The sequence below is a fragment of the Chiloscyllium plagiosum genome, chromosome 12 (assembly GCF_004010195.1).
Source record: "Chiloscyllium plagiosum isolate BGI_BamShark_2017 chromosome 12, ASM401019v2, whole genome shotgun sequence".
In the NCBI taxonomy this organism is placed as follows: domain Eukaryota; kingdom Metazoa; phylum Chordata; class Chondrichthyes; order Orectolobiformes; family Hemiscylliidae; genus Chiloscyllium; species Chiloscyllium plagiosum.
The window spans coordinates 4,726,046-4,798,134 of NC_057721.1; the positions used below are offsets into that span (position 1 = coordinate 4,726,046).

Here is a 72,089-nt window from a genome sequence, read left to right on the forward strand (position 1 = left end):
TGCCCAGTGTTCACTCCTCGCTACAGGAAGGATGTTATTAAATTGGAAAGAGCGCAGAATAAATTGACAAGGACACTGCCAAGGGGTCTGAGTTATAGGGAGAGGTTGGACAAGCTCGGAACCCTTTCTTTAGAGCGTGAGGGGGCACCTTATAGAGATGTATAAAATCATGAGAGTTACGGATAGGGTGAATGCACTCAAGTCTTTTTCCCAGGGTTGGGGAATCAAAGATTAGAGGGCAACTTTTTTACACAGAGGGTGGTACGCATATGGAATGAGCTGCCAGAGGAAGTGGTTGAGGCAGGTATGTTCACAACATTTAAAAGGCATTTACCCAAATACATGGATACAAGTATAAAAAGGGTATGGGTCAAGTGCAGGGAAATGGGGTTAGCGTGGCTGGACAGTTTGGTCGGCATGGCCAAAGGCCTTGTCTCCATGATGCAGGACTCTATGACTCTAAATTCAGCAAATCTGCCAGCATTTGCAGAGAAAGTTAATGCTGCCAGTCGACTCCTCTTCGGAGTCAAGGAGAAAGATGGAATAATGATAGGTTTCATACTGTAGATACAGAGGGGGAGGAGGAAGTGGACTAAAGGGGAGATCAGCTGAAGGTTAGAGGGTGACGGAGATGAAGGAATACAGGTGTAGCAAAAAAGCCAAAGAGAGTGGCTATGGTTTTACAGAAGCTATTAATAGCAGAATATTGATCAGCTCTATTAGAGCAAAGCCAAAAAATCCAGAGTCTTGGGGATAGTGGGGTGAAGAAGCAGGGAAACAAAATGGACGAGCAAGGTTTTGGCTAGTTGTTACCTTTAAATCTGAAATAATTTTTTTGTTAAGGTCATTAAGGGATTTGAGCCAAAGCAAAGTATATAGAGTTCAGCCACAGATCAGCCATAATGTCACTGAATGGCAGAACAGGCTTAAGGGGCTGAATGTTCCTGTTCCTATGCTTTGAAGATGTGGAACTCAACTTCTGTTGAGTCCTGAAGGCTACAAAGTGTCTAAACGGAAAATGAGATGCTGCTCCTCCTGTTTGTGTCAGACCTCACTTAAACACTGCTGCAGACACAGGTCAGAAATGTGAGTATGACAGCTGGATGATACATTAAAATGGCAAGCAACTGGAAGGTCAGGGTCATTTCCTGCAGACCAGAATGTCTGAAATAATGAGGGAGTGGGTCTTAAATGGATTTATAGAACGGTGAGCCACATTCAGAGTTCATTCAGCATTCAGGTTAGAACAAATGGGATAGATACATTTTAAAACAGATGTTTCATTTGCAATTATTTGGAATTGTTTATAAGAGCTCCTATTATATCTACCAACCGGTTACTCATACATTCAAGATGTGACCACAGCAACAGAAGAAAATTATTGTAACAACACCTGCGAGTACCACGAAACATTTCAATATAAATTGCACAGGAAACTTGCAGATAAGCAAGTCCTCGTTTTTTTTGGACAGTATGATTAATGTCCCACACTTAGGCAGGCGCTGATGGAGTTGAGATGTCGATCTTTACACTTCGGAAGGTTAATTCATTTCAAGGTCAGGTTTCAAAATGGGTAAACTACAATCTTGAAGCTGTTGTCCCTGGTCAGAGCAAACACTTGGAGGAAGGTCAGAACATTGTGCAGCAGTTAGTCACAAAAAATGGTAATGGAATCCCTCAGTCTCTGAAATTCAAATATTTGCTCGTTCTTCGCTGTCCCTCTGTGTTATCAGTCTCTCAGTCCTATTCATTTTCCACATGATTAACCAGGCTAGACAGGCAATGGATTAGGCGAAAGTGAGTACTGCAAATGCTGGAGATCAGTCAAGAGCGTGGTGCTGGTAAAGCAGGTCCAGGCAGCATCAGAGAAGCAGGAAAATCGATGTATTGGGCAAAATCCCTTCATCAGGCAATGGATTAATATCAATCTTCGTCATTAGCCCACATAATTTGCTCATCATGCTAAATACCTTTTATCCAGAACGGTATCAATTTCACAAAACAAGTTGGATTAAGGTCCTTTGCTGACGCAAATCAGTTTGGGGAGATTAACCCTTTGCCAGTAAAATGTCTCCACCTTCTTTTAATTTCAAAATACACTTTAAGCATTAAAAAAATCCATATATATTGTACACACACACATATACACACGTGCACACATATAGTTACAAACACAGTTCTCTTCTGTACAGTAGCATATCAAGGAAACAAGCAAACATTGGAGTTTGACTCTATCCAACAAACAAACCAAAGGCATCTCTTATTTGTACAAGATTATATTTACAGGCACCAAGAGGGTCCGATAAGCGCACAGATTTAACTTCAACAGAAGGACCTCAGATGGTGGTCTTTCCCCACTGTGCTTTGGCTGCTGCTGCCCCAAGCTTTGGTGCGTCCCTCAGCACATAATTCTGGACTGTGGAATGTGCCAGACTGCAACACTCAGTCAAGGTCAATCCCTTGCTCTGAAAGGCCAATGATTTTTGGGCAGACTAAAGAACATCTTTCATTGAGTAGATGGTCCTCCAGGTGTTTGCCTCAGTGTGCATCCCAGGGAACAGAACGTAGAGCAGAGTTCTGTGTCAGGGAGCTGCTCGGGATGAACCTCAATAAGAACTATTGTGTCTTTCTCTAGATTTCCTTTGCAAAGCCACATTTCAGCAGGAGACCGTGATGGTCTCTGGACGCTCCCCCTCCCCCCCTCCCCCCCCACAACTGTTTTGAGGGTATCCCTGTATTTCCCATGACTAACTCATCTAGCCTGCACATTCCTGGACATTTTAGTATGGCCAATTGACCTAACCTGCATATCTTCGGACTGTGGGAGGAAACCCACGTGGACATGGGAAGACTGTGAAAACTCCACATAGACGGTCACCCGAGTGTGGGATTGAACAGAGGTCCCTGGCACTGAGAGGGCAGCAGTGCTAACCACTGAGCCACCCATATTTAATTTATTTGATTAACCTTTTGTCATGTGTACCTAAATACAGTGCAAAGCTTTGTTTACATGCAGTAGAGGCAGATCGTAGTAAGCAAGGACATACAGATCATAGGTGAAAGAAAAAACAACTTAGAGCCATACAGGTTACATTGCACAGGTCATGCACTAGGCAAGGTTAACATTAATAAGGTCAGCATTATTTGAAGTTAGAGAGTCCATTCATCAGGAGAAAGTGAGGACTGCAGATGCTGGAGGACACTTTCCTCATTCCTGAAGAAAGGCTCATGCCCGAATCGTCGATTCTCCTGCTCCTTGGATGCTGCCTGACCTGCTGCGCTTTTCCAGCAACACATTTTCAGCAAGTCCATTCATCAGTCTAATAACGGCTGGGAAGAAGCTGTTCCTGAAGCTGCTGGTGGGTGTGTTCAAGCTTCTGTATCTTCTGCCTGACGGGGGAGGTTGTAGGAGATCATTACCGGGGTGGGAGGGGTCCTCGATGAGGTTGGCAGCCATTCCACGGCAACGAGCCGTGTAAATGGAGTCCATGGATGGAAGGTTGGCTTGGGTGGTGCAACCACCTTCTGTAGTTTCTTATGGTGCTAAGCAGAGGAGTTGCCATACCAGGCCATTATGCACCCAGACAGTATGCTTTCTCTGATGCAGCTGTAGAAGCGGGTGAAGGTCATCATGGACGGGCCAAATTTCCTGAGCCACTTAAGGACGAAGAGGCGTTGTTGTGCCTTCTTGACCATCACATCTAAGTGGGAAGTCCAGGACAGATTATTGTCACTCTTAGGAACTTAACATTCTTGACCATCTCAACTTCAGCTCTGTTGATATAGAGGATGGCGTGTTCACCTCCTTTCAGTCCTTTAGTTTTGCCGACCTGCTGATAGTGACTGGGAATTAGGAATTTACACAACAATACCTGAGACAAGAACCTTCCTCGGATATGTGCTCCAGCAGATTCCTGCCTCCAAAGCATATTTATTGCTGTTTTCCCATTTTTTGCCATAACAATTTGTCATGAGGATTGCATGGTACTGAGAGACATTGATAGAGTCATAGAGATGAACAGCATGGGAACAGACCCTTCGGTCCAACCTGTCCATGCCGACCAGATATCCCAACCCAATCTAGTCCCACCTGCCAGCACCTGGCCCATATCCCTCCAAACCCTTCCTATTCATATACCCATCCAAATGCCTCTTAAATGTTGCAATTGTACCAGCCTCCACCACATCCTCTGGCAGCTCATTCCATACACGTACCACCCTCTGCGTGAAAAAGTTGCCCCTTAGGTCTCTTTTATATCTTTCCCCTCTCACCCTAAACCTATGCCCTCTAGTTCTGGACTCTCCGACCCCAGGGAAAAGACTTTGCCTATTTACCCTATCCATGTCCCTCATAATTTTGTAAACTTCTATAAGGTCACCCCTCAGCCTCCGACGCTCCAGGGAAAACAGCCCCAGCCTTTCCTGAAGAAGGGCATGTGCCCGAAACGTCGAATCTTCTGTTCCCTAGATGCTGCCTGACCTGCTGTGCTGTTCCAGCAATAAAGTTTCAGCTTTGATCTCCAGCGTCTGCAGACCTCACTTTCTCCCAGCCTGTTCAGCCATTCCCTGTAGCTCAAATCCTCCAACACTGGCAACATCCTTGTAAATCTTTTCTGAAACCTTTCAAGTTTCACAACATCCTTCTGATAGGAAGGAGACCAGAATTGCACACAATATTCCAACAGTGGCCTAACCAATGTCCTGTACAGCCGCAACATCATCTCCCAACTCCTATACTCAATACTCTGACTAATAAAGAAAGCATACCAAACACCTTCTTCACTATCCTATCCTACCTGTGACTCCACTTTCAAGGAGCTATGAACCTGCACTCCAAGGTCTCTTTATTCAGCAACACTCCCTTACCATTAAGTGTATAGGTCCTGCTAAGATTTGCTTTCCCAAAATGCAGCCTGATTACATCCATATATATCTGAGATATTTATTTGACTGTGTTGGTAACTGAAAAAGTTTTTTTTAAATTTGATATGGAGTAGTTGGCCTAGAATAAGACTATGAGACCATAATAAGTAGGAATAAGTAGGCCATTGGTCCCTTGAGCCTGTTCTGCATTTCAATTGATGGTCCAACATTTCTCACATTCACTTTCCTGCTTTTTCCCTAGAACCCTAGATTCCCCGACTGATCAAGAATCTATCTCAGCCTTAAAGATACAGAAGGGATCTGCCCCCACAGCTTTCTGCAGCAAGGAACTCTAAAGACTCTCAACCCTCTGAAAGAAGAAATTGCTGCTTTTTATCAAAACGTAATTTCTGCAGTAAGAAGCTGCAATAATTGATTAACATTTACAGTCAGTCATGTGTGTACAAATATAAACTCTCAACTTTCTAAACTTTCCAAAACACATTTGCAGACACATAGTTGAAGGATAAAGAAAAAAAAGATTTCTCTGCAGCGATGGACTTTCTGAGTGAAAGCACATTTTGACCAATGATTTATTTGTAAAGGCAACAGGATAAAGAACAAAGAACAAAGAAAATTTACAGCCCAAGAACAGGCCTTTCGGCCCTCCAAGCCTGAGCCGATCCAAATGTACTGTCTAAACCTGTCGGTCAATTCCTAAGCATCTAAAGCATAAGATATTTCCCAAGTCTGTTGCTTTGATGTTCTGGTACGTGTGGTCGAGTCACTAATCACACACGGTTGTCATAGAGACCCAGCTTGCTCAGGAATGCAACTTTGAAATGTTCTTTCAAAAGAATAAGAAAGTTTCATCCCGTCAACAAGGTAGTTTCCTTTTCCAAAATAAGAGAGATCAACTGGGTGACTTGTCCTTAGCAGGGCTGTCCTCCAACTGAACCACTTGGCCCATCCACTGCATGCCAGGCACCTCTCCAAGCCAACCAGCCCCAGCAGGTGTCTATAGGAAAGTAAGCAGTTGTTACCTACCATGTCATTTTCTGGAAGTCTGGTTATGATAAAAAAAATCCCCAATGTCTGTAATAATCTTTCAACGACCTCTTTTAAAGAAATCACAAAACTTGAAATGATTCAGTTTTCCATGAACCTTTTAAACCTAAGTCCTCTGAGCAATATTTAATATAAAGCACCTGCTTGACAAAAGTGCCTTCTGTTAATTCCAAGGTTGGTCCTGTGATATAGTAAAATCACAAATGATTGCTGTATTCCCGCATGGATATAACAGCCTCCCACTTGGCCCCATGAGTAGATGAGTAGTTTGTCAGAAGCTGGAAGAAGCTGCTCTTAAAGGGCCATCGTACTTATATGCTACCATTTTGGATGTGTGTACAGATGCTTCCCCATCCGCAGTGATACGTTCTAAGACCTACCATGGATGCCTGAAACCGCTCATAGTAGCGAACCCTATCATTTAAATGGGAAACTTACCACCGTGACAGCCCCCTGGAATTATTTCTGGAATATTCCATGTAATATTTTCGGGCCACAGTAAACCACGGATAACTGAAACCCGATACAAGGACATGGAGGCTGTACTATATTCTACTTCAGCACTGGCCCCTTTTTCTGGTGGATGCATGAGTCTGTGTTGCTGAGAATGCTGCTAACTCAAACCAGCTCAGTATGTGGCCTGCCATGCAGACTCAGTCTTCCTGACCTGTCATTGGTGGGAAGGAATGAGGAAGGTAAAGCTGGACCACAGACGTTTGCCAGGTTTGACTTCCATTCAACAGTAGCTCGCTGAAAGGAAAAGGACATTAGAGTCAGAGGAGGCCACTTGGCCCATCCGCTGCATGCCAGTCTATGCAGTGGCGCTACTGTATTGCCATGGTGACAATAGCTTTCTGGACTATTCTCCTCATCCTTCTAACCAGGACAGGGGAGATGTTACTGAACGCACAGCCGGTTTGCCTGAGCAAATTAAATATTAGATCAGAGTTGGTGGTGGTGGTGGGGGGAGGTGGGGGTGGTGGTTCCTTTAAAGGCCTGCATTCTGAGTCCATTTCCCTGTGGGCCGCATTCTTCTGACTGCAGCTGCAGCTCACCCACTGTTTTGTCCACCATCCCGCCAACTGCTTGGGAGATGTTATTTGTCAATGTGGAGCTCTGGACGAACACCAACTTGGTGTTGTTGTTGATAGGCTGCCAGATGTGTATAGTATTAAGCCTGAAGTGCTCTCATGTTTCGTTTCCTTCTAAGACTCCATTCCTGGGCCAGCCTGGCATTACTTTTTTTGTCTGGGATCAAATAGGTGGCAAAGGAAAGGAACCTACAACTGCCTTACTATTGAATAAGCTGAATCAGTGAATAAAACCAGTGAAGGTAGATCTTGACTCTGTTTGACAAGGGAATGTGGCAAGGGAGTGGTAACATTACTGGACTCCAGGTTAATGTCATAGAGTCATAGAGATGTACAGCACGGAAACAGACCCTTCGGTCCAACCTGTCCATGCTGACCAGTTATCCCAACCCAATCTAGTCCCACCTGCCAGCACCCGGCCCATATCCCTCCAAACCCTTCCTATTCATATACCCATCCAAATACCTCTTAAATGTTGCAATTGTACCAGCTTCCACCACATCCTCTGGCAGCTCATTCCATACACGTACCATCCTCTGCGTGAAAAGGTTACCCCTAATGTCTCTTTTAAAATTTTCCCCTTTCACCCTAAACCTATGCCCTCTAGTTCTGGACTCCCCGACCCCAGGGAAGAAATTTTGTCTATTTATCCTATCCATGCCCCTCATGATTTTATAAACCTTTGTAAGGTCACCCCTCAGCCTCCGACGCTTCAAGGAATACAGCCCCAGCCTGTTCAGCCTCTCCCTATAGCTCAAATCCTCCAACCCTGGTAACATCCTTGAGGACATGGATTCAAACCCCACCGTAGCTTGTGATGAAATTTGAGTTCAATAAAAATCTGAAATTCTTAAAATAGCTAACCTAATTGCAACCGTTTCTGTAAAAATTCATCTGGTTCAATAATGCCTTTTCGGGAAGGGAATCTGCCATCCTTACCCAGTCTGACCTACATGTGACTCCAGATCTACGGCTATGTGGTTAACTCTTAACTACCCTCTGGGCAATTAGGGATGGACAACAAATGCTGGACTAGTCAGTGATTCCCTTATCATGTGAATGAATAAGGAGGTACAAATTGAGTCATGGAGATCGGTCCTAAGCAATGACTTAAAGGAAGACCCTGGTGGAGAGGTTTAGGGAGGGATTCTGAGTCATAGAGTCATACAGAATGGAAACAGACCCTTTGGTTCAACCATTTGATGCTGACCACGATCCCCAATTAAACTTAGTCCCACCTGCCTGTTCTTGACCCATATCTCTCAAACCTTTCCTATTCATGGACTTGTCCAAATGTTTTTTAAATGGTTGTAACTGTACTGCATGAACCACTTCCTCTGGCAGTTCATCCCACAACCGAACCACTCTCTGTGTAAAAACAGTAGCCCCCTCATGTCCTTTTTAAATCTTTCTCCTCTTTCTGTAAAAATAAGCCCCCTAGTTTTGAACTCCCCCACCCTAGGGAAAGGACTCTTGCTGTTCACCTTATCTATGCCCCTCATGATTTTAACCTTTCAGTCTTAACAATGTCAATATCATCAATATTTCATGGAAAGATGAGGATGCTCTGGGTCTACATTCGATGGAGTTCAGAAAGGTAATTGAAACTTACAGAATACTGAACGACCTGGATACAGTAGACATTGGGAAGGTGATTCCATTAACAGGAGAGATCAGGTCACATGGGCAGAGCCTTAGAGTAAAGGGAAGACTCTTTAGAGTAGAGATAAGGAGAAACTTCTTCAGCCAGAGAGTGGTAAATCTATGGTATTCATTGCCACAGAAGGCTGTGGAGGCCAGGTCATTGAGTATATTTAAGACTGAGATAGATAGGTTCTTGACTGTTAAGGGGATCAAAGTTTATGGGGAGAAGGCGGGGGTGAATGGGGGTGAGAAATTTATCAGCCATGGGCTGAATGGCCTAATCTTCTGGGGGTTATGCAGAGGGTATAAGTCGGAATAGGAAACAGCCAGCATGGGGGTGTTTTGTCAATGTATGATAAAGATACAAGTTTGCATCACATACAGACAAGGTAGTTAAAAAGGCATTTGGCACACCTGCCTTCATTGCTCAGTCCTTTGAGTATAGGAGTTGGGAGGTCATGCTGAGGTTGTACAGGACATTGGTGAGACCTGTTCTGGACTACTGTGTCCAGTTCTGGTCACCCAGTTATTGGACGGATATTATTAAAGCTGGATAGGGTTCAGAAAAAATTTACCAGAATATTGCCAGGTATAGAAGGTTGGAGTTATAGATAGCTTGGGATGTTTTTCACCGGAGAGTAAGAGGTCGAGAGGTGACCTTATAGAAGTTTACAAAATAATGAGGGGTATAGGTAGAGTTAATGACAGTTGTCTTTTCCCCAGGATGGGAGATTTCAAGACTAGCGGGCACATTTTTAAGGTGAGAGGAGAGAGATTTAGAAAAGATATGGGGGCAATTTTTTTACACAGAGAGTGGTTCATATGTGGAATGAACTGACTGAGGAAGTGGTGGATGTGGGTACAATTACAACGTTTAAAAAAGTAAGTACATGAATAGGAAAGGTTTGGAGAGATATGAGCCAGGAGCAGGCAGGTGGGACTAGCTTTGTTTTGGACTATGGTCAGCATGGACTGGTTGGAGTGAAGGGTATGACCTTATGTGGCCATTGCTGGCAAAGATACATTTTGTGAGCTTTCCCCCGGCAGCTCTGGTGATGGTGTGGGCAGAAACCAATAAAGCTGAGTGGAATGTAACGGGATTGAAATGCTGTCCTATTGGCTGGTGAGTGCTGAGGTTTCTCCCTCTATTACTTGCCCTGTGCATGACAGGCCCCTTTCAACGGTCCGAGAATCTGCTCTGAGTTATGCTGACGCAGTCAGTTCACCAAAGAAGATTAGACCAAAGACACTCGTATTTTTGTAGCGTCTTCCTAAGCCTTCGGGGGCACACGCTGACAGACGAATCACTTTTTCTGAAGTGCTGGGAGCCAGCAAGAGCCCACTTGTGCACAGCAAGATCCCAGGGCACACTATGTTTTAATGAACGGGGGGGTCACTCCCCTGCTTTCCTACAAACCATCACATGGGATATTCTGCATGAGAAGGCAGACGTGGGGCCTATCGGTTTTAGCTGGAAGGTGGCACCTTCTCGAATGTGTGCCCCCCCCCCCTCAGTAGTGCACCGGTGTGCCAGCCTTGATTAGGCGCCCGCATTATTTACCCCAAGCTCCTGCAGTTTCAAACAGTGGAGGCAAAAGGGCACATAAAGCGTGTGGACATCTGGCACTTCAAGGGTCAGCCAGCAGCTGCAGTTTCCTGCAATCGGATCGGGGAGATCCTCACCCTGCCAGTGGGACGTCCTGATTCAGGCTCTGGCAGAAGGTTCCAGGAGCCTGTACCCACCTCCTCCCTGAGGGCAATTACAATCGTCAGCCCCACGTCTTGTCCTGCGAGAGAAACGCAAGTCCCTTTTTCTGCTTAAACCAAGGTTCAAAGAGCTTCCTGTTATTGTGAATCGAGATGTTTTCCAATCGCAAGTGTGTCACTCCTTTGGACTCGGATCAGTACCTCCAGAAAGGTCTCCACCTCTGGTATATGCTGCATGTCACTAATGTCAGAGACATAGCTTTCCTGATCTCTTCACTCTTTATTTTCCGGTTCATTTTAACTTGATACAGGCCACTGAAGGACTGGTCTTAGCCCTTCCCCCATTCCCCCACCCCCACCTCCTGATTTCACCCTTCTCTCAATTCCCACCCACCGTTAGGGTTAGGGTTAGGGTTAGGGTTAGGGTTACTGATTGTCCATCATGAGCAGTAAGTCCTCTTCTCCCTGATGTGGGGAGCTGAGGTGGACAAGGTCGGGAGTGCGGGGTCAGGATGGTTGGAAACCTCTTAGAACATAGAACATTACAGCACAGTACAGGCCCTGCAGCCCTCAATGTTGCTCCGACCTGTGGAACCAATCTAAAGCCCATCTAACCTACACTCTTGCATTTTCATCCATATGTTTATCCAATGACCATTTAAATGCCTTTAATGTCGGCGAGTCCACTACTGTTGCAGACAGTGCATTCCACGTCCCTACTACTCTCTGAGTAAAGAACCTACCTCTAATATCTGTCCTATATCTATCACCCCTCAGTTTAAATCTATGTCCCCTTGTGCTAGCCATCACCATCTGAGGAAAAAAGCTCTAACTGTCCACCCTATCTAATCCTCTGATCATCTTGTATGTCTCTATTAAATCACCTCTTTACCTTCTCTCTAACGAAGACAGCCTCAAGTCCATCAACCTTTCCTCATAAGACCTTCCCTCCATACCAGGCAACCTTGTAAATCTCCTCTGAACCCTTTCCAAAGCTTCCACATCTTTCCTACAATGCGGCAACCAGAACTGTATACAATACTCCAAGTGTGGCTGCACCAGAGTTTTGTACAGCTGCAACATGATCTCATGGCTCTGAAACTCAATCCATCTACCAATAAAAGATAACACACCGTATGCCTTCTTAACAACCCAATCAACCTGGGTGGCAACCTTCAGGGATCTATGTACATGGACACTGAGATCTCTCTGCTCACCTCTACACTACCAAGAATCTTACCATTCGCCTAATACTCTGTATTCCTGTTACTCCTTCCAAAGTGAATCACCTCATACTTTTCCATGTTAAACTCTATTAAACTCTCGGAAGAGACTCAGGTTGAAAGCTCAAGGCAAAATTCCTTCCACTGTTGCCAGCCTGAGTTCAAATCCTAACAGGGCCCAGCTGTTGGTGAAAGGTTTTGAATCTGCCAGCTTGCGGACTGAAAGTATTGGCCAGTGACCCATCCAAGATGGCAGCCTCTTCTGTCACAGCCACCAGTAAGCTCACAGAAAGCAAGGGCACTCACTGGGCTGAGTGGCCACCGGGGAGTAGGTGTTCAGGAAGTGCCAAAGAATCATGTTGGATAAATGGTATTAAAATCCTCCTTGGTCCAGTTGATTGGCAGGAACCAACGCAATGGGCCTCTGATCCCTCTGCTTCAGTGCATGCTGTAATTTGCTGGTCACATACACCTGCTCTCCAGCACCTGCTAAATGATGGAATATGTCGATAGGCTCTAGCGGGATCAGGAAGGCCCCATGGAAAAGCAGGACCTACTGTGGGAAAAGCGGTGTCAGCCATTTGTCTGTGGGATTTCGGCATTGGCTTGCACAGCATTTACAGGGCGGCTCAGTGGTTAGCACTGCTGCCTCATGATGCCAGGGTTCAATTCCCGCCTCGGGTGACTATCTGAGTGGAGTTTGCACGTTCTCCCTGTGTCTGCGTGGGTTTGGTCTGGGTGCTACCGGTTTCCTCCCACAATCCAAAGATGTACAGGACAGGTACATTTGTCGTGCTAAATTGCCTAAAGTGTTAGCCAGGGGTAAATATAGGCGAGAGAAATGGGTCTGGGTGGGTTACTCTTTGGAGGGTCGGTGTGGGCCAAATGGCCTGTTTTCTCACTGTAGGGATTCTAAACTATTGTGGCTGAAAATATGTTGCTGGAAAAGCGCAGCAGGTCAGGCAGCATCCAAGGGACAGGAGAATCGATGTTTCGAGCATAAGCCCTTCTTTTAAACTATTGTCCCTGCCAGCCATGTCAAAAGGACCGAGAGTCACGTGTAGGTCAGGATGGCAGATAAACATCCCCAAAGGATACTGGGGAGATAGGCGGGTGATTGGGCATTTTCTAATAAACTATTCCGGGATGTTTACATGAGTTTTTGTTTTGACAACAATGAACAGTGATTGGACCTAATATTCCAGGTTTTATATTGAATTCAAACTTCACCACCTACCCCGGTGCGATTTGAACCCACATTGCCCCAACATTATCTCGAGCTTCGAGATTGCTAGTCCCAGTGACATCTTGTTATCACATGCCACCCCATGACAGTAAGAAAGTTGCTGGAGGTTGGGTGGGAGGTGGAGGGGGAAGAGGGAATGTCCCTTTCAGAGCCACCTTAAGAGAGCTCGCAGGACTTGCACATTCGAAGTGTGCCACGCCTGCGGTGGGGTGGATGGGACATTTGCCATTGGCTGAATATCTCCCGTTCCTCATGATTCAGCCCCTTCGTGTGAGGAATCCATTCGGTGACTCAGCTAAAACCTTTGCACTGTGGGCTGCTGCTTTTAAAGAGGCAGGCAACACCACAGAACCCAGAGCCCAGTGGTGATTTCCGCCATGATAACGGTGAGGTGAGACTGATGCTCTCTGTCATAGTGTTCCATAGCCACAGGGCAGAGGAAATCTTTTGCTGTCTCAGAGGAGAATGAGATAGTGAGGGATGTGTTTGCAGGCCCACTCTGTGTGTTTGATAATAAGGGGTATGTTTGCAGGCCCAGTCTGTGTGTTTGATAGTAAGGGGTGTGTTTACAGGCCCACTCTGTGTGTTTGATAGTAAGGGGTGTGTTTGCAGGCCCAGTCTGTGTGTTTGATAATAAGGGGTATGTTTGCAGGCCCAGTCTGTGTGTTTGATAGTAAGGGGTGTGTTTACAGGCCCAGTCTGTGTGTTTGATAGTAAGGGGTATGTTTGCAGGCCCACTCTGTGTGTTTGATAGTAATGGGTGTGTTTACAGGCCCACTCTGTGTGTTTGATAATAAGGGGTATGTTTGCAGGCCCAGTCTGTGTGTTTGATAATAAGGGGTATGTTTGCAGGCCCACTCTGTGTGTTTGATAGTAAGGGGTATGTTTGCAGGCCCAGTCTGTGTGTTTGATAGTAAGGGGTATGTTTGCAGGCCCACTCTGTGTGTTTGATAATAAGGGGTATGTTTGCAGGCCCACTCTGTGTGTTTGATAATAAGGGGTATGTTTGCAGGCCCAGTCTGTGTGTTTGATAATAAGGGGTATGTTTGCAGGCCCAGTCTGTGTGTTTGATAATAAGGGGTATGTTTGCAGGCCCAGTCTGTGTGTTTGATAATAAGGGGTATGTTTGCAGGCCCAGTCTGTGTGTTTGATAATAAGGGGTATGTTTGCAGGCCCAGTCTGTGTGTTTGATAATAAGGGGTATGTTTGGTAAGGGATGTGTTTACAGGCCCAGTCTGTGTGTTTGATAGTGAGGGGTTGTGTTTGCAGGCCCAGTCTGTGTGTTTGATAGTAAGTGGTGTGTTTACAGGCCCAGTCTGTGTGTTTGATAGGACGGGATGTGTTTACAGGCCCAGTCTGTGTGTTTGATAGTAAGGGGTGTGTTTACAGGCCCAGTCTGTGTGTTTGATAGTAAGGGTTGTGTTTACAGGCCCAGTCTGTGTGTTTGATAGTAAGGGGTGTGTTTACAGGCCCAGTCTGTGTGTTTGATAGTAAGTGGTGTGTTTACAGGCCCAGTCTGTGTATTTGATCGTAAGGGGTGTGTTTACAGGCCCTGTCTGTGTGTTTGATAGTAAGGGATGTGTTTACAGGCCCAGTCTGTGTGTTTGATAGTGAGGGGTTGTGGTTACAGGCCCAGTCTGTGTGTTTGATAGTGAGGGGTTGTGTTTACAGGCCCAGTCTGTGTGTTTGATAGTGAGGGGGTGTGTTTACAGGCCCACTCCACTCCTGATCTGCAGAGCAGATGGAATCTGCACAGTTAATGTCAACCAGCCTGAAGCAGGAGAAAGTGTGGAGTGCAAATGCTGGAGATCGGAGTCGACAATGTGGTGCTACAAAAGCACAACAGGTCAGGCAGCATCCGAGGACCAGAAGAGTCAATGTTATGGGCATAAGCCTGTTAAGTCCTGATGAAGGCCTTTTGCCCGTAACGTCGACTCTCCTGCTCCTCAGATGCTGCCTGACTGGCTGTGCTTTTCCAGCACCACATTCTTCAGCCTGAAGCAGGAGCAGGAACAGGAGCAGGGATGGAATAGGAACTGGAGAAGGAGCTGGAATAGTTGCAGGAGCAGTCTGAGGCAGCACTAACAGTGGCTGTCATTCCTGGTGTAAATGCAGGCACTAACTTGCTCACAGCAATCTCCGACAAACAGCGATCTGATCGGAACTGGTTTATCAGTATTGAAGGTGTCAGATGAATGATACATATTGATAACATTCTGAGAACTTTCACATCCACTGAGGGGGCTGATGGGACTTTTGTTTCACATCTCATCTGAAAAATGGCACCTCCAACAGTGCAGCACTCCCTCAGTACTGCACTGTACTGTTAGCAAAGGTCTCTGTGGCCACCTCACTAGAGTGGCACCTGAACCTGTGTGTGAGGGCACAAGGGTACGAAACAGGGAATATTGAGGAATGTCGTCATGATGATGTTGGATGGACTTGGTGGGGGAACTGTGCCATCAGCACAGAAAGAGGCCGTTCAGCCCATCGAGTCCACACCCACCCAGATCCATTCCATCCCTGTAACCCTGCATTTCCCATGGCTAATCCACCTAACCTGCGCATCTTTGGACTGTGGGAGGAAACCCACACAGACACAGGCAGAACGTGCAAACTCTACACAGACAGTCACCTGAGGCTGGAATTGAACCCAGGTCCCTGGCGCTGTGAGGCAGCAGCGCTGACCACTGAGCCCCAGCGCTGCCCTTGACAGTTCATGTTTCATTTTCTTTCAGTTTCATTTTCATTCAGTTTCATTTTCGTTAATTTCACTGGCAGCAAATTGAACAGGGACTCCGACCAGCCTCGGTCCTGATCCAGGAGACCTGTCTGCAAATAGCTGAAGATGTGGGAAATAAAGAGCCACCAATGTCCCAGTCCTGCGTTCTGTAGCTAAGGAAACAAAAAAAAACTGGGAGAGTTAATGCTTCGTACCTAAAGGTTGAAATTATAATTGTCAAAGGACCAGTTTGCTATAAAACTAATTTTCTTACCTTATCATTTAGATACTGAGGGATATAAAATAATTAGAGACTCTGTATTGCAGAGTTGTAATTATGGTAACTTTATGTGGGAGCAAGATAAAAACAATGCACTGACACAGGCCGCGCTTCTAGTAACTGAATTGTTGTGATGGAAACAATCCATTGCCTCATGCTCAGGCTGAGTCCAGAGTCTTATTAAAATTAAAAGGAACACCACAGAACTAATTCTTTGTGCGTCACATTTCAGCTTCCTCCTAAAATGCTTTTCAGCATGAATTAAGTTTGGAGGTTTGTTTTTAAGGCCCTGGGCATTAGGTCTCAGGCAGCCGTGTGTTGGAGAGCCTGGTTGCATTGACAACATATGGAGTAGTTTTTCCATTCGCTGACTGAGGATTTTTTCAGGAATCTTGCTCATGGATTTGAACCAGGTGGAGGTGGTCAGGAGCTTCAAGTTCCTCGGAGTAAACATCCTGGCCCATCCACGTCGATGCTAACACAGCGACATCCTGAACTCATTCAGGAGGTTAAGGCAATTCGGCATGCCCACAATGACTCTTTACCAGTTCTTATAGATGCCCCATAGAAAGCATTCCATTCGGTTGCATCATGTCTTGGTACGGCAACTGCTGTGCCCAGGACCGTAAGAAACTGCAGAGAGTTGTGAACACAGCCCAGTCCATCACGCCAACCAGCCTTCCATCCAGTGACTCCATCTACACTTCTCACTGCCTCAGGACGGCAGACAATGTCATCAAAGACCCCTCCCACCCCGGTTACACTCTCTTCCAACCTCTTCCATTGGGCAGAAGATACAGAAGCTTGACAAATACACCAACAGATTCCAAGAGCAGCTTCTTCCCTGCTGTTGTCAGACTTATGAAAGGACCTCTCATATATTAGAGTTGATCTTTTTCTGCACCTTATGGGCAGCACAGTGGCACAGTAGGTAGCACTGCTGCCTCACAGTGGCAGAGACCTGGGTTCAATTCCCGCCTCAGGCGACTGACTGTGTGGAGTTTGCACGTTGTCTGCGTGGGTTTCCTCCGGGTACTCCGGTTTCCTCCCACAGTCCAAAGATGTGCAGGTCAGGTGAATTGGCCATGCTAAATTGCCCGTAGTGTTAGGTGAAGGGGTAAATGTAGGGGTATGGGTGGGTTGCGCTTCGGCGGGTTGGTGTGGACTTGTTGGGCCGAAGGGCCTGTTTCACACTGTAATCTAATCTAATCTTCCCTTTATCTGTAACAGTATGTTCTTCATTCTGTTTTATTACCCTGATGTACTTATGTAAGGTATGGTTTGTCTGGTTAGCACGCAAAACAATACTTTTCACTGTTTCACTGTACGTATGACAGTAATAAATCAAAGAAGTAAGAGGAATGAATTTTGCAAAGCAGTGCCAGGGGTCATAGTGTCCTTAATCATCGCAGGTCCAGACACATTTGTAGTGGAGGAGAGTGTGAGTGCCCTCAGGGACACTGCTGAGCTGAGTGCATCTGAATTCCCAGCAGTATTCCCTGTCTAGGTTCAACTCTAACGGATGTGAGGCTGATGGGTTTGCCTGAGAGGAGAGGGGGATTAATCTGTGAGGGTGCTGGGCCTACTCTCCACACCCAGTCTCTTGTGGAGTTAGATATGGCAATCCTGCTGGGGATTTTGTCCTAGTCTGGGACCTTTCTGAGAGGTTCCGATAAGGTTGTTTTGTCAGCTCGAGACTGCACATTGTGCGCAGTCGAAACACACAGTAAGCCCCGTTGATTTGTTCACGTGGTGGCTATAACAGGCTTGATGAGTGCATCGAACGTCAGGATTTCTGTTTGCAAAGGGGCCGACATTTTGCAGCAACTGTACCCCAGCCCTCCCACTCCCTGGTATTCTCCCATCCTCCTACTACCTGACCCTCCCTCTCTGATTTGCGCCATCTCTGACTGACACACCTCCGACACTCTCTGATTCTTTCTCTCTCTCCCACCCTCCCTTGCCCCACTCCTCCCGACCCTCTTCTCCCCTCACTCCTTGACTTTGTCCAACACTCTCCAACTCTCTATCCTCCTCTCCTTCCCTCTCTCTCTTCTCCCCTCCCTTCCCAACCATTGGCTAGCTCTTTGTGAAAATGAACCCCATATATATACATATATGGTATATTATATATATTCCAGTGCAATGTGGAAAGCAAAAGCTCCTGGTGTTGGGAGTAATGTATTGGTATGAATAGAAGATTGGCTGGCCTACAGAAAACTGAGTAAGCAAAAATGAGTCATTGACTGGTTGACAATATTTAACAAATAGGGATCAGTGCTGGTACAAATTATGTCAATGATTTGGATGAAGGGGTGGAGGGCATGGTTACTAAATTTGCTGATGATTCAAAAATTAGATCAGAAGAGAATAATAAGGTGGATACAAAGCAATGCAGATATGTCGTGTGAGCAGTCTGTGGGTTTTGGGTGGCATGGTGTCTCAGTGGTTAGCACTGCTATCTCATAGCGCCAGGGGCCCGGGTTCGATTCTAGCCATGGGCGACAGTCTGCGTGGAGTTTGCACATTCTGTCTGTGTCTGCGTGGGTTTCCTCTGGTTTCTCCCCCCACCCCACTGTCCAAAGATGTGCAGGTTTGGTGGATTAGCCATGGGAAATATATTGTTATGGGGTGCGTCTGGGTGGGATGCCCTTCAGAGGGTTATTGATCTCTCCTCACTGTAGAGATTCTATGACTCAATGTGGTGAAATTGAGCATTTTAGCAGGAGGAATAAAAAAGAAACACATTACCTAAATGGTGAGAGATTGGAGAACACCCCATGTGCAGCAGGATCTGGGTGTCCTAGGGCATGAATTGCTAAAGGTTAGAATGCAGGTAAAACAAGTAATCAGAAAAGCTAGTGATATGTTACTGTGAGAGGAATTGAATATAAAGGCAGAGAGATTATGCCTCAGTTATACAGGGCATTGGTGAGACTATATTCAGAGTCCTGTGCACAGTATTGGTCTCCTTACTGTGGAAAGGATGTAATTGTATTGCAGGCAGCTTCAGAGAAGGTTTACTGGAATGAGTGGATTGTTTTATGGGGAAAGGTTGGATGGCCTGAGCCTGTGCCTGCTGGAGTTTAGGAAACTGTAAGAGGTGACTTGATCGAAATGTGATAAAGTCCTGAGGGTACTGAGTTGGATGATCAGATTGACTGGTAGAGCAGGCTTGAGGGGCCGAATGGCCTACTCCTGCTCCTACGCTCTATGTTCCTATAGGTCCGGAGCATTGCTGAATGTGGAGGTGGGTGACAATACCAGCAACAAGAAAACAGTAGAAACATAAACAGGGATCGCAGCTGTTCCTGCAGGTAGTCCAGAGAAGTACGGTTCGATCCTCCAAGGGGTGCACAGCAGCTGAGATCGACAGAGGGCTGGCTGTGAATATGAAGTTAGGATATTAAGCTTGGATTCGGGTATTTAGCCTCTAATAGGACAGAATCATTGTAGCTGCAGCTGTAACTCATGATTGCTGAGAGTACCCCTTCTCTAAGAATCGTAGCTAATTCAATAATATGAGTTACCACACAAAGTGTCTCAGCTGATATTCTGTTTGAGTCATCTTGCATTTCTGGAATAACATACTTGAGTGTGGGAGTGGGCACAGTCTTAGAGCGAGGAAGAGAATTCCCCACAAACGGATACTGGTTTATTGTGTACTCTCCATCCTGTGTGATCTCCAATATGATCACAGTGCTTTATACTGCACTATACTTCCTGCCGAATTGTACATCCACACATTTACCTGGGACCTTCCTGGGCCAACTGTGAATATTTGTTAATGTCCTCCCAAGGCACTTGGTATGTTATTAATCATGAGGTTTGTCATGGCTATCCACTCTGTCAGTGACCCCCCTAAAGTCAACACACTCAACTCTTGCAACTCCCAGCTGTCTACCCGATGCCAGGAAGGACTGGGAAATCAGACACAGCAGGTGCCTGAAGAACTGACCTCTATGTCCAATATTCCCAATGCATTCCTGAGTGGGGAGTGGGATTCATTGGAAATGCAGCACACCATAAGTATAATCCTGAAAACCCAGGAAACATTGGGTAGTACCATTCTGAACCTTTTCCTCCAGCCTTCCCTGCCAACTACATGGCATGGTTTTGTTGTCCTCAACCATTCAAGCTATATTGGCCATTCTGTCAAATGTTTGGACAGGTGTTTACATGGTATCCCTACATTCCATTGACACAGAATGGTGACATATGAGGTTGCCCATACTATTGAGGTGCCAATGACAGCTACCTGACTAGAGAGAAGAAACAGCAAAGATTGCAAAGAGATCTTGATCCGTTAGGTCAACGGGCTGAGGAGTGGCAGATGGAGTTTAATATGGATAAATATGAGGTATTGCGTTTGCTAATACAGACAAAGACTATATGACTCAATGACAGGACTTATACAATTAATGGTAGGGCCTTGGGTAGTGTTGTAGAACAGAGAGACCTCGGAGTCCAGGTGCATAATTCTTTGAAATTTGCATCACAGTTAGACAGGGTGGTTAAGGTGTCTAGCACGCTTGCCTTCATTGCTCAGACTTTTGAGTAAAGGAGTTGGGATGTCATGTTGAGGACAATGGTGATGCCTGTTCAGGAACACTGTATGCAGTTTTGGTTGCCCTGTTAGGGAGGGATATCATCAAACTGGAGAGGTTTCAGAAAAGATTTACATGGTTGTTGCTGGGACTGGAGGGTTTGAGTTAGAAGGAGAGGCTGAATAGGCTGGGACTTCTTTTACTGGAGCGTAGGAGGCTGAGGTGTGACCTTACAGAGGTTTATAATAATCATGAGGGGCAGAGATCAGGTGAATGACAAGGGTCTTTTCCCCAGGATGGGGGGAGTTCAAAACCGGGTCATACTTTTAAGGTGAGAGGAGAAAGATTTAAAAAGGACCACAGAGAGTGGTTCGTGTGTGGAATGAACTGCCAGTGAAAGGGGTGGATGCGGGTACAGTTACAACTTTTAAATGACACTTGGATAACTTCATGAATAGGAAAAGTTGGAGGGATATGGGCCAAGGAAGTTGGGACGAGTTTAGTTTGGGAACATGGTCGGTGGGGACTGGTTGGACCCAAGGGTTTGTTTCCGTGCTCTATGACTCTATGACTATGATTCCACAACGGGCAGCCATGATGGTCTGCACTCCGTGAGGCTTATGACCCCTTTAGGCACCCTTAATGACCAGTATTCCATGAGGCCCACAGCTGTTCTCTCAACAGGAGTTGGTGTAGAGCCAAGGAAATGAACTGGAAATGAGAATAACCAGGCAACATAAGTTGCTTTGTCATCCCCTCTTGCCCCTTTGAGAAGGAAAACAAAAGTGCTGTTGTGAACAGCTGAAGTTCACCCACTAAATCTCAGGATCTGTGGTGAAAAAAAAGGTACCTTCAACTTTTGAAGACTGAATTACCTCATGAGCCAGTAAATTAGGGAAAAATAAAGATACTTGTGGCCCATAAAATATTCTCCTTGGGACTGAACTTGCTCTTAAGTCTAGCCAATTGGCAAGGGATAAGTTGGATAGGAAAGAGCACAAGAAGTAGATTTACTTTGGTGTTTGAATACCAAATACAGACTGACTACTCAATTGCTGACTGAAATCTGAAGCCAGGGCTGTGAGAAAATAAAGTCAACTCTTCGTAGTGAAATGCCACTTATTTATTTGTTTCATACCCACAAATGGTGGCTCAGTGGTTAACACTGCTGCCTCACAATGCCAGGGATTTGGGTACGATTCCACCCTCGGGTGACTGTCTGTGGAGAGTTTGTGCATTCTCCCAGTGCCTGCGTGGGTTTCCTCCGGGTGCTCTGATTTCCTCTCACAGTCCGAAGATGTGCAGGTTAGGTGGATTGGCCGTGCTAAAATATCCGTAATGTTCAGGGATGTGCAGGTTAGATGGGTTAGCTGTGGGAAATACTGGGCTATGGGGATAATGTGGGGGGCTGGGAGGGATGCTCTTCAAAGAGGTGTAAGTGGGCCAAATGGCCTCTTTCCACACTGTAGAGATTCTAAATTCCTTGAATAAAAGTCATTAGAGATAATGGGTTTCCACTGCAAGGTAAGTCTACCAACGCACCACGAACGTCATATCCTCTGATCTGCTCAAAAGGTGGCTTCATAGAGGCTCATGTCCTGCCTATAGGCAAGGAGACTAGGACCCGTGGACACAGCCTTAGAATTAGAGGGGGTAAATTCAGAACAGAAATGCGGAGACATCTCTTCAGGTAGAGAGTGGTGGGCCTGTGGAATTCATTGCCGCGGAGTGCAATGGAGGCCGGGACGCTAAATGTCTTCAAGGCAGAGATTGATAAATTCTTGATGTCACAAGGAAGTAAGGGCTACGGGGAGAATGGGGGTAAGTGGAGTTGAAATGCCCATCAGCCATGATTGAATGGCGGAGTGGACTCGATGGGCCGAATGGCCTTACTTCCACTCCTATGTCTTATGGTCTTATGGTCTATCTCACCATTAAAGGCTCATTTCCCTCCTATTCAGCAGTGATGGGGTGAATTCTTCACTGTCACACAAAAGGAGGCCATTCAATCCATCAAGACCATACCAGCCCTTCTGAAGAGCTCTTCAGTTAATGTTCAACTGACCTTCCATATTTCTGCCCTGCTTTCTCCCAATCCCTTTGGAAAGCAATGACTGAGTCTGATTCCACTATCAGGAAATGCTGTATCCCATGCGTCATCAATCAAATCCTTGAATTCTGCCATCACATTCTCCAACAGAGAGATACAAGGGGGCGGGCTAATCTTAAAAGCAATCTTCAATGGGTATTCCCCATGCTAACATCCAAAGCAATAAGCCCTCTCAGATTTCTACGGAGATTTGTTGTTACTGCAGCAAAAATATCAGTGTTATAGCTTGACGGATATTAGTTTGCCCAGTCCTGGATACGCAAGTCACGTGTGTTGGATTCTTAATATAGTGAGAGGTGGAAGTAAGATTGAAGTGATCTGGAGGTGTGCTACACAATTCTATGGGAACGAGTGGGTGGAATGCGCATTCCTGATCGCAGATTTGGAACGAGAATTATTACAGGAGAAAAATACAGTCGGACGCTGTTCTAGAAAATGAGGAATGGATTGATGGGAAGTGACAGAAATGAGTCTCCAGTGCCCTCTGGCATTGATAAACCAGAAGACACCATTTGTTTCTAAGGCAGTGCACCAACCACCTTATTTCCCAAGGACAGTCCTAGTATGCCAGAGGAAAGACAGCCACTGCTTGATATCTTCAAGATCCATCGTTAGATTACCTCCATTTGTGGCTATCATCAATTGTGTCTGATCCAGCTGGCAAGGGCCCACATCAGTGCTGCAGAAATACGGGCTTACTTCTAGATGCCAACACAATCAACTCAGAAACAGAAGAGCAGTTCAAATGCTAACCAACCGCCAGGTTAAAATGGTTATCCTCACGGTTCTTTTGCTCACCGCTTACAACCTAAACCCTTCACCTTTCAGGCCATTGGAACAGGGCTCCCCTGTTATTGACTCTTTTTGATCTTACCACATTGATCAGGCCTCCTCCAGTATTCAAATGAATTACTGAATTATTGTGCCAGCCCTGTTATCTAGTCCAGTTTATCAGCTAGTGCCAATCTCCTGTCTTTCTCCATCTCCTTGCATACATTGCTATCCAAAATAAAAAAAAATCCAATGTCCCATTGCATGCCTCAGTTGAACCTGCCTCCACCACATTGTCAGGCAGCAAACTCCCTAATCCAACTACTTGTTGTGTGAAAAGGTTTTTTTTTTAACCCCTCATTTCACCCTTATTACATTTCTGGCTACATTCCCTGAAACCCCATAACTATAGTCTCAATCCCCACGTGTAAACTCAAAAACTCATAAACTCTGATGTATCTATTTGACCTCAACTCTGGCTGTTTGTAGTGTCTCTGAGCCTGTGATTTCCTGTAAACTGGATCAAGCAAATATCTGAAAGCCATTGGGGGGAAAAAAAGTAGTCTACAAAACAGCAATGAACCTTTCACATTTATATCTCCAGGCCAGCAGGGCAATGGAATGTCTTTGTTATGACAATGCATTGGGCAAAGAAAACCTTTCCACCGCTTGCAGGGATGGTTACAGGGGTTTAGCTCAGTTGGCTGAATTATTGGTTTACAGATCAGTGTGACACCAACAGTGTGGGTTCAATTCCCATCAATGATTTGAGATTACCATGAAGGGCTCTCCATTCTCAACCTTTTCCCTCACCTGAGGTCTGGTAACCCTCAGGTTAAATCACCACCAGTTGCTTCTCTCTCTAATGAGAGAGCAGTCCCATGTTCTGGTAAGACTAGGGTGACATAACAAAAAAAGGGGGCACTGAGCCAATACTTTCCCTGTGAACTGTTCTTTCTAACCATTTGCACCTGTTCCCTTACACTTTTGAGGCACTGCAATTGGGCAGTTTGATATTTTACTTACCACTTAACAGAAGCTATATATACACATACACATACACATATATATATTATGCCACTCCTTCACTTGGGGCTAAGGTGGAGGCACTATCTGAATGGTATGTTGATTTGCAGCCACACCTTTTATGGATATATGGAAATGATTGTCAGAGTTGACTCTTCCAGACCACAGTAAAGCTTCCTAAACTACCTACCTCTCCTCCCCCTTAAGTGCAGAGTTTCTGCTGCAAGCAAATTAATAGCTGTGGAAAACTTTGTGAACATAATTATTCTCTGACTCCCTGAGCTAGTCAACCAAGATGTGGCAGTCTACAATTTGCCAATATCACGGTCGACTTGTGACTTCAAATTATTCACATCTAGAAGATTACAACTTGTAGGATACTGGTTAAGTCCTATTGTGGTAATGATGGATTACATCATCAGCAAGGCCTACTGACCTCCAGAAACACTTGGAACCAGCTCCGAGGTGGTGTGTTCTGGCGATGTTCTCCGAGGTGGTGTGTTCTGGCAATGTCGTCTCTTATCCAGCTCCGTGTTTGCATTTGGTTCGTAAGAAAATCCGTGTTCTCCGGTAAATTCAGCCTCGCCCCTCTCCGTCTACCTGACCTCAAACCGACCTCAGAACACAGGTAGGCTTCAGAACGTAAGCCTCAACAATGCCGTCATGGCTTTACTTTCTGAGAGTCAGCAAACAGTTCAGTATTGAAAACGGAGACTCTGCATATAGCAAAGGAGCTTGCAACTTATATCCTGACCTTATTTCAAAGCATTTCATACCCAACCAAGGTTAGTTGCCAATTAGTCAAGACATTGAATAAAAGCTCAAGGAGATTATGGTGGAGCTGTATATGTCAGTAAGGCTCTAGTTGCAGTACTGTGTCCAGTTCTGGTTATCACACTGTAGGAAGGATGTGATCATAGTGGAGAAGGTGCATAGAGTCATAGATTTGTAGATTGTGGAAATAGACCCTTCGGTTCAACTTGTCCATGCCGATCAGATATCCTAGATGAATCTAGTCCCATTTGCCAGCACCTGGCCCATATCCCTCCAAACCTTTCCTATTCATATACCCATCTAGATGCATTTTAAATGCTGTAATTGTACCAGCCCCCACCTCTTCCTCTGGCAGCTCATTCCATACACGTACCATCCTCTGTGTGAAAAAGTTGCCCCAAGGTCCCTTTTAAATTTTTCTCCGCTCACCTTAAACCTATGCCGTCTAGTTTTGGACTCCCCCTACCCTGGAGAAAAGACTTTGGCCATTTACCCTATCCATGGGCCTCATGATTTTATAAACGTCTATGAGGTCACCCCTCAGCCTATTCAGTCCCAGCCTATTCAGCCTCTCCCTATGGTTCAAACCTTCCAACCCTGACAACATCCTTATAGATCTTTTCTGCATCTTTTCAAGTTTAACAACATCTTTCCAATAGCAGAATTGTTATTTACTTGGATAGTGCCTGAACTGGAGCGATTCAGTTGGCAAGAGAGACTAGATACTCTGGGATTGTTCCCCTCAGAGCACAGCAGAATGAGGAGGAATCTAATGTGGTTGTATAAAGTTCTGAGGGTCATAGATAGGGTAGGTAGGAAGGAACGTTTCCCTTCAGTAGAGAGGTCATTAACAGGGGGCACAGTTTTAAGTCAAGGAGCTGGAGGTTTAGAGGGGAGTTATGGGGATTTTGTTTTATCCAGAAGGCAATGGGTATGTGAAACTACTGCTTGAAAGTGTTGAGGCATGAGCTATCACAACATTGAAGGATGTAGGTGAGCATTTGAAACACCATAAAATATAAGGCTATGGACCAAGTGCTAGGACATGGGACTAGAGTAGATAGGCACCTGATGACTTGGACAGACATAATAGGCCAATGAGATAAATAAGGAGTGAATAATAGTGAGGGTGACATGATACAGTGGCAGTATCCCTAATGCTAAGCCTGTAAGGCTTGAAATCAGATCCCACTTCCTCCAGAAGAACATCTGAGCAAATTAACAAAAAATAAACTTGCTTTTTGTTTTAATGGAGGACAAAATGTTCCCAGCTCTTCTTATTTCACTCTCAGTTGACTCTGATTTTGTCATTTTTATTTTGAACAATTTCCTGCAATAAAAAACATTGCAGCTAAATTCCACACAAGGCTAAATGTTGTTTTCACAGTTATCTTTAGTGACTCACACGCTTTTAGTCCATAAGAATGTGGACTGAAAACGACTTGCAACAACTCTGACAAGGTGAATAACTGTTCCCCCCCACCTCCCCCAAAAGGTCTTGCTTGGTTGAAAATCTAATCTAAATGGAGAATAAAAGGACGCATATCTTTAGTCCATGTCACATAATATCTGTCAACAAAGCTAGCAAACATTAAACATTACTCTGGCTATAACTGTGCTTTTTGAAGGTGAAAGTGATGAGGGTTTTTGCCTGAAACGTCGATTTTCCTGCTCCTCAGATGCTGCCTGACCTGCTGTGCTTTTCCAGCACCACAATCTTGACTCTGTGCTTTTCGAAGTCAGTCCAAATGATTGTTCACAGCCAAAGATTTTAGGATTGCTCATTTATCTCTGACTTACGTTAACAGGTAGGTGACAAAAGTCTTTAGGAAGCTGTGGAACTGTATTGGAAAAGTGAATCAATCCAGGATAAAGCAACCCACTACTTTGGCACCACATCCATAAGCATCCACTCCCTCCACCACAGCAGTGTGTATCATCTACAAGATGCACAGCAGAAATTCACCAAAGGTCCTTAGACTTTCCAAACCCACACCCACTTTTATCTAGAAGGACAAGGGCAGCAGATACACCACTCCCTGCAGATTGCCCTCCAAGCCACTCACCATCCTGACTTGGATATATATCACTGTTGCTTCCCTGTTGCTGTGTCAGAATCCTGGAATTTCCTCCCTAAGGACATTGTGGGTCAACCTATAGTGTGCACATTGCAGTGGCTCACCACCAACTTCTCGAGGGGCAAAGATGAGGGCAGAGCGGTATACATGATCTATATGGACTTCAGTAAGGCATTTGACAAGGTTCCCCATGGGGGACTGATTAGCAAGGTTAGATCTCACGGAATACAGGGAGAACTAGCCATTTGGATACAGAACTGGCTCAAAGGTAGAAGACAGAGGGTTGTGGTGGAGGGTTGTTTTTCAGACGGGAGGCTTGTGACCAATGGAGTGCCACAAGCAATTGGTGCTGATTCCCCTACATTTTGTCAATTATATAAATGATTTGGATGCGAGCATAAGAGGTACAGATAGTAAGTTTGCAGATGACACCAAAATTGGAGATGTAGTGGACAGCAAAGAAGGTTACCTCAGATTACAACAGGATCTTGATCAGTTGGGCCATTGGGCTGAGGTTTAGCAGATGGAGTTTAATTTAGATAACTGCGAGGTGCTGCATTTTGGGAAAGCAAATCTAGCAGGACTTATACACTTAATGGTAAGGTCCTAGGGAGTGATGCTGAACAAAGAGACCTTGGAGTGCAGGTTCATAGCTCCTTGAAAGTGGAGTCGCAGGTAGATAGGATAGTGAAGAAGGCGTTTGGTATGCTTTCCTTTATTGAGTACAGGAGTTGGGAGGTCATGTTGCGGCTGTACAGGACATTGGTTCGGCCACTGTTGGAATATTACGTGCAATTCGGGTCTCCTTCCTAGTTGAAAAACGTGTTGTGAAACTTGAAAGGGTTCAGAAAAGATTTACAAGGATGTTGCCAGGGTTGGAGGATTTGAGCTATAGGGAGAGGTTGAATAGGCTGGGGCTGTTTTCCCTGGAGCATCGGAGACTGAGGGGTGACCTTATAGAGGTTTATAAAATCATGAGGGACAGAAATAGGGTAAATAGACAAAGTTGTTTCCCTGGGGTAGGAGAGTCTAGAACTAGAGGGCATAGGTTTAGGGTGAGAGGGGAAAGATATAAAAGAGACCTAAGGGGAGACTTTTTCACGCAGAGGGTGGTGCATGTGTAGAATGGGCTGCCAGAGGAAATGATACAATTGCAACATTTAAGAGGCATTTGAATGGGTATATGAATAGGAAGGGTTTGGAGGGATATGGGCCGGGTGCTGGCAGGTGGGACTAAATTGGGTTGGATGTCTCGTCAGCATGGACGGGTTGGACCAAAGGGTCTGTTTCCAAGCTGTACCTCTCTATGACTCTATAACAAGGGATGGGCAATTTCCCTTCTGAATGTTTGCGCCTTTTCACTATATTAAAAGAGGCTAAATCCAATCTGCATTGTTTGCCACATCTTATAATAGCATTCTTCAATGAGGTGTACAAAGTTAAAAATCACACACCAGGTGGTTGATGAAGGACCTGGTGAAGGAGCAGCGCTCCAAAAGCTAGTGCTTCCAAATAGATTTGTTGGACTGTAACTTGGTGTTGCGTGATTTTTAACTTTGTACACCTCAGTCCAACACCAGCATCTCCAAATCATGGAAATTAATAGGTGGTGTTGAAGGATGAACCATTAGTAAGTGTCTCGCAGAAGAGGTTTGGTTTTAACTAACAAGATATTGTTTGTGCAGAGAGGTAGCGAGAACAGGTTTCATTAACTATTGCGTTAATTAGCTTATGCTAAAACAAGTGCAGCGAGAGTTTGTGATGCCTTAAAACCTTCTGTGTTGTAAACCAAGAGTTCTGAAACTGTATTGAGGTGTTAAAATAAATAATGGCGGAGAGAGAGAGATCTATTTTTGGCATGGAGGAAAACCTTAATTACAAAAAACACATATTGCACATTAAATATCACAAGAACTTACTGCACAGATAACTCAATTTACAAACAACTACAACTTGAAGAGAATTATCCATTTAAAGTGTGCAGTAGCAATCAATAATTCTTCCATCAGTTCAGTAAAGCACACCTTCAAAGCAAAAGATGGGAGTCTGAACTGTACTTAGGTCAGCAAAGCAGACAGTTACTCTCGATGGACAAGCTAATGTCCATTCAAGATGCCCAAGTTACAGAGAGACCTCCTTTTGTGTTGTGGATGTTTGGTTAGGTCAATGTCTGAGATGAACATGGTAAGGAATAAAGCCATCACTTGGGTTCAGTCCTCTCACTTGCCTGCAGTAGCTCATGGAGCTTGTCTCCTCACCCTACCCTGTGCTTGTGGAGTTGTTATCCTCAAGCAATAATAACCAATTGTCTCTCTCTAATGGACAGAGATACCTACAGTCCTTTGTGGGCAATGGCTCTTTACCATATCTGCTGAAATTTCTCAGTTGGAATGTTTTCACTCTCGGGATGTACACATGACACAGAATGTACTTTGTAAATATACAATTGTACTCCGTGGAATGAGCCATATGGGGACAAGTGGAATTTTCTTGCAAATATTGTAATACTCAAAGTTGAAATGTTTTGCAATGTATGTTTTAAAGCCAATTATATGAATGACGTTTTTTTTTGCAAAGGTTCCATTAACACCTTAAACCTCTGAAGTAACATAAGGCTCGACCGCAGGCTAACTCTTAACTATACATTAACAGGCTGGCGAACTGACAGATGAGTAGACGCACTCACTGACTCCACCTAGAGGTTGTGCCGTATGGACCAGTGGGTGGAGCTGCAACACGCTCATGTGTTAACCCTTGCACGCCCACTGCTTTACCTCATTCCTCCCTCATCCAACCTCACCTCTTTGAGCGAGCTGTCAGTTGAGCCTTGCCTTCCTTGGTCCCGCACAATCCTTTCTCCTTCGGCCCAGCTCTGATTTTCACATTAAAGCAGCAGTCAGTGTCTATAAGGTAACAATTAATCAAATCAGACTGAAGTGAATGTCTCTTATTTTAAATTAATTTTTGGGGTGTGGTTGGCCAGCGTTTATTGCCTATCCCTAGTTGATCTTGAAGAGGCTTTGCAGCAATTGATACAACTGAGCGGCTTGCGAGGCCACTTTAGCGAGCAATTGAGAGTGAACCACATTGTGTGGGTCTGGAGTCACACGTAGGCCAGACCAGCTGAGGATAGCAGACTTCCTTCCCTGAAGGATGTTAGCGAGGCAGGTGGGATTTCTCCCCCAGTAATCGACAATGGTTTCATGGTCATCAGTAGACTCTTAATTCCAGCTATTTCTAATCAAATTCAAATTTCACCATCTGCCACAGCAGGATTCAAAGCCAGGTCCCCAGAACACCACCTGAATTTCTGGATGAATAGCCGAGAGATTATACCGCTGGGCCGTTGCCTCCCCCACTGCCTCTTTCAACAGTAACATCTTGTAGTCATTACGTGACTTTACAAAAATGTTTACAAAGCAGAATTTAATGCTGAGATCCTTTTGGTGCATGACACGGAGCGCCTCCAACAGTTTAATTTCTGTCAAGGACAAACCAGTAAAATTTGTGAGTGACTGCATACTGGCCCAACTGGATTTGCACATCTTGGAACATGCTCGACTGTGACCAGTACACTGATTTCCAAGTATTACTGGGGTTTTTGTTACTGGTTTTCCCCTCTAAAGATTAGACAATAAAACATACAGGTAAAAACAATGACTGCAGATGCTGGAATCCAGATTCTTGATTAGTGGTGCTGGAAGAGCGCAGCAGTTCAGGCAGCATCCAAGGAGCAGTAAAATCGACGTTTCGGGCAAAAGCCCTTCATCAGGAATACAGGCAGACAACCCTGCCTGTATTCCTGATGAAGGGTTTTTGCCCGAAACGTCGATTTTACTGCTCCTCGGATGCTGCCTGAACTGCTGTGCTCTTCCAGCACCACTAATCCAGAATAAAGCACACAGGCCTATATCTCCATCCGGGAGTGCAAAGCCTGCCAGTGTTTGGACTAAGTTCAAATGTTCACCCCACCCCTCCCCACACTCCTCCACCCACCCTGTTGTGTCTTGCCTGTGGGTCCCCGGAGTTATTTTTCAGGACTGTCAGTTCTCGTTACGCCAATGCCAAATCCACTTTCTGGCCTTGCTAGATTTGAAGCTGAGGGCCCGCCCTGTTGTTATGCAGTCTGGAGCTGGGCTCAAACAGAGGTCACCAGGATCTCTCTCCACTAATTATCTCTGCCCGTCGATAAGCCATGGTCTCTGCTCTTTAAAGATCGCAGTCACTATTTTTGCATTCTCACCCTTGTTTTCCAAACCAGCCACACACCCCCTCCCCCCACGATCCTGCCCCTCCCTATCTGTCTAACAGAGGAAGATAAGCCCTTCTTGCCAACACCAGGTCTTGGTCCGAACTCAACTTTTGCATCTGCCCTTCATGACCCTTGACCCCATTGCTGAACCAAAAACTATCTCACGCAGCCTTTTGAAGAGCTGGCCTCCATCAGCTCCCGAAGAGAATGCCACACTCTGAAAGCTCTTTGAGAGATAAGTCTTTTCCTCATCACTGATTTATAATGTCTCGTGCTCCCTCAGGCTCCCAAACTCCACTCCAGAATTTATTCATGAGCATTACTTGATGGACAGCCAACTTCACGAAGCCTGACCTACCAGCTAGGATTCCCCTGGATCTCCATGCTTGCATGGTTACGTGAAGTACTTTTTTGAGAAACTCTCACGGTTTCCTTTGGCCTACAGTGAGTGAGCTTCTACCTTATCCTGTTCCCTAGGCCTTCTCCTCAGCCCTGACTCCAACTCCGAGCTGTCTCCTGATTCCTCAAACTTCTTGCTGAGCTCGTTCAAACAGCCTTCGAGTTGCTCTGGAGTCCTCGTTTGGCTGCCTTTTCTGTACTGCAGCGGCCTGCCTCACTCTTAAAATGGAGTCTACCCCTAACTCCTTATCCAAGTAAGCTGTATCACTGGTTCTGTGAGGCCTAGCTTATCCTGAGAGACCGATTCAAAACCATGCACCCATTGCTTGGTGGAATTAAACAATGCCACCTAACATCATATGGAATAACCTGTTCTCTGACTATCCCCTACACGCGTTGTGCTGCGGTTTGTCATTTTTTCAGTTAGCTGAATCCTTAGGTCGAGATGCCACTTGGAGATAGGTCCAGTGCAATCTCATGTTGTGCGCTGAGGGTACAGCACGTGACTGCATTGTAGAGGCTGCACTGTGAGAGCGTGCTGTGAGACTCTGTGATGTGTGTGCATTGGAGTTGTCGCAAGGCAATATTTCAACCTTGAAATTAACTTGGCAAAGAAAATACACTTCAGCGATAATCAGGGTATGCTCTTAGTTCCTCTTCCAGCATGTTGCATCTCTTTGATCTTCCCTCTGCTTGTTCCTTTGATCCACCTCTGCTTTTGCTTTCTACACCAACCTCCACCCCCCCGCCCATTTTCATTCAATTCCTCAAATCCTTCTCTCTTTGATCTGTCAAGCCTCCCACAGTTCCAATTCTCTCACTTTTTTATCTAGTCCCTCCATCGCAGACGTCTCTCGGTTCAGCCAGATCCCCTTCTTACTTCCATTTTCCACACACCCTCGTTGCTCTCATTTTCATGGGATCACCACACATTCAGGTTAAAATACAGCTGAGCAGCGTCTGTGGACGGAGTTGATGTTTTGAGTCAGACTTGACTCTTCTTCAAGGTAGAAATGTGATGGGTTATTTGCATTTTTGAAGCAATGCTATTCCCTCACACTTTGTTGCCTTTCTCTTGTTTCACTGGTCGTAATTGGTCATTTGATAAAAACGTTGAAGGTGAGTTTTGGTCTGATTATGAGTGACTCTGTTTTCCAGTGTAGGCAAAGTACTGCAAATCTGAAGAGCATCTTTTTTTGGAAATGTTCCAGTCAGTCTTGGTTTAGATGCCCATCGCACATGCCTGAAATACAATGGAGCTTTGCCCTTAAATGGCGGCGTGTTTGGGCTCACAGTATGATGCTAATCAGCCAGTGGATAGCTTGCAAATCGGCAAATCTGTGCCTTTTCCTCTCAAATGGAAAGCAAGATTGCACCGGTGTAATCTCACCAAGCCCCACATAATTTTAGAGAAGCTTCTTTACTCCTGTACTCTTCTTCCAAAAAGACCAACATTCTTTTCTTCTTCCTAATTGGTTGCTAATTTTCTTTTCCAGAAACCAAGGTTGTTGGGACGATTAAAAGATTTACAAAGATGTTGGCAGGGTTGGAGGGTTTGAGCTATAGGGAAAGGCTGAATAGGCTGGGGCTGCTTTCCCTAGTGTATAGGGAGCTGAGGGGTGACCTTACAGAAGTTTATAAAATCTTAACAGGCAGAGATAAGACAGTCTTTTCCCCAGGGTAGCAGAGTCCAAACTAAAGGGCAGAGGTTTTAGGGTGAGAGGGAAAAGATTTAAACGTGACCTGAAGGCTAACTTCTTCACGCAGAGGGTGGTACGTGTATGGAATGAGCTGCCAGAGGAATTGGTGGAGGCTGGTACAATTACAACATTTAAAAGGCATCAGGATGGGTACATGAATAGGAAGGGTTTAGAGGGGTATGGACGAAATGCTGACAAATGGGACGAGAGTAATTTAGAAGATCTGGATGGTGTGGATAAGTTGGACCAAGGGTCTGGGTAGATTCAAAACTAAGATAGACAGATTTTTAATCAGGAAGGGAATCATGGCTAATGGGGGAAAAGCCAGAAAGTGGAGTTGAGGATTATCAGATCAGTCATGATCTCACTGATTGATGGAGCATATTTAATGGGCTGAATGGCCTAATTCTGTTCTATTGGCTGTGGTCTTTCTGTGCTTCTGGTATGAGTAAACCCAAGTCATTATCAAAATCCAAATAAAAGCAACTTACTGCAGATTAGATGAAATTTCCTACAGTATGGAAACAGGCCCTTCAGCCCCACAAGTCCACACCGACCCTTCGAAGAGTAACCTACCCAGACCCATTCCTTTACTCTATATTTACCCCTGACTAATGCACCTAATAGTATGGGCAAATTTAGCACAGCCAATTCACCTGACCTGCACATCTTTGGAGTGTGGGAGGAAACCGGACCACCCAGTTGAAACCCACACAGACACGGGGGGAACATGCAAACTCCACACAGTCAGTTGGCTGAGAGGGGGATTGAACTCAGGTCCCCAGAGCTGTGAGGCAGCAATGCTAACCACTGAGCCACCATGCAACCCATTTCTGAAGTGCTGAAGCAAGCCAAGAGAGTGCTGGGGAAACTCAGCAGGTCTGGCAACATCTAGATTAGATTAGATTAGATTAGATTACAGTGTGGAAACAGACCCTTTGGCCCAACAAGTCCACACCGACCCACCGAAGCGCAACCCACCCATACCCCTACATTTACCCCTTACCTAACACTACGGGCAATTTAGCATGGCCAATTCACCTGACCTGCACATCTTTGGACTGTGAGAGGAAACCGGAGCACCCGGAGGAAACCCACGCAGACACGGGGAGAACGTGCAAACTCCACACAGTCAGTCGCCTGAGGCGGGAATTGAACCCGGGTCTCTGGTGCTGTGAGGCAGCAGTGCTAACCACTGTGCCACCGTGCCGCCCACACTGTGGAGAGAGAAACAGGGTTCCAGTTTCTGGTCCAGTTACCCCTTCACTATGAATTGGAATTGCTTTATTGTCACTTGTACCCACATGAGTACAGTGAAAGGTTTACAAGCCGTCACTTACAGAGCCAGGAAAGAAATGGAAACAAAAACGTCCAGCATTACAGATTGGCAAAACCATCGTAATAAATTAGAAAAAAAATAAGAAGTTCAGAATAAGACTCCTTCCATGATAACAATCGGCATCATATGTTGGGGTTGAGTGTTGCTAGGGCTGCACCCATCCAGGCAAGTGGGGGAGTATTCCATCAACCTGCACCCCCCAAATCCCCTCCCCCCACCCCCCCCACCGCCCCTCCGGTTGGAATCCTGGGCTGGACCCACCACAATACCAAAGAAAATGCCACACAGAGTCACAGACTGACTGAAGCCACCACAAGGAGACTTAAAGTGACAACCACTGAGAGGAGTCCCAGGCCATCCACATTTACAAAGTCTGGGCCTTTTGAGAAAATATTCTGCTTTCCGAATCTTCTGTTGGAAGTAAAGGGGCCCACATTCCCCCATATTCCAGTGTGTTGTTCACTATCTGTATCTCCGTGCCTCCCTCGAGAGTTTCCCATCCAGCCTGGTATTGTCAGCAAATCTAGATACGTGACGCAGGGAAAAGCACAAGTGGAGGGCGCAAAGTGTTTGAGCTCAGTGTCCTGGCTTCCACTGGCACAGAAATGTCAAACTGTAAATAATGGAAAGGCTTAGGCTAATGAAACAAACTGCTTCCAGTGGATGACTGTTGCTTGACATGAGAAAACACAAAAGCCGTCGAGTGGTCAACTCCCATCTTCAATCAGTAGTGTTGGAGACGTGTTGATTTAAGAGTAGGAGCTGAAGGGCTTTGCGTACCGCAGGTGCACTGGGGCTGTGAGCCCACACCCCACTCTAGTACCTCCCGCTCACCCATTCTCCAGCTCCCAACGCAGGCCTCAGGCCCATCTCTTTGCCTCCTGCTGCTTCAGATGTTGCCCTCTCTTCAGTTGCCTATACCTGGGATAGGCCGACAGCTGTCCTGACCATTATGGGAGGGGTGTTAGCCCATGGTTTGGTCAGGGAGTGCACTCACCTGGTCATTGAGACATCACTTCAATCTCTACAACCACAGACTGTAAATAGCTGAGGCCTCAACACTGCTGCTTGTTGACTAGACACTCAGCGGGACTCACCACATAAACACAGTGATTACAAGAGCAGGTCAGAGGCTAAGAATACTGCGGGGAGTAACTCACCTTCTGATCCCTAAAAGCCTGTCCACCATCTCCAAGGTCTAAGTCAGGAGTGTGATGGACTAGTCCCCACTTGCCAGGATGGGTGCAGCCCCAACAACACTCAAGAAGATTGACACCATCCAGGACAAAGCAGCCCCACTTGATTGACACCATATCCACAAGCATCCACCCCCTCCACCACCAACGCTTAGTAACAGCAAGTTGCACTGCAGACATTCACCAAAGATCCTCAAACAGCACCTTACAAACCCACGATCACTTCCATCTAGAAGAACAAAGGCAGCAGTTATAATGCAACAGCACCTCCTTCAAGTTTCCCTCCAAGCGCCTCACCATCCTGACTTGGAAATATATCGCCATTCCTTCACTGATGTTAGGCCAGAATCCTGGAATTCCCTCTCCAATGGTATTGTAGATCAACCCACAGCAGGTGGACAGCAGCGGTTCAAGAAGGTAACTCACCACCACCCTCTCAAGGGGCAACTAGGGATGGGCAATAAATTGCTGGGCCCAGCCAGTGATGCCCACATCCCACAAATGAATTAAAAAAAACACCCTCCCAATTTGAAAATGCTATACACCTATTTTTATACCTATTTTTCTCAAGTATGTTTAGGGCCAGGGCAGACGTTGGTAAATAATGTAGGAGACTATTGGTGTGGGGTCAAATATTAATTTTTATTTTAACACAGTAACCACTGACTATGTAAAGTAGAGACACCACAGTTGCTGTGAGGCTGCTAGAGAGACCCAGCTTCTAGTCATTATGTGACCGCGCATCCCTTTCCAATTATTATTCTTCAACTATTCACATTGACAGTGAAGGAATGATGATATATTTCCAAATCAGGATTGGAGGGGAACTTACAGGGGGTAGTGTTCCCATGTATCTGCCGCCCTCGTACGTCTAGATGGAAGTGGTCATGGGCTTGGAAGGTACTGTCTAAGGATCTTTGGTGAGCCACTGCAGTGCATCTTGTAGATCGTACCCACTGTACACTATTTGTCTGTGAGACCTGCTTATCACCAACATCCATCAAACCTGGGCTACATGTCCAGCACTGCAATATCACCATAGCAACTGGACGCCATTAAATCACTGATAGATAGAAACTAACTCCAGAGGGAAAATGGGGTGAGGTGAACAAGTGCGGTTTGCTGACTGGGAGCCACAGGGAGCAGTGTTCCCAAAACCATTGCCCTTTCTGTAGGGCAGTTGAAAATGTGTTGACCTCTCGGTTTGAGGAGCCAGGTTCTGCTAACCAGTTAAAAGCAGTTCCTGATTCCTGAGCACTAGGGCACTGTGTGCCTGAGATGGGTGAGAATGGGAACAGGAGCGGACAGGTTTCGCCAAAAGGTTTATGTGTGAACCGCAGATTCGATGCACAAACTTTGCGTGTGGATGTTGTTCCAGCTGAATGACTTACGGCAAGTGTTGACATTTTTGCAAAGGAATGTCTGTCAGTCTTGTTCATTGTGCATGCCAACAAAGTGGTAGGACCAGTTAGGTAGCAACAACACTGCTCTATCCTCCAGGTCATCAGCCCTTCACAGCCAGAGCTGTAGCAGATCACCTGGGTAATATTACACATGAAACTACAACAATAGTGGAGGCGACGGCCCAGTGGCATTATCGTCGGACCATTAATACAGAGATGAAATGTGTGGTGCTGGAAAAGCACAGTCAGTCAAGCAGCATCCGAGGAGCAGGAGAGTCGACGTTTTGAGCATGAGCTTCTTTATCAGGAATGTTAATACAAAGATCCAGCTGGGGAGGTGGGTACTGCAGATGCTGCAGATTTGAGACAAGATTAGAGTATTTGCCCAAAACGTCGATTTTCCTGCTCCTCGGATGCTGCCTGACCTGCTGTGCTTTTCTAGCACCACTCTAACCTTGACTTTAATATTCTTGGGACTTGACTTTGAATCCCATCATGACAGATGGAATTCGAATTCAATAAGATATCTGGAGTTGAGAGTCTAAAGAATCCATTACTGATTATTGGGAAAACCCTGTCTGGTTTGCTAATTTGGAAAGGAAATCTGCCATCCTTACCTGATCTGGCCTCCATGTGACTCAGCCTCACAGCAATGTGGTAAAAACAATGACTGCAGATGCTGGAAACCAGATTCTGGATCAGTGGTGCTGGAAGAGCACAGCAATTCAGGCAGCATCCGAAGACAAGCAAAATCGACGTTTCGGGCAAAAGCCCTTCATCAGGAATAAAGGCAGAGAGCCTGAAGCGTGGAGAGATAAGCTAGAGGAGGGTGGGGGTGGGGAGAGAGTGGCATAGAGTACAATAGGTCAGTGGGGAAGAAGATGAAGGTGATAGGTCAGGGAGGAGAGGGTGGAGTGGATAGGTGGAAAAGGAGCTGGGCAGGTCGGACAAGTCCGGTCAGGTCAGGGGATCGAGTTGCTGGAGGTTAGAAGCTAGGATGAGGTGGGGGAAGGGGAAATGAGGAAACTGTTGAAATCCACATTGATGCCCTGGGGTTGAAGTGCAGCAATGTGGTTGACTCTTAACTGACCTCTGGGCATTTGGGGATGGGGAATAAATTCTGGTGTAGCCAAGGACGTTCACATCCCATGAATGAATAACAAAGATTAGAAACAAGGCATTTGACTCAAGCTAGTCTCTTTCTCTGTTCCTCTTATTCTACGGTATCTCATTTGGTCTTTCTATTGCTTTGTCCCTCCTTTACCTTCAATAACTCCCCCCAGCAGCATCTCGCCTGAGGTGTGGGTCTGTATTCATCGCTGAGTTGCCAATCTCCTCAAACCTCCTCTGCTCCACATTTGTTACACCCAGCTGTCCAAGCCTGGCTTTCTCTAGAAATGAGGAGCAAACCTTCGACCGGTGAGATTCACCCCAGTGCTGCAGCTTCAGGGGCAAGCTTTAAACATTCACCCAAGGTCAGTGCCTAGGATTTCTCCTGAATTTTCATCAAAGTTGTGCTTGTCTCCTCATTTTAGCTCCCTCACAAGTACCAACATCTTCTGCACTGCTAACAGTCATGATTTGGAGATGCCGGTGATGGAGTGAGGTGTACAAAGTTAAAAATCACACAACACCAGGTTATAGTCCAACAGGTTTAATTGGAAGCACTAACTTTTGGAGCGCTGCTCCTTCATCAGGGGATAGTGGAGAATATTTCACAACCACCTGATGAAGGAGCAGTACTCTGAAAGCTAGTGCTTCCAATTAAACCTGTTGGACTATAACCTGGTGTTGTGTGATTATTAACTTTGTCCATTGCTAATGTTATCCTATGTAATTTTAAAGACCGCCATAAGCACAGAGTCCCATCTATCTTTCCCTGACTGGTACAGTCTCTCACTCCTGGTATCAGCTTTGCAAATCCTGGTTAGAAAAAAGAACAGCACACAGCACTAGCAATGCAAATGTGCCCTAACTGATTGGAATTCAATTCTTTGAAACGCAGTGCTTTGTGAATGCGATGAAGTTGTTTTAACCTATGCCCCCAAGGCTTGGTCGCATGGAACTTGCACAAACATTGTTGATAAGGGAGGCATGTCGACAAAGCTTTGCTTCATTTCCCTCTCTTTTTCAGCAAACCTTGAATGATTTGTGCCCGTACATCCTGAAGTCTCATTCTCTGGAACTGGCGGTGGCTGGGATTGCTTAGACATATCCCTAAAACAAACACCCAATTTCCACCTTGCTGATCTGTGCGGAATCTGTTTCAAAACCTGCTTTCTTCTTTTGAAAAGAACGGCGTTATCAACACACCTATTCTCGAATCGCATTAAAGCCCTGACTTTGTCAGTTCAAGCAATCTACTAATCACTGACAATTTGGAGAGGGAGCCAAATCTGCTGATAACTGAAGTGTCTGGGAGCAGAGGATTTGTGTTCGAGTCGCACAGTTTACTGTACAGGCTGAACTCTGCAAGCACCCAGCCTCAGGCAGCTGACATGGTATGATCTGTGGCTGACACTTCCACTCCTCACAATCCACCTTACATGACTGGAATTGTTTAAGAAATGTTTGCAAAAGGAGTTTCTGCCCTGAAATCACCTCCGAGGCAGAGCATCAACTTATTATCGAATGGAAAGATTAAATCAGATGCGAATAATGTGCGTCACCTCGTAATTTAACTGGTTGTCAAGGGCTGCAGAGCAACACAGTGCTTCAGCGGAGGGTGTGGCTGAGATAATATGTAGGAATTCTCCTTGTTTGCTGCAATTCATCTTCATACTTTCTCCAGTAATTTATTTGATTGGGTTTGAAAACAATGCACGCAAATTATACCGAACATTCCTCATAAACAATGCATGCCTGAAATAGTTTATAGGTCAATTATAGTTATGAAATGCATACCCATATGAGGTAACAAAACCACAGACTGGGGTAATATAATGAGCTGAATTGTTTAATAGCACATAATGACACCGATAATGGAGGACTTTAATTATCCAAACATGGTCTGGGATGGCAGTAGCTCAGAGAAAGATGAGAGTTCCTAGAATGTGAAGTAGAGAATTTCCTACAACATTATGTGTAGGAGTGGGAGTGACATGAGCCAAGTGTATAGAGTAAGGGAGCAGTTGGGGAACTGTTGCATCAGCCTTTGTTGCTTCAGAAGGTTTAGATTGGCTATGGAATAGGACAAGACGCTACGCTGAGTAAGAGAAATTAACCGGGGTAGGGCCAACTTCACTGGGGCAAGACTCGATCTGCTCAGATTTATTGGAATCAAAGGTTAGCAGATTGTTATTGAACAGGCTGCCTGTAAAGGAGGATTAGTTCAGGCACAGTTCCCACAGAGGATAATCAAATCTAGAGCTCCCTGCATAATGGAAGAGGTAGAGACTAAATTCAACCAGAAAAAGAGGATTCATGACAATGTACAGGTCATTCTGCTACAACGCGTGTTTCGTTAATGTGAATTCGCGATTGATAAATTGGGGACACTGTATCTTAAGCACGAACTTTTAAAATGTGTTGGCTACAGCACCATTACATTGCCAACACTTTAAGCGTTGTTTCTAAAGCGTGATTTTTCTATAACATGGGGTTGTACAAGAGTGCAACCATTGCGTTATGGAAGAACTGCCTGTAATAATAGAAACGAGAACCAGGCAAAATGTTCAGAGGAGAACTGATAAAGCAAATCAAAGAAGCCAAGAGAGAATATGAGAAGACACTGGCAGTTTGTGAAAAGAGACTGGCAGTTATTATCAAATGGAATCCCAAAGTCTTTGATTAAAATATGAATAGTTAAAGGGTGGTAAAAGGCTGATTAAGAAAGGAGGCAGAGAATATGACTGAGGTATTAAGTGAATACTTTGCATCTGTTGGGTGCTACTTAGGTCACGGTGAAAGAGGAGGCAGTTGAAGAGTTTAAAATGGCTTAAGTTTGGTATTGAGTCAAAAAGTGTGGTTCTGGAAAAGCACAGCAGGTCAGGCAGCATTTGAGGAGCAGGAGGGTTGATGGAAGGGCTTATGCCCGAAACGTTGCCTCTCCTCCTCCAGGGATACTGCCTGACCTGCTGTGCTTTTCCAGCGCCACATTTTTTGACTCTGACTCTCCAGTATCTGCACGTCCTCACTTTCTCCTAAGTTTGATATTGGACAAGCTTTCTGTACTGAAGATTAATAAGACACTAGCTCAGGATGGAATGCATCCAAGGACACTGAGGGAAGTAATGGAGTCACTGGCCCCAACGTTCTAACTGTCCTTGAGTCAGGGCTGGTGCCGGAGGACTGAAGAATTAAAAATGTTACATCCTTGTCTGAAGGCAGGGAGCGAAGATACAACCAGCAATAACTGGCCAGTCTGTTTAACCTCAGTGATGGGGAAGGCTTTAGGATCAAGAATTTGGAAACAAAACTTAAAATCACTCAGATAATTGTTGGTTAAGTAAGGAAATCCAGCACACATTTAAGAGTAAATCATGTTTAAATAACCCATTTGATTTTAAACATTGCTAAAAAGAGGAACCAAGTTTTCATCTTGTTCTCGAGGAACTCTTGTTTTTCTCTGTCCCAGACTATATCCAGATAATTGAAGTCCTGTCTGATTAATACTGTTATGTGCTATTAAACAATTCAGTTCCTTAAAGTACCATAGTCAGTAGTTTTGATTCTTCATATGGGTGTATATTTGCTCACTATAATTGACCTGAGATCTATTTCAAGAATGCATTCCTTTTGATTTCATGGTTTGCCGGTAACATGTCTGACATAGCTGACAACTCTCTTCATGCCAGGCAGTCCTCCTACATCGAGGATGACTTGCTCCCATCCACATCAATGACTTCCCAGCTGGTTGATAATCGATACTGTATCCGCAGACTCTGCCACATGCAGGCCATGTGCTACTTGAACGGTTGGGTTAACCGTGTCTTTGCATGTTCCTGGTGAGGTTTCCCAATATGTTTGGATTATTCTAGGAAGAACCATCTCTGTTTTGGCAAGGCCCAAGCTGGGCACTACTATGGTGATAATGATGGCCATGGTCATGGTGAGAATGTTGGTAGTGGTGATGGTGATGGTGATGATGATGTGATGGTGTTTGTGATGATAGTAATGATGATGGTGATGATGGTGTTGATAATGATGGTGATGATGGTCATGGTGATGGTATTGATGATTGTGATGATGGTAGTGGTGATGGTGTTGATGATGATGTTGGTGATGATGAAGATGTTGGTAATGGTGATGGCAGTGATGGTGATGATGGTGATGGTGTTGATAATGATCGCGATGATGGTAGTGGTGATGGTGTTGATGATGATGTTGGTGATGATGAAGATGTTGGTAATGGTGATGGCAATGATGGCGATATGGTGATAATGATCATGATGATGAGAGTGGTGATGGTCTTGATGATGACAGTGATAGCGATGATGAGGATGATGGTGATGGTGGTGATGATAATGATGATGATCGTGATGCTGATGGTGATAATGGTGATGGTGTTGGTGATGATGAGGATGAAGGTGATGGTGATGATGGTTATGATGGTGATGATGAGAATGAGAATGATGGTGATGGTGGTGACAGTGATGGTGGTGATTGTCTTGGTGATTGTGGTGGTGAGACTGGTAGTAGTGACAGTGATTATGATGTTAGTGCTGATGATGATGGTGGTGGTGATGGTGGCAGTGGTGGTAATGTTAGGGTTATGTAACTTCTCAGGAAGGCTTTGAGGAGATCCCAAAACTACTTCCTGTCTCCTCCTGGGAGCATCCTGCCATGACTGAGTTACAGTTAGGGTAGTTCCTTTGCAAGTGCTATGATGTCTATCTGGATGGATTGTTATATCCTGTGGAACTGCTATTGAGTGATTAGCATTATGATATTGAGGAGCCAGTGAGTGACAACAGCAGGATTCAATCAGCCCACCTGAGGCGGTCTGTCTATCCAATTCACAAACAAAGAAATGCAAACAGTCACAAGACATTACCAGCACACAAACAACAATGTGCATTGATATAGTGCCTTTAATTTCATAAAATGTCCTCCTGCCTTCACAGGGACATTATTACATGGTACTGGACATTGAGACCATAAAGGAGATATTAGGACATATGACAAACCTCTTGGTCAACGATGTCGGATTTAAGGAGTGCCATATAGGAAGAAAGAGAGGTGGAGAGGTGTGGATGTTTGGGGGGCATGAGTAAGTCAAACGGAGAAGAGAGCAAAATCCAGGACATGGGTAAGTCAAACGGAGAAGAGAGCAACGATCCTGGAGTGTTGTGAGTCTGGTGTCGGTTGTAGGGATAGGAAGGGATAAAGCCATGAAGGAATATGGTAACAAGAGCAGGAATTTTAAAGTTATCTCAGCAATATCTCAGTGTGCACAGGGCTGATGGGTGAATGTGAGGCTGCTGAGTTCAAGTATTTGACGAGCAAAGGTCATTGGAACAGTCAGGTCCAAAGCAAAGACATAATTTTAGCAACAGATGAGCTGGGGCTGGACTGGACAGCACTGTCCCAGTCTCTGTTATGGTCCACATACGTGACTGAAAGCTCATCCTGGGGTCAAATATGAAGCAAGTTTGTGAGCCAATGGGCTTAGGCTCTGACAGCGGCCTGGAGTCTGGTTAACAGTGATGTCCCACAGGGATCAGTGTTGAAACCTTTTACTTTTTCCTATTCCTGTTTGTGATCTTATTATAGTTGTTAGGACGCAAGAGGATTCTCGACTCCTACAATCATGATGCACTGGGGGATTGGTCTCCCATGCTTGGCGAATGATGTTTGTTTTGGAATAGTGTCATGCCGTTATATGTTTAAGCAGGCGAATGCTAAACATCAATATGTCCTGCAGAGAGAAGGTCCAAATCCCGGACTCGAGAACGAATGACATCTGTGTGTTCGAGTGCGTCACTCCCTGAAAGTTCATGACCAATACTGTCAAACTGCAGCCAAAACAAACAGGATTCAAAGGGACAATTTGCACCGAAGCCAAACATACCATTATGTCCTCGTGTAGGGCCTGGCTCTGAACTTACTTAGAACTTTTCCACTTCTGGATTTCTTGCATGGAGATGACTTTTGAGGCTTTGGAAAGAACGTATAAGATTGTTTTACATTTAAGACACCTTACCCACCCAGTTAGGCTCGTCTATACCCTTTACAGAAACGTGGTTAATGTGATTAAGGTTTATAAAATGAGGTTGTTGTGCTTAGCTAGATTGGTAGATAGGTTATTGAAGGTGAGGGCTCACGTTTCCAGAGGGTGGAGGAACATCATTCTTTCTCCAGAGAGTACAGGAACAGACCAGTGCTTGTGTGGTCAACACTGTGTTCCTTTAAATGGGAGCTGCTAAACCTGAGCTAGTTCCCTGCAGCTGTCTCCTCACACCAACTCACTGTGCTCACTGAGCCACAATGGGAACTGGTTCAACAATGACTCGATTTGAAAGTCCTCATCTTTTCAGATCCCCTCCTGGCCTCACCTCACGCTGTTGGTGTGCGTGGTGTTCCCTCATCATGAAGGTCAGAGTAGGTCATGGAGTGGATCTTTCTTCCAAAGCCGGGAGGCTACTGGAGCAGGGCTAGCATCCTGCCTTCCTGGATAGAATCACTGGGTTCATGTCCCACCTCAGTATTTGATGTACAGAGGAAGTGGGTCCTATCACAGCCTTCCCTCCTCATCTCCTTGTTCTCCAGCGAGCTCCCCAGTCACCTGCACGTCAAATTCCGCTCTCTTAACCATCTCCAATTGTAATTACCCCACCGCTGGTGATTGTGTTTTCAGATGTATAGGCCACAACCTCTGGAGTATCCCTGTCCACCTCTCCCCCTCCGCCCCCACACCCCTCTGTGTCTCTATCTTGCCTTCAGAGTCATAGAGTCATACAGCATGGAAACTGACCCTTCAGTCCAACTAGTCCGTGCAGACCATGTTCCCAAACCAAACCCGTCCCACTTGCCTGCGTTTGGCCCATATCCCTCAAAACCTTTCCCATTCACGTACTTATCCAAACATCTTTGGAGAGAAATAGCACAAAGAATTTGTAGCTTAACTTAGTCACTTGTAAATGCCAACTGATTAAGAAATATAAATTTCTAACTTCATATTACTACTGGAGGAAGGAATTTATAAGCTACGATTTCTTTTTACCAACTTAACTGTTTCCAGTTATTGATGTTTTGATGTGTGGGACTGTGTGGCAGTATGCCAGCTGCTTTGATGCACAGCTCAACTCATAGAGAAAGGGGGTATAACATGCATTGAATCGTGTAGGATAACTGTGGATGAAGGAAAAGGGGGAAAGGGGAAAAGATGTGAAAGAACTTGGAGGGCAAGGTGGTTCTGAAATCCTGCAGAGGGGTACCAATGTAGAATTCAAGAAAGAAGAAGCAGAGAAATTAGTGCAGATTGTAAAGTTAGTGCAATGAAACCTCCTCCTTTTGAGATTCTTGTTAAAATCTACAACTTCAACCAAGCTTTTGGTCATCTGCCAGAATATATCCTTCCCCTTTATGGAAAAGGCAGTGGTAATTTTGTGGTCATAGAACATAGAACATGGAACAATACAGCACAGAACAGGCCCTTCGGCCCTCGATTTTGCGCCGACCTGTGATCTATTCTCAGGTCGTCCCCCTACATTATCCCATCATCATCGAGTCACATTAATCATAATGTAGGATGGTGCAATTTGAGGTTGATTAAAGAGCTCGTCTAATGGTGACTGTGTAACTGTTGTTGATTGTTATTAAAACCCAGCTAGTTTGCTAATGACCTTGAGGGATGGAAATCTGCTGTTTTTACTGGATCTGGCCTACATGTGACTTTGGACCCACAGCAATGTGGTTGACTCATTATTGCTCTCTGGGCAATAAATGTTGGCCATAGCTGTGATGCCCACATCCCATCCAGGAATTTAGAAAAAAAAAATCTGTATCAGTGTAAAATTTTATTTGGTAACTGTGAAGTATCTTGGGATTTTTTTGTATCTTAATGGTGCTACACAAATACAAGTTATTGTTGTTAAATACAGTAAGATGAGTCCTCAGCACTGTGTTGTATGAGCTATCTGGTCATGGTGTGGCCACCATCAACTTCCAGCATGTCGCCAACTTGGTCTGGTATAGGAAAGCAACTTGGTTATCTAAGGAGATGAGGCTTTTGTCTTAAACGGGATCTAGTTTATTCCTTGATAGTGACTAGATAGCAGTGACACTGATGAGATAAATACTGATACAGAGACTAGGAGGAAAACCCAGATCGTTTCTCTTACTCCTTCGAGATCCTAAATTGTTCTCTTACCAGGTCTGCACGACATCAACCAAACAGGTGGTGCTTAACTCCTAAACATTAACCCTTGCACACCAAGAGGGAAAACATAGTTAAACACACTAAAAATGGACATACTGTTCGTACTAGAAATCCATTTTAAAGTACACCTGCATGTGTCATTTACTAGCTATACTGAACATTACGCTCTCAAACAACTGTATATCTTACAGTTTAGCTGTGGAGAGGGCTAAACTTTGAATGATTAAAAAAATACAATAAAACATGCACTGATATAGCTTTGATTATCTCATGTTAATTGACTAGAAACTAATTGAACACAATTTAACATGGAGTTAGAACATGACACATCGATTATGTGCCAGTGTGAGTGAGTGGATGTCTGAAATGTATGAATGTGTCTGTGTATGTGACCACACACATGTGTGTGTGTGTTCACACAAAGATGAGTACAGAGCTGTGTGGGGTTGTGTGAGGGATGTTGTGAGCATAAGTTTGAATACTGTACACTGCGATCTCACTCTCCTTTTATGTTATGGTTAATAGCAGGTGTTGCTGTTCCGTTTGGCAGCTCTTGGCATTACAAATTCCAATCAATTTCTCAGGAGGTGTTTACTTAGAAGTGAGCCACCGGCAACAGTTGCCTTTGTTAGAAACATAATAGTAACAATTTTTCACATACTGTACTGCCAGAGGAATTTAAACATTGCTTTCTGGCTCGATGTCTGCTGGTAAGTATCTTAAAAGTCACCCAGCGTGTGCTATCCAGAATGTCCCCTGTGACAATGGGAAATGGAAAGGCATCCATTAAACATAAGAATAGATAGTCTGACTCCCAATGCTTCCTTTTTTATTCATTCCTGACTGCACCAACATTTATTGCCCGTCCTTAGTTGCTCTTGAGAAGGTGGGGGTGAGCTGCCTTCTTGAACCGCTGCAGTCCACCTGTTGTGGGTTGACCCACAATGCCCTAAGGGAGGGAATTCCAGGATTTTGACCCAGCAATACTGAAAGAACGGAGATATATTTCCAAGTCAGGATGGTGCCTGGCTTGGAGGAGAGGTGCTCCTATGCATCTATTGCCCTTGTCCTTCTGTATAGGGTGTGGGTTCAGAAGGTGCTGTTGAAGACTTGGTGAGTTGCTGAGGTGCACCTTGTGGATGGTAAACTCTTCCACCTCTATGCAATGTTTAAAGGTGCCAGATGACTGCTTTGTCCTGGATGGTATCGCAATTGTTGGAGCTGCAGCCATCCAGGAAAATGGAGAGTATTTCCATTACACTCCTATTGGCTTTAGGGAATCGGGGGGGTGAGTTACTCACCGCAGAATTTCTAACCTCTGAACTACTCTTGCGGCCACCGTGTTTACACGACCAGTCTAGTCCAGGCTCTGGTCAATCAATGGTAACCCCCCCGGGATGTCGGTAGTGGCAGATAGTGCCTCTAAAAGGGGCAACGATTGGATTCTCTCCCGTCGGAGTCAGTAAATGCCTGGCGCTTGTGTGGCACGACAGGTTAGCTATTTGGGAGGCTGCTACAGAGACTTAAAGGGTGCAGCAGGTTCAAAACGTGGAGATGGATGAGGAGTAGCAATCTGCGCGATGTAATTCTGAAGGAACTCGGCCATGGAGTCAAAACGAAAGAAATAACACAACAAACAACCCAGCAGCTTGTCCTAAAGCAGGGGCAGTGAGTCTTGCCAAGGGGCTGTTTGTCGAGAGGCCTGCTCTGTATCCAACTACAATGGAGCCACAGAAAGCACGAAATGGAGCTTGATTTGATTTGGTTTGTTACACTCACGTGTACTGAGGTACAGTGAAAAGTGTTGCCTCACATGCAGATCGTACTATACAAGTGCCTCAGGGTAATGGAACAGGATTACAGAGGCTGAGAAGGTGCAGAGAGGGATTAACATTAACAATACAAAGGTGTGTTCGAAAGTCTGAGAACAACGGGGAGGAAGCTGTTCTTGAATCTGTTCATATGTCTGTTCAAACTCTCATATCTTCTGGCCAATGGAAAAGGGTGGGACAGCGAATAACCAGGGTGGGATGGGTCTTTGGTTGTGTTGGTTGCTTTCCTGAGGCAGTGGCAATTGTAGACAGCGGGATGGAAGGCTGGTTGGCGTGATGGACTGAGCTGTGTTCACCATTCTCTGTGGTTTCCTATGGTCCAGGGCAGAGCAGTTGCCATACCCAAGCTGTGATACATCCAGATAGAATGCTTTCTATGGTATATATACAAAAGTTGATAAGAGTCTTTCTGGACATGCTGAATATTCTTGAGAGGATTCGGGAGAGAATTCCACAACCCAGGCTGCCTAGAGCGAACTGACCAAAAATGGGGCAGGGTGGGGGTGGATAAGTAGAAGAGCACAAAGATCTTCGAGGCCTGTGATTCTGGAAGGGATTACAGAAGTAAGGAGGGCAAAGGCTTTGAGGGATTGGAACACAAGGACGAGATGGACTCAAATGCTCACGTAGGACAAGGAGCTACAGGGTAAGGGTGGGGAACAGAACTTGGTGTCTGGTGGCAAGGAGAGTTTGACATGAGCTGGAGTTTACCAAGATCGGAGACAGAAGGTCAGCCAGGAATGTGTTGGAATAGTTGTGCATGGTCAGTAATGAAGGCAGGAAAGAAGGTTTACACGGCACATCAGCTGAGGCAGGGACAAATGTTTTGGTGAGTCAGGTAAGATGAAATCAAGAGTTTTGCGCCATGTCTCCATTTCTATGTTCTATTCACCTGCCCCAACATTGTACAGTCCATTAAAGTTGTATACTCATCCACTATAGTATGTTACACTGTCTATTGGGAAGCAATGGTTAGACAGACTCCTTGTCAACACTCTTTCAACTTTGTCCCTTTCACCAAATTGGCGGGCCCATCTATTAAAATCGCTAGTTAAGGGTCATCGTGTTAAATCTGTCCTTTTTTAATACTCCTGTAAGAGGCGTGGTGCGTTCTTATACATCAATGACATTATATAAATGCAAGTTGCTATTTAATATTCATTTCTTCTCTCTAAGCTTGCCACCAGAAGTTGCAGGTGGTACTAAGGAACGCATCCCTCGAGACTATATCACTCACTGAAATTGCCACAAACAATAGGTATTTCAGACCCAGGTGATTTCAGTAGGAGCTTTCTACCTTGTGGGAGAGCGTGTTCAATATTTAATATATACGAGTCCACTTACTAGTGGCGTTCACTATGCTTAACTAGTTAAGCCTGGGTGTGGACTTGTAAAGTTAACAAACTTTGCAGGGTTTGGCAATAAAGGGATATATAGACATCTAGATTTGTGCAGAACTGGTAAATTCTTCCCTATGTCCATTCTAGAGTCCTGGCTCAGAGCAGCACGGTATTCTCTGTTCATCTCAGATTCCTAGCAACAAATTCTCAGAGGAATTCTGTACAAACCCTTGACAGATTCTGTAGGAAGGCAATAGAGGAGGTTAGTGGGGCCCTCTACATCCATATGAGATATAAACATCTGCAGTCAGACGCAACCTCTACGGACAGTATAAATTATGTCTTAATCTCCTGAATAACAGTGCCCCTGAACTTTGTACATCACTACAACTAGACCTGCAAGCTGTGCCTGCAAACATATCCAAGGCTTCATAACTTTCACCCTTTGGGTCTGAACTCGGATTATAAGGCTTGAGTCCAAGGGTGAGGTTTCCACTTGGATTTGTTACCCCAACCTGCAGTTGGGTTCCTGGATGCTTATTCAAGTGGGCCTCTGCAGCGATTGATTGGACTAACTCAGGTCATCAGTGACACACATCATGGAGAAGCCTGAGCATCGAGTGCTTGGGTCAATCAAGGAACAAAGATACAACTCCTCAGCGTGTCCCTTAACACTCTCCAATGTGCTTCCCATGATGATTCTTATAAACAAAGCTTTGGGCAACATCTGCAAGATGGGAACTTAACATTACAAAAGTTTTGGTCTCCACCAAACAGCCCCCACCTCATGATGAGAGTCCCATGACTGGATAAGTGTCACGTTTGTTAGAATTAGCTTTATTGTCAAATATGTACAGTGAAAAGTGTACAAGTTGCTGCTTACAGTGCCATCTTAAGTATAAAAGTCCCTAAGTACAGCTTTTCCATTGATGCTTTTGTTGATTCATTCTTAAGAATGTTTTAACATTGTGCCAAAGTGGTAGCAAGTGCGCAGGACAATAGAATAGGGAAAGTTTTAGGAAAATGAACACCACTCCTTTACAAAAGCACCTCAGTGCCATTGTTTCAGAGACTATCTGCAACAGCACCCCCTATTGATGAATCGTATTCTCTCTTCTGTGCCATTATCACAGCAATCATTGTCAGACCAATTAACTCTGTATCATCCAGAGCAATGTTTATCATAGAATCAGTACCAACAACACAATTTCACATCTTAGTGCACTCAATCAGGATCAAATCCAGTTGCAGTCTCTCACGATTCCATACGTATGCCTGGGATTAATTTCTTTTCAAACTCTGGGACCATCGAAGGCAAATCAAATGGAACTGAAGCTAAGGTTTGGCCAATGGATTTAGTGGGTAAGCCTGTCAGGGCTTTTTCTACATCATTAGCAACAACAGTTTGCATCTCTAAATATTTATCTTATCGTCCTGTTCAGAGAATGTTGTGACACACCTCTAGACAAGGTGGGACTTGAAGCCAGGACTTCTGGATAAGAGGTAGGGACACTACCACTGTGCTACAAGTTCAACATTGCCTCCAGACTGCACGGCTAAATGTGTTCTGCATCTGGTGATAATTAATTGGCGATTACTAATTTACTTAGATCATGTTAAGTGCAAATAAGACAACAGCACTACTTTTAAATTTTTAGAAAACTTTACTCAAGAGATGTGGCCAGCATTTATTGCCCGTCCATAGTTGCCCCTTGAGAAGGTGGTGGTGAGCTGCCTTCTTGAACCGCTGCAGTCTGTGTGTTGCAGTAGACCCACAGTGCCATTAGGGAGGGAATTCCGGGATTCTGACCAGCGACAGTGAAGGAGCAGTGATATATTTCCTAGTCAGGATGGTGAGTGGATTGGAGGGGAAGTTGAAGGTGGTGGTGTTCCCATGTTTCTGCTGCCCTTGTCCTTCTGGAATTGATTGTGGGTTTAGAAGGCACTTTGGTGATTTTCTGCAGTGCAACTTGTAGCCGGTGCACACTGCTGCTACTGAGCATCAATAGTGGAAGGCGTGATGCTTGTGGATGTGGTGCCAATCAAAGCATCCTGCTTTGTCCTGGATGATGTCAAGCTTCTTGAGTGCTGTTGAAACTGCACCCATCCAGGCAAGTGGGAGATATTCTATCAAACTCCTGACTTATGCCTTGTAGATGGTGGACAGGCTTTGGGGAGTCAGATGTAAATTACTTGCTGCAGTCTACCCAGCCTCTGACCTGCCCTGGTAGGTTCAGTATTTAAACGGTGAGTCCAGCTGAGTCTCTGGTCAATGGTAACCCCAAGGACGCTGACAGTGGGATATTCAGTGATGGTAACACTATTGAATATCAAAGGGCGGTGGTCAGATTGTCTCTTATTGGAGATGGTCGTTGCCTGACATTTGTTTGATAAGAACGTTACTTGCTCCTTTAAGCCCAAACCTGGATATTGTCCAGCTCTTAATTCATTTGGAATCGTGAATGGTGCTGAACATTCTGTTATAAATGCAAGGAAATCAGTCTTTTGTATTCACATTATGTCAGCTGTTGGATAGTCAGTCAATTGGCAAGCAAATGTTTTTTTGACAAAATTGTTAACGTCAAACACGGAATGGGTAAAGAGGGATACTAATATACTGCTCCTCACCCAGCTGTTACATTGCAGAAGCATTGGTTTGGCTTCAGTTGGGGAATTATGTCCAGTTTAGGGTCTGCACATCTGGACCAAAGTAAAGGCATTGGAGAGAGTGCGGAAAAGACTCAAGGGGTTGGTTCCTGAGATGAGGAATTTCACTGATGAGAACAGGTTGGAGAATTTGGAATTGTTCTCCTTGAAGAGAAAAGGTCAAGAGGGAACATGATAGAAATATTAAAAATCAGGATGGGCCTGGCCAGAATAGAGATGGGGGGATCTCTTTCCATTGGAGCACTGAGAACCAGAGGACATGAGTTTAAGGCGATTGACATACAAAGTAATGGTGACATGAGGTTTCTCAAACAGTGAACAGCTGAAACCAGGAATGTGCTATTTGAGAATGTGAATTCAGTCTTGGCATTGGAAAGGGAATTGGATCATTATCTGAAAAAATAAAGCTGAGGGGAAAGATAGGAGTGTGCCACCAGGTAAACTACTGTTGCAAAGAAACGTCACATGCACACACACACACACATACACACACATACATACACAGACACACATTGACACACACATACAGACACAGACACACAATGAGCACACACACATTGGCACAAATACACGGACACATTGACACATACACAGACACATTGACACATACACAGACACATTGACACATACACAACATTGACATACACACAGATGCATACACACACATTGACACACACACACAGGTTGACACACACACAGTCACATGCGCACACATACACAAACATTGACACACGGTCAATGACACATGCACGTACGTGCACACACACAGATTGACACAAACACACACACACACAGAGCTGCATGACCTCCTTGTCTGCTGTAATGACTCCGTGCTTCCAGTTCTGTTTTCTGAATGAGTGTGAGTAGACGGCTCCACAATGGCTGCTAGATTCTTCACAACCTCAGTCACTTCACGATTACTCAGGGACCCCGAGAATACATGGACTTACCTGATAAGGAAGGACCATGCCCACTGCTGGATTACACTCTCCTAAATGCCTGCTCTTCATTGTTCAGTACTGGCCCTACTCTGACAGGTAGCAGAGAGATATCGTTGTTGTCTCTTTGTTCCCAGTCCCCATTATGTAGTCTGGGTGGTAAATTCGAGGGGAAGAAGAATCAGATATTAAGAGTGAAGACGCAGTGAAAGAAATGAAACTAAGAGGGATGGAGAGAACAAAAGTACCTTAACAGAACATTGACTTTTCACCAAAGCAGCAAAACGCTGGCTTTCTTTTTGAAGAGTTTACAATTAGTGAGCAGATTGGGAGAGTTGCTGAGGAATAGGAGTGCTTAGTTTTGATAGGCTGCACAGCAAAGCCTTGGGCCTGGACTGCTCCACCCCGTTACATGACCATCACTGTAGCGCCTCTGGTGGAAATGTTCCCATGGTGCTCTTGGCCATTGATCTGCACGTGGAGTTCACCGGCTTTAGCTGGAACGGACCAGGGCCCAGCATATCATCGAGGAGAAAGTGAGGTCTGCAGATGCTAGAGATCAGAGCTGAAAATGTGTTGCTGGAAAAGCGCAGCAGGTCAGGCAGCATCCAGGGAACAGGAGAATCGACATTTCGGGCATAAGCCCTTCTTCATTCGGGCTTATGCCCGAAACGTCGATTCTCCTGTTCCCTGGATGCTGCCTGACCTGCTGCGCTTTTCCAGCAACATATTTTCAGCCCAGCATATCATCACAAGGCCTCCAATTTTAAAATGGTTCGGGCCATCGTGGTGTGTGTTTGTGTGTGTGTGTGTGTATATGCACGTGTATGTGCCATTGTCTGTATGTCAATATGTGCGCGCGCGTGACAGTTTGTGTTTCAATCTGAGTGTGTCAATGTATGTGTGTGTGTGCATCTTGTGAGTATGTCAACGTGTGTGTGCATGTCGGTGTGTGTGTCAATGTGTCTGTTGTGTGTGTCAATGTGTCTGTGTCTGTGTGTGTCAATGTGTATGTGCGCGCGTGTTTATGTGTGTCAATGTGTGTATGTGTCAATATGTGTGTGAATGTGTCTGTTGTGTATGTCAATGTGTGTGTGTGTGTGTGTGTGTGTGTGTGTGTGCTGCTGGTTTCGCCAGCCCCAGAGAACAGGCTAAAATGTTTTCCTTGCTTGTGTACAACAATGGAGAGTTACAGGAAACGCATTGGAGGCAGTCCAGAGAATGTTCACTAGGTTGATCCCGGGTAAGGAAGGACTGTCTTATGAGGAGAGGTTGAGTGTGTTGGGCCTGAATTTGTTGGAGGTTACAAGAATGAGCGGTGACCTTATTGAAACGTACAAGATTCTTAGGGGGCTCTTAAGGGTAGACTTGGAGAGTTTGTTTCCCCCTGTGAAAGAGTCTAGGACCAGAGGAGATCATCTCAGAGTAAAGGGTAACCCATTTAGGCCGCACTGAGGAGGAATTCCTTCTTTCAAAGGGGAGCACATCTGTGGAATTCTTTACCACAGATGGCTGTAGATTATAGGGGAAGAAGGATCAGACATTAGAAGTGAAGACACAGAGAATGAAATGAAACTAAGAGGGACGGAGAGAACAAAAGTACGCCATTGACTTTCCACCAAAGCAGCAAATGGTAAGCTTTCTTTTCAGAGATTATAACAGATTTGGAGGGCCCTGCCATGCTGAGAATGGGACCTTAGGATGGGTTGTTAAGTATATTCAGAGCTGAGAGAGATGGTATTTTAATCAGTAAGAGCATCAAAGGGTTGTGGAGTCGACAATGATCAGATCAGCCACGATCTCGTTGAATGTTGGTGCAGACTCAATGGGCTGAATGGCCTATTTCTGCTGCTGTGTCTTAAGGTCTTTAAAGAGGACGCGCCAGCGAGGATGAGGACGCTTGCTGGACACAGATGGTGACTCCGTCTGCCTGAGTCCGACCGTCGCCCACGGACAGAGCCTGTACCGCGAGGGGGTCCACTGCTAGGGACATCACAGCCATTCACACTGCCCCAGCTGAAACTGTTGGGTGAATAGTCGACCTCGATGCTGAACTGTGACTTCTTCCCTCGACACGAGACAAAGAAAGCTCAGGAAGCAGATTACAGCCGGTTTACCCAGGACCGAGTGGTCTCCTTCCCTGGGAGAGCGAGAGTTTGCCGATCTCCCAAGAAAGGTGTGGCAGACAGTCTTGAGACGAGACCCCGTCCGCTCAGATTTTCAATCAAGCCGCAGGTTAAAGATGTCAGAAAAGTTTTGATGAGTGCGAGTGGGTGGAGGAGCTGGCAATTTGAGAACTCGCCTTACTGTGGAGGTGAAAGGCAGAGAGGAAACCGGAGAGCGGGATCTGGGAGAGGAGCTTTGTTCCTCGAATGGGAATTGGCCGAAAGCTGAGGTTTCCTGACATGGAGCTTGCACGGTACCAGTTACACTGAACGAGCTCAAACAGATACAGTGAACAATTACCAGAGGAGCTGCAGAACTCAACACTTGATTGAAAATGACCCTATTGTGTGTTTGAAACTCAGCTTTCAGACAATGAATGGAGGGATTCATCGCCACAATAAAACCATGCACTTAATAGGAGAAGCAGACTGTGAGAACATAGTAGATACTTATTAATTGATGTTTTATGGTAACATTCCGCTGCTTGCAATAAAGCCATATTCATTTCGGTATCACTTAACTGTTAACCCGGCATCGGCTAGCTCGAGCTAGGCCCTCTCCTCCTAAGCTGCAGAAAACACCAGACTCCACCAGACCTCACTCATCCTGTGTACAAAATACCCAGAAATCCAGTAGGCCTCACTGCTTTTGTGATGTAGGACACCACAGTATCCACTAGGCCTCACTCCTCCTGTGGTACAGAACACCCCAGGCTGCACTTGGCCTCACTCCTCCTGCGGTACAGAACACCCCAGGCTCCACGAGGCCTCACACCTCCCTGGTACAGAACATCCCAGGCTGTTATAGCCTCAATCCTCCTCTGGTACAGGACATCCCAGGCTCCACTAGGTCTTACTCCTCCTGTGGTAGAGAACACTCAGGCTCCACTAGGCCTTAGTCCTCTGGAGCTGAAAGTCTGATAGACTCTGGCCTGACTCTGCTGGAGCAGAAGATCCTCCTAAGGGGGAATACCAGTTACTAAAAACCGGGAAATGATTGCACTCATCGGGATGGATATTCATTTTGAGATATACAAGAGGAGTCAGACCAGGAGGTAACAGTCACCAGTTTTTTTTCCCCTTCTGGGCAGGTCCTAGCTCCCCACTGAAACAGCATATCTCAGCTATGAACGCAAACAGAAATCACTGGAAAAGCTCAGCGGGTCTGACAGCAACTGTGGAGAGAAATCAGGGTTAACGTTTTGGGTTGAGTGAGCCTTCCTCAGAAGTTAACCATGATTTCTCTGCACAGATGCTGCCAGACCTGCTGAGCTTTTCCACCAATTTCTGTTTTTGTTTCTGATTTACAGCAGATTTGTCGGTTACGGCTCAGCTACAGTCTGTTATCCCATGAGTCCTCACTGCAGATCAAGATTAAGATACCATTGGGCAAGTGTGCTGGTAGGGATCTCTGGGCGCACTCTTGGTCCAGTGCAGCTGAGGGTAGTTTAATTCCTCTGTAAGACGTAGTTCATTGCACAAAACCAGCCAAGTTATGTTGGTCTGATACACGTAGTTACTGAGACTGAGAGAGACTTCAGGGCTGGTCTTAATCCATTGAGATCCAAAGCTGTTACCCTGTTTGGATCCATGTGGCATCATCATATTGGGCAAGGTTTAATATTATCAGCTTCTCAAACCCTGATAGACCATCAACCCCCTCACCAACGCTTTCTCCCTGTCATTAACTCTTGTGTACATAACTACATTTATAATTAAATGTACTCACCTTTCGTACTAACTAAGCATTAGTCCATTTAACTATAAACGTATTTAAACCTTTAATAGCATTCATGAATGGACCTCCATCTAGTGAGTCATTTACTAAAGGTTACTGAACTCTAGTAACTGCTACTACCCCATCTGCACCCCTGGGTTTGCAAATTCAGATGGTCTGGATGTCTCACTGTGCTCTCAGGATGCATTGTCCTTGAGTTTGGAACATTGGCAGGTTTCTAGGTCCAACTATTGAGTTTGATTCTGTTTTTGACTGTGGTGTGAGGTCTGCCAGTCATTTATATCATGATGTTCCTTGTTGGGCCCATGTCAGTCAAGTCCTGATGAATGATTGGTGTGCAATGGAGTGGCATTGCTGGGCAGCACGGTGGCTCAGTGGTTAGCACTGCTGCCTCACAGTGCCAGAGACCCGGGTTTGATTCCAGCCTTGGGTGACTGTCTGTGTAGAGTTTGCACATTGTCCCAGTGTCTGTGTGGGTTTCCTCTGGGTGCCCTGGTTTCCTCCCACAATCCAAAGATGTGCAGGCTTGGTGGATTGGCCATGCTAATTACCTTGTAGTATGCAGACTTGTGGGTTACCCATGGGAAAGGCAGGGTTACAAGGATAGGGTATGGGGGTGGATCTTACTGCAGTTATACAGGGCCTTGGTGAGGCCATACCTTGACTATTGTGTACAGTTTTAGTCTCCCAGTCTGAGGGAGGGTCAGTGTGGACTTGATGGGCCAAATAGCCTGTTTCCACACTGTAAGGATTCTATGGTTGAGGGTTCAGTCGCTCCTTTGTACGACTCCTTCAGCTCTGCGTCCGAAATGCAATCTCAGATGCACTGCACCTTTCCTAATCAGCTCCCTTGTCTACACTTGTTGCACGTCTTGACCCAGATGTCTCAGCCACCTGGTACAGTGATATCTGTTACAGTGCATGGGCTACTGTGTGTGTTAGCACTGATTCACCTTACCAAGGTCTTGGGCGTAGCCAGAGAGCAATGTCTTTGGTAAGGTAAGGAGCCAAGTCTTCAGCTTCCTGTCCATCAGTAACTCTGATGGTGATAAACTGGCCAGGAGTCGGGGTATTGGTGATTTAGCAATGGCATACAGAATGTAGCATTTTTGTTGAAAGTGACTTGATTGTCCAAACCTCAGGCTTTGGTGTCCCCATTTCGACTGGGGGTGTTTTAGTGACCCTTCAAGCTGGGAGTGGCTCTGAATTGGCTGAGTGGTGAATTCTGTGTGTTGTCCGACGTGACCATACCAGGGACCCTATGTGCAGTGAATCTTTCATCCAGTACCTGGCAAATGCACCCGCAGTGGTGATACCAACACCTGGGTGCCATTGGTGGAACAGTTGCTGAAGGTTGGCGCACAGGTGCACCAGGTGGTGAGGAAAGCTAATGGCATGTTGGCCTTCATAGTGAGAGGATTTGTGTATAAGGGTATGGATGTCTTACTGCAGTTATACTGGGCCTTGGTGAGGCCACACCCTGAGTATTATGTGCAGTTTTAGTCTCCTAGTGTGAAGAAGGACATTCTTGCTGTTGAGCGAGTCCAGTGAAGGTTCACCAGACTGATTCCTGGGATGGCAGGACTGACATATGAGGAAAGATTTGATCCACTGGACTTGCATTCACTGGGAGCTAAACGAATGGAAGGGGATCTCACAGAAACAGATAAAATCCTGATGGGACTGGACAGGCTAGATGCAGGAAGAATGTTCCTGATGTTGGGGAAGTCCAGAACAAGGGGTTACAGTCTAAAAATGAGGAGTAAGCCATTCAGGACTGAGATAAGGAAGTATTTTCTCACTCAGCAAGTTATGAACCTATGGAAATCCCTCCCGTAGGAAGATGTTGGGGCCAGTTCTTTAGATATACTCAAGAGGGAGCTGGACATGGCCCTTGCGGATAAAGGGATCAAGGTGAGAAAGTGGGAGTGGGATACTGAGATTGCATGATCAAATTGAGTGGTAGAGTGGACTCGAAGGGCCGAATGGCCTATGTTTGCATGTTTCGCATTGATCCACATAGTTGACAGCACAATCAGGGAAGATTCGCTGCAAGACACTGATTAGGTCTGATCCCATCCGTCCCTCCCTCAGCAGAGAAAGCGGGTAACATTGTGAAGAGGATCACCTTCAACTGGCGAGATGATGGCCTAGTGGTATTTTTAGATTAGATTACGTACAATGTGGAAACAGCCCTTCGGCCCAACAAGTCCACACCGACCCGCCAAAACGTAACCCACCCAGACCCATTCCCCTACATTTACCCCTTCACCTAATACTACGGGCAATTTAGCATGGCCAATTCACCTGACCTGCACATTTTTGGATTGTGGGAGGAAACCGGAGCACCCGGAGGAAACCCACGCAGACACAGGGAGAATGTGTAAACTCCACACAGTCAGTCGCCTGAGGCGGGAATTGAACCCGGGTCTCTGGCGCTGTGAGGCAGCAGTGCTAACCACTGTGCCACCGTGCCGGGGTGTTATTGTAGAGACCCAGGTAATATTCTGGGGACATACGTTTGAATCCTGCCATAGTGGATGGTGGAATTTCAAGTAATAACAATCTGGAATTAAGAGTCTAATCCATTATTGATTGTTGTAACTATCATTTGGGGGGGTTCACTAATGCCCTTAGGGGAACCATCCTTACCTGGTCTGGTCTATATGTGACCAGTGATGTGGTTGACTCTTAACTGCTCTCTGGCCGACTAGGGATGGACAGTAAATGCTGGCCTGGCCAGTGGTGCTCTCATACTGTGAGTGAATTTTTCAAAGGAACTTGCAGTGAAGCTAGAATGACCTGCCTTTCCTCACACTCCAAATCCTTGTCTACGATTATGGGTTTGTAAAGTCACTTTGGTCTGGCTGGCCTTTGACACAATACATGACTTAATTTTATATTAAAAAAAACCACAGCAGGCTTTGTAAGGCTATCAATTATCACAGTGGAGAGTCTATAGCTGCACAGATTTAATTTCCGAGATAACTCTCTCCCTGTAGAGTTGGGATGTCAGACAATGCTTTCTCACCTAGTATGCAGACCAGCGTTTCATGGACTTGACTTTCAAGTCAAGGATAGAGTCTAAAAATCTCTCCCAAGGCCATATTGGATGGTGGAACAGGGGTAAGCTTGAAGGGCCGAATGGCCTCCTCCTGCTTTTATTTTCTATATTTAACCAGCTGTTATGCGCACGTGCTCTGTGGCACATATCCACAGCTGCACTAGAAAATAACATGAGGTGTAAGAAGCCACTAACCACAGCTGTTTTAGAAAGCAGCATGGTGAGTTATATTAACTACCAATAGGATCGGACTCTGTTCTCAAGTAGATCTAACATATGGAAATCGGAACACAACTAAAGGCAGAATACAATGGCACAATACCTTAACCATGCACTACAGAGGAGGTCAACCCCAGAAACTAGGGGAAAGCATCCCATCTGGCCATTAGAGTAGCACCCAAGTTCCAGTTACAGGTCATTCTGCTATAACTCGCGTTTCGTTAACGTGGACTTGCTATAACGCGATTGACGAATGAGGGGCACTGTTCCTAAAGTGCGAACCTTTAAAAAATGCATTGGCTCCAACGCGATTACATCGCCAAAGGTTTAAGCGCTGCTTCTAAAGCGGGATTTTTCTACAACACAGGGTTGCACAGGAACGCAGCCACCGTGTTACAGGAGAACCGAATGTACCTCTAGTTAGTTACCTGAGCAAGTGAGAATTCAAGACATTTATCTCACTCTGCCCACAGTTAGCTGTACTGAGGTGATATTATTGACAGTTCCAAACAGCATTCTTGTTAGCCTAAAGCACTGTTCCTCCCATTGTTTGCTTTGACGCAATCTGATAGACTATACACCTCTCGATTGTTCCCAAGTTAACCTCTGCTGTCATTCATCGTGCTGTTTATATGTTCTAATATTTCCGAGTTATTGCGAGCAGTCTGACAAGGGGCTCAGCCTTCAGAATGAAAATATGTTGCCAGTTCAAAACAACCCTATTCACTTGATGCCAAAATGGTTATCACGAGCGGGTGGTGGCGGCGCAAGGAGGGAGAGTGTGTTTGCACGAAAATCTGGGTCGTCGCTCCACGGCTGGGGGGGGTGGCGGGGGCCGGGGATGGGGGAGTGCTGTAACAGGAGGTGGAAGGGAACAGTGCCAAGTAATGCCACGCCTGAGCGGGTGACGGGGAGGGAAGGAGGGAGGGAGAAGCTGGGGAGAGGGCGAGAGAGAAAGAGAGAGAGAGAGAGAAGGAGAGATAGCTGGATTTGCCAGTCCTTGACCAACACTTCGTCTACTTTAGTTCAATCCCTAAAACAGCACAAACTCTGCCAAAGAACCAGTGTGTGTGGAACACAAACAAGGGGGAGGAAACCCAGAGTGCACGCATTTTACTTTATTTGGCTGCACAGTTAGGGGTATGTTGCTCACAACTAACCACCAAGTGGATGAGATGATTAAATATTAAATAAATTGTTCAGGGATAGGGAGAAGAGTTTAAATGGAAGCCCTTTCATTTTTATTGCAAAGGTGTATTGAGGGCACTCTCCTTATTTAGAGATGACTCAGCGTTAGTCCCACCCGCCCGTGAGGTGGAGGGCTGTGGATGGGCTGCTCTAGGCATCCACACCTCCAGCCGTCCTGAGGGGTTGCTGCAACGTTAGAGAGGCGGAAGTGTGTACTGCAGGTGCTGGAGATTAGAGTCAATATCAGAGTGGTGCTGGAAAAGCACAGCAGGTCAGGCAGCATGTGAGGAGCAGGAGAATCGACGTTTCGGGCAAAAGCCCTTCATCAGGAATTTAAAACACGCCATGACGTCGAACACTTCTTCCGCCGCCTCCGCCTCCGAGCTTACTTTTCTCATCAAGACTCCTGCCCAACATCCGAGGACCCCTTCGCCCGCCTCCAACACACCTCATTCACCTGGACACCTCGTGCCGGTCAGTTACCCGTCCTCAACCTCTTTATTTCCAATTTCTACCCACTCCAATCTCTCATCCTCACAACGCGCAGCCCTCCACACTCTCTGCTCCAACCCCAACCTCACCATCAAACCAGTGGACAAGGTGGGTTGGGGGGGGGGTGGCGGTGCAGTGGTAGTTTGGCACTCTGACCTCTATACCGCTGAAGCCAGATGCCAACCCGAAGGCACCTCCTCCTATCTCCCCCTCAGCAATGTTAGAGAGGTTGATCTTCCTGTCAGATGTCCCCAGGCCCCCCTGTGGCAATTTGCAGACCTCCTGGCATTACTTCAAAGAAAAGCAAGGTGCCCCGTTGAGAATGGGACAGTGAAAAGCCGTCTGCGCTTCTGTGTTGTGGGATCTTGCCATGCACAAATCAGATCCCAACATTCTAATGCTTACTGCCCCTCCAGGAAGGTATTCTCTTCCTGGCTGAGATCTCCCCCACCCCTCCCCGAGGTGACGGGGTAAGGATAAATAATCAGGGCAGTTGGCATTGTATGGATATTCCTTCCCATTGCCTTAGCAATCCGGATCTGGGCAGAGAGATTCCAGGGACTTGCCAGCAGTTAACAGCGCCCTCAGCGACACCCCAGTGAGGAGAAGGGGGAAGGAGAGGTGACCGCATCATCTACTGTGTCCGTTGCTCTCGATGTGGTTTTCTCCACACTGGGGAGACAGGACGCCAAAATGTGGAATATCTCTTGGACACCCACACTAAACATCCTCACCACCTGTGACTAACCACTTCAACCCCCCCCTCCTACTCCACCAAGGACATTCAAGTCCTGGGCCTCCTCCACCGCTAAATTCTGGACACTCGAGTCTGGGGGAAGAGCACTTCATCTTTCTCCTTGGGACCCTCCGACCACGCAGGATCAATGTCAATTTCACCAGTTTCCTCATCTCCCCTCCCCCCACCTCATCCCAGATCCAACCTTCCAAATTGGTATCGCCCTCTTGAACTGTCCCACCTGTCTGTCTTCCTTCCCACCTATCCACTGAACCTTTCCCTCTGACCTATCACCAACAACCCCAACCTGCAGCTACCTATCGCCTTCCCAGCTATCTTCCCCCCTCCCGTTTACCTCACAGCCTCCTTGGGCCACCCCCTCATTCCTGATGAAGAGCTTATTCTCAAAACGCTGACTCTCCTGCTCCTTGGATACTGCCTGACCTGCTGCGCTTTTCCAGCACCACACTCTTCGACTCTGACCTCGAGCATCTGCCGTCCTCACTTTTTTCCCCAGGGACTAGCTTGTCTACTGGCTTTGGGTTGTTCTCCAAATCTGGGTTGGAGAAGAAGGGATTTAGAATCATAGAGTCATAGAGATGTACAGCATGGAAACAGACCCTTCAGTCCAATTCATCCATGCCAACCAGATATCCCAACCCAATCTAGTCCCATTTGCCAGCACTTGGCCCATGTCCCTCTTAAAGCCTTCCTATTCATATACCCATTCAGATGCCTTTTAAATGTTGTAATTATACCAGCCTCCACCACTTCCTCTGGCAGCTCATTCGATACATGTACCACCCTCTGCGTGAAAAAGTTGCCCCTTAGGTCTCTTTTATATTTTTCCCCTCTCACCCTAAACCTATGCCCTCTAGTTCTGGACTCCCCTACCCCAGGGAAAAGACTTTGTCTATTTAACCTATCCAAGCCCCTCATGATTTTATAAATCTCTATAAGGTCACCCCTCAGCCTCCGACGCTCCAGGGGAAACAGCCCCTGCCTGTTCAGCCTCTCCCTGTAGCTCAAATCCTCCAACACCGGAAAAATCTTTTCTGAACCCTTTCAAGTTTCACAAGAAAAATGTTTTTGCCCAGACTGGCGAAAACCACTTTTAAAATGTACCTGGAGGAGCACTTCAAGTGTTTGTCAGTGTGTGGGCCTTCAGCGGGAAAGAGGCACTGGGCTAAGTCGTGGTATATGTTTGGTAGTACAGACTTGATGGGCCGAAGAGCCTTTTCTGTACGACGTGATTCCAAGAGTCTTTGACACCCCTTTGACCCCACGTCTTCCAGCCTGCCCTGAAGAATAAAGCAGCAGCTCTCTGATAGTTCCTGCTATCATGGTTGATCTACTTCGGGCCTCACCTCCCGCTCCACCACCCCCCAACTCCCCCCTAGCTTTTGGTCTGATCGGTCACGCCATGGTGGTGGGGCGGGGGGAGGGGTGTTAGTCACTTTGTGCAGTTGGTGTAAAGTCACGGCCAACGTGAGAAACGATTCGTGTTCATCTTGTCTCTTTCTGATTGTGCAAGCAGTTTGGAATGCTTGCTCTCCATCTCTCCTTGAGGCTATTGGACTGGGAGGGTGGAGAACGAAACTGCTAGAGCGCTCCCCACTCTGTGTCCAATGGGGCTCCACAACTGATTAACTTTCATCCTCCTTAAGCCTCTAAATCTCTGGTTCTGAACAACCACCATGGGCAGCAACAGGAGGATTTGGTTGACACTGGAGTCACACTCAAAGGTAGATCCATCTGTTGTATTCTGTTCAAAGAAAAATACTTGGGTTAATAAGAGGAAGGACTGATCGGTCCTGCTGTGGTTAAAGTATGTTTTAATTCTTGGGGGGGGGCTATTTCCTTATCCAAACATGTGCAGGTTAGGTTGGATTGACCATGCTAAATAGCCCCCTGGTGTACAGCCTAGGTGGACTGGTAAATTCGGGGTTACGGAGATAGGGTGAGGGAGGTTGGGTCTGAGTGGGATACTCTTCGGATGGTCAGTATGGACTTGATGGGCGGACTGGCCTCTTTCCACATTGTAGGAGGTTCTGTGATAACCAGCAGTGGCCTGGCATTATTACAGAAATAATCCTGCAAACACAGGCATTAATACTTTGCGGTACAGCCTCTTCAATGTACAATCACAGCTGTTGCCATGGTATTCACTACTTCTCGTCGATTATCAGTTCAGTCCACGAGCTCTTTTGACCATAATTCTGCTCTGGTCTCAAGAAACCTTCGAGTATCGGCGGCTGTGCAAGGAGAGTGAAGGGCATTGAAAGACTGACTCTTGAAATTTGGAAAGGACGCAGCAGAGGGCTGATCTGAATTATTAGATTTACAAACTTGTAGACAGTGTGGAAAAACTCCACAAAATTACTTCCAACAAAATGTTCACTAATGTCCTTCAGGGAAGGAAATCTGCCATCCTTACCTGGTCTGGCCTACATGTAATTCCAAACCCACAGCAATGTGGTTGACTCTTAACTGCCCCCTGGGCAATTAAGGATGGGCAATAAACGCTGGCCCTTATCCTGTGAATAAATAAAAAACAATAACTGAGGTAGGGTAAGGAGGAGTCGAGGCAGGGATATCAGGGAGTGATTACTGAAATCCTGAAATGTATTGGGATGCTCCAAAATGGATGGACAAAGATGGATCCGATGGCCTTAATCAACGTATCTCATGAAACCAGAAACAAGAGTCCCAGAATCGGGGTAAGACAAATCCTTCTTAAAATTGCTGGGATATTTCCCTTCAGTTCACTGCGCTGTTCTTCAGGCGCTACCCAGACAGCTAAAGTGACAAAATGGCAGGCAGGGACCATCTCCACACATTTGACCAAATATGGGCACCATGCAGCTTCTGGACAGTAGACTACATCTGATCGGCCTCTTTGATTTTACGGAAACATCTGTGGATAGTAACAGACAACCACACGCTAAAATGTTCGGAAGAAATACAAGCTGAGGGGATAAGTTCATGCCCAGAGGCCGGTAGAACTCCTTCCCCTTGCTGCTTTTCTGTTGCCGCTCAGGGAATGTTGCACATCCATTCTGCTTCCCCTTTTTTGAATTAGCAGAAAGGGAACTTTAGGTCAGGGAATGAGAACATCCTCTTCCTTGCACTACTCCCTGTGACCAGCATTTGCTAAGATTACCACAACTCTGTGTACTGCCTGTTGGAAAACACCTCCCAGATGCTATATTTTAACATATCTGCTCAAGATGGCTATGATTGAGCTCTACTGATGGGCTCCTCCGCTCAGCACCAAATGGGAGAGGGCTGGAGGTTGAAGTTTGTACTTAGACTCAGGAGATAATAGATAAAGTGGTTAGTTCGATTTGATGCTGTAGCAGTCACAGAGTTATAGCTTGTCAACTTTCACTCAGATAGGGTCTGTCAACAGACTTGAGGGGAAGTGGAATTTGCATTTAATTCTCATAGGTGCTACACTAATGTAATCTTTGTCGCACTGAGTTTCTGGGAGTTATACACTACATTGTTGGAGCCTTGAGATCTGTACAGTGCGGTGTGAAAGGTGTGTCTTTAAGCACCTAAACAATTCACTAGGTTCCTAAGTTTCCCAGAATGACCTGAAGCCCTCTGGGATTGAAGCTTTGTCTCCCAGACCCAGCTGTGTATGACATGCTGGAAACATCACAGGAGCGCTAAAGCTAATCAACTTGCTTTTTTGCCGTTTTCTCTGAGCATTTTCTTTGCCACTTCGAGAAAAATTTAAAATAGGAGCAGAAATTATCTGGCAGTCAATCGTAATCCAACCGGGAATAGAGCAGACTCTTTGGGCTAAATGGTCTACTTCTGCTCCTACGTCTCAGGGAGTCTTTTGACTTTGTGAATGTGGTGTGTCAAAAGGGCAGATATTGACGGATGAAGAGGAGGCGGATAGGCCAGTGGTTCATATTTGAAGAAGGCATGTATGAGTCACAACAAGGATTTAATCCTGCTTGGCGCCATAATGAAATAAGGTAGGTGGCTCAACATTGGCTTACAAAATAAATTAGGGATAGTATTAGATGCAAAAAGGAGATATATAAAGTTGCCCAAGAAAGCAGCAAGCCTAAGGATTGGGAGCCATTTAGAATCCAGCAAAAGGACAATTAGTTTTGATAAAGGGGGGGGAGGTGAGAGTAAAATATAGACCATAAAAAGAGGTGGAGTTGACTAGAAGGGCTGAATGGCCTACACCTCTCCATGCTTCTAAGACCATGCTTACCAGTGTACTGCTGAAGTGGCTGACTGGATTATATGTCCAAGAAGCATATTGAAAGATTGGAGCCCTTTTTGATAGTCCCCTCGCTAGTCTGGCACATTTTTCCTTGCCTCTAGCATTTACCATTCTGCTCCGGAATGAGAAATATCAGGACTGTGTAGCTCCAAGTGTCAGTCTGAGCCTTCAGTCTTGGATGGCAGTCACTGTTCTGGTGAGCTAACCTATTGTTCTCATGGGGAGACAAGGAACAGGCTCCCTCTGTAACTCTCAGCATCTTGCCTCAGTGTTTATTGACCTTTACTTCGTCCTCCTTCAGTTAACTTGTAATCTCTTGATTCCTAACCTGGCTACATGAGCTGTACCTCCCCAGTGAGAAATACCACTGCGGAAATCAGAAATCAAAACAGGAAGTACTGGAAATACTCAGCAGGTCAGAAACGTGTGTGGAAAGTTACTGATTCAAGTTGTCTCCCTTTCAGACAGAATTAGTCTGAAATGAATGATCTTGGCTTCATAGGTTTTTGGGGTTAGGGGTTCAGGTATAAGCGTGACCAGTTAGTGCGTTCTATCTCCTTTTTTATCGTGTTCTGCCGTTCTTTTGTCAACCATTTTCATTATCAAGTCTTCTCCCTCTATTTCCCAAAACTCCCACTGATTCTGAATCCCTGTGCTTAACTATCTCAACCCGCTTTGTGACAACAATTCGCAAATGAATAATCGGAAATATTGTGCCTTTATCTGGAGGTGAATACTGTTAACAGGGAGCTCAAAAATGCTTATAACACTCAGAAAGTGCGGGTGAAGGTGGACTAACATAGAAACATGAGTCACACGGTTGGCGAATTTTGCCAATTATTTGGAGAAGTATTTTTAAGGTCTGTCCTCTTCCCCTTTGCCCACTGGCTTGTTGTGACATAATTCTCCAAATATAGGAAATGACAGCGTTGTATAAAAAGCATCAGCCTCCCACTCACTCCCAGTAAACAAACACCCTCTGAGCTCAAGTATAACCCCCAGCCCCCTCCGTCCCTCCCTGGCTCCATCCAGCAGTGCTGTACGCATGCTTATGACCTCAAGTTATTCATTGCTTCTATGCAGCAGGTTCTTATTAGATTGAAATCAGAGGGTACATAATTCTTTGAAAGCTGCATTACAGGTAGGCAGGATGGTTAAAGAGGTGTTTAGCACACTTGCCTCCATTGAGTCTAGGTGTTGGGATGTCATGTTGAGATTGTACAGGACATTGGTGAGGCCACCTTTGGATTACTGTGTCCAGTTCAGGTCACCTTGTGTTAGGAAGGATATTAGTAAATTGGAAAGGGTGCAGAAAAGGTTTACGAGGATATTGCCAGCAATGGAGGGTTTGTATTATAAGGAGAGGCTGGATAAGCTGGGAGGTTTTTCACTGGAGTGTAGGAAGTTGAGGAGTGACATTATAGAGGTTATAAAATCATGAGGTGTATAGATAAGGCGAGTGACAGGTGTCTTTTCCCTGGCGGGGTGGGGATGAGTTCAAAATTAGGGGATATATTTTTAAGGTGAGAGGAGAAAGATTTGAAAGGGCAACGTTTTCACACTGAAGGTGGTTTGTATGTTGAATGAACTGCCAGAGGAAGTGGTGGATGCAGGTACAGTCACAACATTTAAAAGACTTTTGGACAAGTACATGAGTAGGAAAGGTTTAGAGGGATATGGGCCAAACACAGGCAAATGGGACTAGTTTAATTTGGGAAATTTGGTCAGCGTGGACTGGCCAGACTGAAGGGTCTGTTCCTGTGCTGCATGACCCTACAACTGTAGCACGTAGACTGAAATAACAGATAGCTGTGAGAAAGAGACTTAATTCATGGAGCAGCTTTCTTGTGTCTGCTAGACCTTCAACATTGCCCATGACATACAGTCACACCACCCACTCCAGCAGCATCTCTGCGAATAATATATTAAAACAGCTAAAGCATTAGTGTCTAAGTGTGAGTAATTAAGGATTAGCCATAACCTCCATGACAGAATGTTATTGAGTGGGTAGACAATACCATCAGTGATGAAATGGCCTTAGCTAGGCACTGAGGACAATTAGGGTTAGGCAACTAAAACTCACTTTGAGTGTAGATATTTTTCCAACAGAATGTGTCAGAGTTCCACCAGCATAGTACGCGATGGAGCAAACGCAGGTAAATGGGTTTGGTGTAGTTGGGTGTTTGTTGACCAGTATAGATGGGCCAAAGGGTCTGTTTCTATCCTGTCTGGCTGCAGGAATCTACTCCATCTCACGTCAGTACAAGTTTCCAGTCCGGGCCGCTCGACTTGCATTTGTCACATTTCACCACGTTTTTATTGTCAATCTTTATAAATTCCTGTGCCTTTATTTCAAATGAGAAGTGTCTGTTTAAACTGACTGTGCATTCTCAGCTTTGGACTTGTCAAACTGCTTTTAAGGCAGGCAAACAAAATGAATAATTGAAAAAAATTGTACGTTTCACCAGGAATTTATTAAGTTTTATCAATTAAATTGAGCAGTGTGCTTTTATTGAGGGCTCTGGGTGTCCCAGAGCATGAATCACTGAAAGGTCAGTGTGTCAGAACAGCAAGTAATCAGAAAAGCTAATCGAATGTTGTGTTTATTGCGAGGAGACTATTGAACATAAGACTAGGGAGGTCAAACAGGGCATTGATAAGTCAATGAAGTGTGGAGCTAGGAAGGCACAGCATCAGAGGAGCAGGAAAGTCAACGTTCTGTGTCAGGACCCTTCATCAGTACTTGATGAGACCCTGTCTGAAGCGCTGTGTGCAACCCAAAAATGTGCAGGTTAGGGTGAATTGGCCACGGTAAATTTCCCATAGTGCTCAGGGATATGCATTAGTCAGGGGAAATGTAGAGTAATAGGGCAAGGAAATGGGTCTGGGTGGGTTACTCTCCAGAGGGTCCGTGTGGACTTGTTGGGCCAAATGGCCTGTTTCCACATTGTCGGGATTCTATGATTCATAATAGTCACCATACTTATAGAAGGATGTTAAGGGGTTGGAAGCTGTTCAGAGAAGGTTGAAGAGACTAATCCCTGGGAATGTGTGGAATGCCTTATGAGGAAAGGTTAGACAGGCTGGTTAGAAGAGTCAGAGATGGATGTAGTGGAACGTACACGATCCTGAGGGGATTTGATTGTGTGGATGGTTCCTCTTGTGGGAGAATCTAGAACTAGGGATTGCAATTTAAAAATCAATTAATGGGAGTGCCAAGACAACGCAGATAGTGGTGTGTTCTGTTGCCTTCATTCTAATTGCGGAGTTCCCTCCAAATTTGTCCATCTCTTTACGTCCCTTTCCTGTTAAAAAAGCTCCTTAAACTATACAACTCCCCAAAGCCTATCATCAATGAGGAAACATTTTGTCAATCTTTTCTTTGGAATTCTCTTCTTTAAAAGGTGATGGATGATGAACTTTTGAATATCCTTTATTCCCGAGTACCAAGGGAGTGGAAAGATTATTGGGGGATATTGCTGGAATCGTAGAATCATAGAATCCCTATAGTATGGAAACAAGCCATTTTGGCCCAACAAGTCCACACCGATCCCCTGAAGACTATCTCACCCAGACCCATTCTCCTATTACTCTATTACTCTACATTTACCCCTGACTAATGCACCTAGCCTACACATCCCTGAACACCATGGGCAATCACCTAACCTGCACACGTTTGGATTGTGGGGGGAAACTGGAGCACCCGGAGGAAACCCACACAGACACGGGGAGAATATAGGAATATAGAGTTAAGGTTAAAATCAGATCAGCCACCATCTTACAGAATGGGGTAACAGGCTCGATGGGCCGAGGGGCCCCTTGCTTGCACATATGACAATTTGTCACCTCTACAACTCGTGACGCAAAACCAGGAGTGGAGTCTGGTGTCTGATGTGACATCCTTCTGGTAACTCCCGCAGCCAAACCTGTGCCAAGCATAATGTTTGGCATTCTTTTTGGCGTTGGGGACCTTGAGACCCTGGAATGTGGGCAACAGGAGTCTTTCTATATTTCACCCACTCTTGTCCCCTGCAAGGGACGCTCTAGTTAAGACAACACGGGAGACAGTTAGGAGGGATAAACCCAACATAGTTGGCGTAGAGAGCTGGAGATCCTCAGGCTAGGCCCCCGTGCCAACTCAGTGACTGGCATAGTTCGAGTCGATAAAGCGTTGTGCTGGAGAAAGCACAGCTGGTCAGGCAGCATCTGAGGAGCAAGAGAGTCAACATTTCGGGCTTTAAGCTGCCTGACCTGCTGTGTTTTTTTCCAAGTGCCACACTTTATCGACTCTGACTTCTCTAGTGTCTGCAGTCCTCTCTATTTCCTGACTGCCATGTTCCATCTGTTGCAAGGGGGTCTAGGGCACAGCAAATGAAAGGATGGCTGATGGATCTAAATAAAGTAGAAAGTGGAGAATGATGTTCCTCCTCGATCTTCCTCTGCAACAGAGACTGACAGATCAGAGTGGGGCTCCCGAGCAGTACGACGAAAGTGAGGACTTCAGATGCTGGAGATTAGAGTCAAGATTAGAGTGGTGCTGGAAAAGCACAGCAGGCCAGGCAGCATCCGAGGAGCAGGAAAATTAATGTTTCAGGCCGGAGCCCTTCATCAGGAATTTCTGATGAAGGACTCCATCCTGAAATGTCGATTTTCCTGCACCTCGGATGCTGCCTGACCTGCTGTGCTTTTCCAGCACC

General features: G+C 45.6%; 1 long non-coding RNA gene across 1 annotated transcript; it reads right to left on the reverse strand.

Moving 5' to 3' along the window:
- Nucleotides 1–5,405: 5,405 nt before the first annotated feature.
- Nucleotides 5,406–12,281, reverse strand: LOC122554914. Its single transcript, XR_006313113.1, has 2 exons — nucleotides 11,903–12,281; nucleotides 5,406–5,881 (listed from the first exon to the last, which is right to left on the reverse strand). It is a non-coding gene; the product is annotated as an uncharacterized LOC122554914 (long non-coding RNA).
- Nucleotides 12,282–72,089: the final 59,808 nt, after the last annotated feature.